Raw genomic sequence first — 72,089 nt, forward strand, 5'->3', positions numbered from 1 at the left:
ACAAGCATGGTCATCATGATGAAATGAAGACAAGCACAGAGTACAGAAAGCGTAAACACAGGATAAGACAGGATGAAGACAAACAGACTTAAGAAATTGAACTGAGGAAATTGAGAAAGTCTTCAGCCAAAGTCTTCAAACAGATATGAACAAGCACACAACAACTGAAATGAGGAAATGAAAGAGTTGAGGAAATAGAACCAGTAGGCTTGGTGAAGACAATGATTTGGTAGACCAGTTCCAACTGCTGTGACAGTTGTACGTCTGGTTGGAGCGGCTAGGTATTTAAACCTGAGGACACACAGTCCCGGATACACAGTCCTCACCGTATTCTCCTTGAGCTAAGGTCACACAGACCTCGCCCAATCACTCGTGGTAAGTCTTCAGGTGACTTCCAAACCTTCACAAACTCGGTCACTCGGCGATCCACAATTTCCTCTTGGATGCTCTAGACCATGACACCTAACCGTCTGGAAGATGCACAGTCTTCAAAGGTAACAAGCGTCGGATCCACACAGGATCAATCTCTTCAGTGATGCTCAATCACTTTGGGTTTGTAGGTGTTTGGGTTTGGGTTTTCCTCACTTGATGATTTTTGCTCAAAGTCCTTGGAGGATGGGATGCTCTCAAATGACAATTGTCAGTTTCTCTCGGAGCAGCCAACCAGCTAGTGGTTGTAGGGGGCGGCTATTTATAGCCTAGGGAGCAGCCTGACATGATAAGACATAAATGCCCTTCAATGATATGACCGTTAGGTGGGTAGATATTTTGGGACAGCTAGCGCGTAGCACAGCAACGGTCGGATATTTTGAGTATCAAATACCTCAGGGCTATCATGTTCCTCACTGTGTAGGCAATCCGCACTGGCGAATTCCTAACTCCTCAGTCAGAACAAATTCCTCAGCGAGCAGAAGAACTTCGTCTCTGTCACTGAAGAAATTGACTGAGCTGTATGAGATTTCCAATGGCTTCACTCGAAGGGATTGGTAGGTGTAGGATTTTGAGTTGAGCATCACATGGAAATTTTTCCTTAGTATTTCCTCGACCCCTTTAACAGTACGGTGTTTCCTATGACTCAAGAAAGAGAAAATGAAACTACGAAAACAAAAGTCTTCACGCTTCTTGTTCCTCGAATGAATGCCAAGTCTTCAAGGTCACACCAATTTCTTCACTTTCAAAGTCTTCAGAAATCCAAAGTCTTCAGTCGAAGAACTTCATTTTTAGGGGTCGACTTTCTCTGTAAATATCAAACTCCTCATAGACTTATAGACCTGTGTACACTCACAAACGCATAAGTCCCTTAACCTATAAGTCTTCAATACACCAAAATCACTAAGGGGCACTAGATGCACTTACATTTGGACTCCGTTTGATATTGATTTCCTACGATGTAAAAAACAAGCAAAAAACAGCAACTGGCACTGGGCACTGGGTCAATAGGTAGTCCCAAAAAATGATATAAAGTTGCTATAAAATGATTGTAAAACATCCAAGAATGATAATATAACAACATGAATACTTCATAAATTATAGATACGTTGGAGACGTATCAGAACCCAGTGTTGCTATGGTTAAAGATCTCCTGGTAGAAAATATAGATGGGCATGTTATTTACTTCTGTGATGAAGCTACTAGAATTGCCAAACCCGATGAAAAAGATAAACATAGACCCGTTGTTGGCATGCCTGTTGTCTCGGTCAAAATAGGAGATCACCGTTATCATGGTTTATGTGACTTAGGTGCTAGCGTGAGTGCTATTCCTTTTACCTTATATCAAGAAATTGTGAATGATATAGCACCCGCTGAAATAGAAGACATAGATGTTACTATTAAACTTGCTAATAGAGACACCATCACACCACTTCGGATTGTTAGAGATGTTGAAGTCTTGTGTGGGAAAAATAAAATATCCTACTGATTTTCTTGTTCTTGATTCCCCACAAGATGACTTTTGTCCCATTATCTTTGGTAGACCTTTCTTGAACACAATTAATGCTAAAATAGATTGCGAGAAACAAACCGTCGGTGTAAGTTTTGGTGATGAGTCTCATCAGTTTAATTTTTCCAAGTTTAGTAGAAAGCATCATAAGAAAGATTTGCCTAGTAAGGATGAAATAATTGGTCTTGCTTCTATTTCCGTGCCTCCTACTGATCCGCTAGAATAATATTTGCTAGACCATGAAAATGATATACATCTACATGAAAGAAATGAAATAGATAAAACTTTCTTCGAACAATGACCTCTGCTTAAACACAATTTGCCTACTAAAACTCTAGGAGGTCCTCCTCCACCTAAAGGTGATCTTGTGTTTGAATTAAAACAATTGCCAGACACTTTGAAATATGCTTATCTTGATGAGAAAAAGATATATCATGTTATTATTAGTGCTAACCTTTCAGAACATGAAGAAGAAAGATTATTGAAGGTTCTGAAGAAGCACTGAGCTGCCATTGGATATACTCTTGATGATTTAAAGGGCATTAGTCCCACTCTCTTTCAACACAAAATTAATATGGAACCTGATGCTAAACCCGTTGCTGATCACCAACGACGTTTAAATCCCAAAGTGAAAGAAGTGGTAAGAACAGAAATACTAAAGCTTCTGGAAGCAGGTATAATCTATCCCATAGCTGATAGCAGATGGGTAAGTCCCGTTCATTTGTCCCTAAAAAAGGAGGTATTACCATTGTTCCTATTGACAAGAATGAACTTATTCCACAAAGAATTGTCACTGATTATAGAATGGTAATCAATTTTAGAAAATTAAATAAAGCTACTAGAAAAGATCATTACCCTCTGCCTTTTATTGATCAAATGCTAGAAAGACTATCAAAGCACACACATTTTTGTTTCCTTGATGGATATTCTGGTTTTTCTCAAATACCTGTCTCACAACCTGATCAAGAGAAACCCACCTTTACTTGTCCTTTTGGAACTTATGCTTATAGATGTATGCCTTTTGGTTTATGCAATGCACCTGCTACTTTTCAAAGATATATGACTGCTATATTCTCTGATTTTTGTGAAAAGATTGTTGAGGTTTTCATGGATGACTTTTCCGTTTATGGAACTTCTTTTGGTGATTTCTTGAGCAACCTTGCTCGAGTTTTGCAGAGATGTGAGCAAACTAATCTTGTCTTGAATAGGGAGAAGTGCCACTTTATGGTTAATGAAGGTATTGTCATGAGGCATAAAATTTTTGAACAAGGTATTGAGGTGGATAAAGCTAAAGTTGATGCAATTGAGAAAATGCCATGTCCTAAAGATATCAAAGATGTTCGTAGTTTCCTCGGTCATGCTGGTTTCTATAGGAGGTTTATTAAAGACTTCTCTAAAATTTCTAGGCCTCTTACAAATCTTTTACAAAAGGATGTTCCATTTGTTTTTGATGATGATTGTGTAGAAGCCTTTGAAACACTTAAGAAAGCCTTAATTTTTGCACCTGTTGTTCAACCACCTGATTGGAACTTGCCTTTTGAAAAATGTGTGATGCTAGTGATTATTCTATTGGTGTTGTTATAGGACAAAGAGTTGATAAGAAATTAAATGTTATCCATTATGCTAGTAAAACTCTAGACAGTGCCCAACGCAATTATGCTACTACTGAAAAAGAATTCTTAGCAGTGGTGTTTGCTTGTGATAAATTTAGATCTTACATTGTTGATTCTAAAGTTACTGTTCACACCGATCATGCCGCTATAAAATATCTTATGGAAAAGAAAGATGCTAAACATAGACTCATTAGGTGGGTTCTCTTGCTACAAGAATTTGATTTACACATCGCTGATAGAAAGGGAGCTGAGAATCCCGTAGCTGATAACTTTTCTAGGCTAGAAAATATTCTTGATGACCCACAACCTATTAATGATAGTTTTCCTGATGAACAATTAGCCGCAATAAATGTTTCTCATAACACTCCTTGGTATGTTGATTATGCTAGTTATATTGTTGCTAAATATATACCACCTAGCTTCACATACCAACAAAAGAAAAAATTCTTCTATGATTTAAGACATTACTTTTGGGATGATCCACATCTTTATAAAGAAGGAGTAGATGGTATTATTAGATGTTGTGTACCTGAGCATGAACATGGACAAATCCTACAGAAATGTCACTCTGAAGCATATGGAGGGCATCATGCGGGAGATAGAACTGCTCACAAGGTATTACAATCTGGGTTTTATTGGCCTACTCTCTTCAAGGATGCCCGTAAGTTTGTTTTATCTTCTGATGAATGTCAAAGAATTGGTAATATTGGTAAGCATCAGGAAATGCCTATGAATTATTCTCTTGCTGTTGAGCCATTTGATGTTTGGGGATTTGACTACATGGGACCTTTTCCTTCCTCTAATGGGTATACACATATTTTGGTTGCTGTTGATTATGTTACTAAGTGGGTAGAAACTATTCCAACCAGTAGTGCTGATCACAAAACCTCTATTAAAATGCTTAAGAAAGTCATTTTCCCAAGGTTTGGAGTCCCGAGATATTTAATGACTGATGGTGGTTCACATTTTATTCATGGTGCTTTTCGTAAAATGCTTGCTAAATATGATGTCAACCATAGAATTGCATCACCCTATCACCCTCAGTCTAGTGGTCAAGTTGACTTAGCAATAGAGAAATAAAGTTAATATTACAAAAAAACTGTCAATAGGTCTCGAAAGAATTGGTCTAAGAAATTAGATGATGCACTTTGGGCTTATAGAACAACATATAAAAATCCTATGGGTATGTCTCCTTATAAAATGGTTGATGTAAAAGCTTGTCATTTGCCGCTTGAGTTAGAACATAAAGCATACCGGGCAATTAAAGAACTCCTATGATTTCAAACTTGCCGGTGAAAAGAGGTTATTTGATATCAGCTCACTAGACGAATGGAGAACCCAAGCCTATGAAAATGTCAAGTTATTTAAAGAAAAAGTTAAAAGATGGCATGATAAGAGAATCCACAAGCGCGAGTTTAAAGTTGGAGAATATGTTCTTTTGTACAACTCTCATTTCAGATTCTTCGCATGCACACTTCTCTCCAAATGGGAAGGACCATATGTTATCGGGGAGGTTTATCGATCTGGAGCCATCAAAATAAACAATGCCGAAGGTACTAACCCGAAGGTCGTCAACGGGCAAAGAATAAAACATTATATCTCAAGTATGCCCATTAATGTTGAAACCAATATTATCCAAACTATGACACTGGAAGAACACATAAAGGAAACCTTCCGGAATACCCCAGAATCGTGAAAAAAGAGGAGGTACGTGATACGGTAAGTAAACGGACTCCGAAAAATCCGCAAAAATATTTTCTGTTAGTTTTGGAATATTTTAAAAATTAGGAAAATAAGAAACAACCAGGAAGGTAACCCTGGTGGGCACAAGACACCAGGGCGCGCCTGGCAGCCAGGCGCGCCCAGGTGGGTTGTGCCCAGCTCGGGTACCTTCCGGACTCCGTTTTTCTTTCGTTTGCTTGTTTCCCAAGATAAAAAAATCTTTATATACCCCCCGAACCTATTGACCACTGTATCACGGAGAAATCTCATGTTTTCTTTTCCTTGCTGTTTTCTGACAGATCTAAGTCACCATGGCCGCTTCGAGCTCCTCCAAAGACAAGTTCTTCGAGAACGTCATCAACCCATAACTACGGGAGGTGATGCAACACCCTCAAGCTATCGAGATGCGCGAGGGGGTGCTCCACATTCGCGATGTGCAAGGCCCCCAAGGGGACGGGATCCGTGGAGGCTAGGCTCGAAGCTATGGAGCAGGAAGTCTTCCGGTGCAAGGGGATGGTGGAACATGGACTCAATGCCAATCACCTCATGATCGCGGATTACACCCGTGATCTCAAGGTGGATGGCAAGTCCATAAAGGACATCATCTTCACCTTCAATGAGCGAATCCACTTCCTCCAAAGCCGGATCTACGATCTCCAAAACCAAGTCTTTGAATATGAGGCAAGGTTTAAAGGTATGAGTTTGGCTGCCAGTTGCAGGACCCGCGAGACTCACTCCTCCTCTTATGATGGTGAGCCCCTGCCATGGAAACTTGAGGTAAAGATCGCTACTACTTCATCACCACCACCTCCTTCTTCATCACCAAAGGAGACCAGAGTATCGGGTATGGGCACTCCCCTTGGCTTGTGCCAAGCTTGGGGGAGGTGCCCCGATATCGTATCACCCCCATTATCTTTTGCCTTTACTTATCTTAGTTTGATCCATAGTTATCTTTTGCTTTAGATGAATAAAAGTTTAGTTCGATCCTTTCTTTTCGAGTGTTTGCTTAGTGTTCCATCCTTGTAATCGTGTGCGGGATATATAATAAAGTTTAGTTTGAGTTTTTTTTCTTTACTTCCATGCTAAATAAAAAGAAAGGGAATAAATGAAAAAGATCATATGCTAATCTTATGGTAAGTAATGACACCACATAAGGAAGATTATACATAGAAAAATTTATTGGACATTGACAAACATAGCATTGGTCAATGATGCAATTCATAAAAAATAATAGGGGAAGAGAAGATTCACATGCAAATATACTATCTTGGACATCTTTTGTGATTGTGAGCCCCCATCAAAATATTATATGCCAAAATTGTTGATGTTGGACAAGGAAGACAACGTAATGATTCATGTTTGTTCATATTCACATAGAAGTTATATTGTCATAGATCCTTTAACATGTGGTGCTTGCCCCCCATCTTTGCTAGCCAAAAATTCCGCACTAAGTAGAGATACTACTTGTGCATCCAAAAACTCTTAAACCGACATCTTGTTTTGAGAGTCCACCATACCTACATATGGATTGAGTAAGATCCTTCAAGTAAGTTGTCAATGGTGCAATAAGGCAATAAAAATTGCTTCTAAAAGTGTTGGATCATTTAGTGTAAGAGAAAATTGAGCGTTGCACGAACTTGTGATGGCAAAGAATAAAAGCCACAGACTGCATAATAAAGGTTGCTATCATAAGGGGCAATATAATGTGACGTTCTTTTACACTAAGAGATTGAGCATACAAACAAAAAGCGCATGGCAACCTCTGCTTCCCTCTGCGAAGGGCTTATCTTTTACTTTTATGTATTTACTTTTATGCAAGAGTCAAAGTATTTCCCTCTATTCCTTTTTATTTTCTGTTTTGGCAAGCATCATGTGGTGAGGAAAGATCTAGGCACATATATCCAGTTGGATATGGGTGGCATGAGTTATTATTGTTGACATCACCCTTGAGGTGAATATGTTGGGAGGCGAAACTATAAGCCCCTATCTTTCTATGTGTTCGGTTGAAACTTTTTGCTCATGTGTACACGGTGAGTGTTAGCAATCATAGAAGACTATATGATGGTTGAGTATGTGGACTTGCCAAAAGGCTCCGATACATGACCCTTCCCTGAAAAGATGATGAATTGTAGTTGCAAAGTTGACTGAGAACATAGTTTGTTGGTTTTCAATAGAGTTTATGCTTTATACTTCGATGTTGTGATTAATTGTTACTTATTCATGAGAAGTTATATGATAGAAGTTTTATGATAAAAGTTCTTTGATAAAGTTTTATGTTAAAGCTTGTTGCTGTTATAATAATAAACATGATGCTTCTATGTCCGTATTTTGTTTTTATTGACACCTCTCTCTCTAAGCATGTGGACATGTTTTTCGATTTCGGTTTTCGCTTGAGGACAAGCGAGGTCTAAGCTTGGGGGAGTTGATACGTCCATTTTGCATCATGTTTTCCTAATGTTATTTATAATGTTTTATGCATAATAATGATTTTTGAGTAATTCTAATGCCTTTTCTCATAATATGCAAGGTTCACACAAAGAGGGAAAATATCGACAGCTGGAATTCTGGACCTGAAAAAGCTATGTCAGGCCACCTATTCTGCACAACTCCAAATGAGCTGAAACTTCACAGGGATTTTTTATGCAATAAATAAGCATTATTGGAGCAAATAACTACCAGAGGGGGCCCACCAGGTGGGCACAACCCACCTGGGCGCGCCAGCCCAGGCGCGCCTTGGTGGGTTGTGCCCTCCTCGGCCCACCTCTGGTGCCCATCTTCTGGTATGTAAGTCATTTTGACCTAGAAAAAATCAGGAGAGGACTTCTGGGACGAAGCACCGCCGTCTCGAGGCGGAACTTGGGCAGGATCGCTTTTGCCCTTTGGCGGAGCGATTCTGCCGGGGGTACTTCCCTCCCGGAGGGGGAAATCATCGTCATCATCATCACCAACAACTCTCCCATCTTGGGGAGGGTAATCTCCGTCAACATCTTCAACAGCACCATCTCCTCTCAAACCCTAGTTCATCTCTTGTTTTCATTCTTTGTACCGGAACTATAGATTGGTGCTTGTGGGTGACTAGTAGTGTTGATTACATCTTGTAGTTGATTACTATATGGTTTATTTGGTGGAAGATTATATGTTCAGATCCATTATGCTATTTAATATTCCTCTGATATTGAACATGATTATCATTTGTGAGTAGTTACTTTTGTTCTTGAGGTTACGGGAGAAATCTTGTTGCAAGTAATCATGTGAACTTGATATGTGTTCGATATTTTGATGGTATGTATGTTGTGATTCCCTTACTAGTGTCATGTGAACGTCGACTACATGACACTTCACCATACTTGGGCCTAAGGGAATGCATTGTGGAGTAGTTATTAGATGATGGGTTGCGAGAGTGACAGAAGCTTAAACCCTAGTTTATGCGCTATTCCGTAAGGGGCTGATTTGGATCCAAAAGTTTAATGCTATGGTTAGATTTATTCTTAATACTTTTCTTGTAGTTGCGGATGCTTGCGAGGGGGTTAATCATAAGTAGGAGGTTTGTTCAAGTAAGAACAACACCTAAGCACCGGTCCACCCACATATCAAATTACAAAGTAGCGAACACAAATCAAACCAACATGATGAAAGTGACTGGATGAAATTCCCGTGTACCCTCAAGAACACTTTGCTTATCATAGGAGACTGTTTTGGCCTGTCCTTTGCCTCAAAAGGATTGGGCTACCTTGCTGCACTTTTGTTACCGTCACTGTTACTTGCTCGTTACAAATTACCTTGCTATCAAACTACTCGTTACTTATAATTTCAATGCTTGCAGACATTACCTTGCTGAAAACCGCTTGTCATTTCCTTCTGCTCCTCGTTGGGTTCGACACTCTTACTTATCGAAAGGACTACGATTGATCCCCTATACTTGTGAGTCATCAGAGATCATGATGGATGAAGGAATAAGGAGTGAAAATAGCCTATGCTTAGGGATGCCCATGGCACACCATGGTAATATTCAAGGAGAACCAAGCAACTAATCTTGAGGATGCCCCGGAAGGCATCCCCTCTTTCTTCTAACGACCATCGGTAATTTTACTTGGAGCTATATTTTTATTCGTCACATATCATGAGTTTTGCTTGGAGCGTCTTGTATTATATGAGTCTTTACTTGCTTTGCTTTTTAGTTTGTCACAATCATCCTTGCTGGACACACCTATTTGAGAGATCCATAATGATGCTATGATTTGTTAGAATTGCTCTATGTGCTTCACTTAATTTTTTGAGCTATGGAATTGCTCTAGTGCTTCACTTATATCTTTTTGAGCACGGTGCTGCTTTAATTTTGAAGAAATACTCTCATGCTTCACTTAGACCAATTTGAGAGTTCGCAAAATTTTAAAGAAATATCCTCTCATGCTCCACTTATATTATTTTGAGTGATGAAAATTTTGAATAATTATTTATGCTCTTGTTCTACACTTAAACTTGTTTGAGAGCTTGTTATAAGCATTGGTAATATATGAAACTAGTCCCAAAGTGATAGATATTCAAGAGGGGATAATAAAAACTATCATGAAGATCATTGGATATTAAAACTTGATTCCTTGCAATAGTTTTGCGATATGGAGATAGTAATATATGAGTCATGTTGGTGAGTAATTATGCTTTAGTAAGAATATTGGTGTTAAGGTTTGTGATTCCCTATGCAAGCATGAAAGTCAATTGTTATGCAATGAAGTTACATCCTACTTGTGGTGCATTATTCGGTGTTAGTTATGTTCAATGCTCGTTTATGGTCATTTTCATTTTTTGGTTGGTTGCTTCTCAATCTATTTTTCCTTGCACTAAGTGGGAATACTACTTGTGCATCCAAACTCTCTAAACCAAGTTGTGCCAATGAGTCGACCATACCTACCTATATGCGGTATTTCCATGCCGTTTCAAGTAAATTTGTATGTGCCAACTCTATTTTTCAAAATAAATTTACTTTTTGTGTGCCCGTACCGCTCATGAAGCGGCAGGGGGTGGCCAATATTTTTCCATGCTAGATGTGTTATTTCCAGGATGAGTGTTTATTCACTTGTCATTCCACGAGAGTGTGGCCGGTAATAGGAATGCCATGTCTCGAAATGAAAAAGAATTTACTTTATATTACCAGTAATAAATTTCTTGGAAAGTGTTGGTATGGAAGGCACCCGTGGATACGACTAGACATGGATTGTGAAAGAATGGTGAAAAAGGGAATAAACTTTATTTTATGTTTGGGAACTGCCTATGATGTCTCTAGCATGGAAAGTATTGGGAATTCTCGGTCATTTTCTTTGAAGGGAAAAGCATGCCTCCCAAAATATTTTATCTCTCAATTTAAGCTTTGAGCTCTGGCACCTCTACAAATCTCTACTTCCCTCTGCGAAGGTCCTATCTATTTACTTTATGCAATTTTATTTTTATTTTGAGTCTCCATCTTCTCTTACAAAGCACCAACTAGGGAACACTATGATCATACTTGTGCATTGAATCTAGCTAATATTTGAGTGTGTTTCATGAATGGATCAATGATTGAGCATAATGGGCTAGGGATAGCTTTCTTTAGTGTTGATATTTTGAAAGACATGGTTGCTTGTTGATATGCTTGAGTATTGATGTCTTCATGTCAATTCTAGACTATTGTGTTGAATCATCTAAAAGTTCAAATGTCCATGCTACAAAAGAAAACAATATGTGATAAATATGATGGGTAGCATTCCACATCAAAAATTCCGTTTTTATCATTTAACTACTCGAGGACGAGCAGGAATTAAGCCTGGGGATGCTGAGACGTCTCTGAACTCTTCTCTGAACTCTTTTATGCATGATTAAGATAGCTTTGTATTTCTCTCCGATAATTTATCTTTATCATTTATGATCAGATTATCTATGAATATTATTTGAGTCTTCTATGAACTCTTTTATGCATGATTAAAATAGCTTTGTATTTCTCTCCGATCTATTGATTTGGTTTGGCCAACTAGATTGATCTATCTTGCAATGGGAGAGGTGCTTTGTGATGGGTTCAATCTTGAGGTGTCCTCACTCAGTGGCAGAAGGGGTGGCGAGACACGTATTTGTATTATTGCCATTAAGGATAAAAAGACAGGGTTTATACCATATTGATTGGATATATCCCTTTACATCATGTCATCTTGCTTAAGGCGTTACTCCATTCTTGTTAACTTAATACACTTGATGCATGCTGGATACGGTCGATGTGTGGGTAATAGTAGTAGATGCAGACAGGAGTCGGTCTACTAATCTTGGACGTGATGGCTATATACATGATCATTCCCTTGGATATTGTCATAATTATTTGTTTTTCTGTCAATTGCCAACAGTAATTTGTTTACCCACCGTATGCTATTTTCTCAGAGAAGCCTCTAGTGAAATCTATGGCCCCCGGGTCTATTTCCTATCATATTATTTCCAGATCTATTATTCAAAAAATCCAAAAATACCTTGTTGCGCTTTTTCTCTACTTATTTTTTGTGTGTTTTTGATAGATCTATTTATCCAATCTCATACAATTTAATCTATCTCAATACCGAGGAGAGATTGACAACCCCTCTTACGCGTTGGGTTGCAAGTTTTTGTTATTTGTGTGCAGGTACCGTTTACATAGTGTTGCTTGGTTCTCCTACTTGATTGATAACCTTGGTTTCATAACTAAGGAAAATACTTACCGCTGTTGTGCTGCATGATCCTCTCCTCTTCAGAAAATTATCAACGCAGATACAAGAAATCATCCTATAACACCGCCTTTTTCACTGTGTACCCAATGGGGATCATTGGGGAGTAGTTCGCTGGGTGTCTGAGTGCTACCGCACGCATAACTGTTTGCGTACCCGCCATGCCCAACCACGAGCACGAGCAGATGGAGCAGACATACACACGCGCCCCAAACACGCAAGGACCTAGATCACGTCGATGTAACACTAGCCCAAACTCGTGTCTCACAAGAACGTATGTCGCCTTCCTCTTCCACTTCGACGTCGCTTACCCTTCTACGGCATCCGGCCACATCGTCTTCATCAACGTTCACGTGACGAACATTGCATGTCCAACGTGCGAAGCTTTTGCGAATCACATCGGTGCGCGTAGAGGATGGCATGCATCAAAGCCAAATAGAATTGACCCGCTCGAAGTTCATGTTTTATCTTTTCATCCGTAAACAATTAAACGAAATTGAACATGGCATTTAAAATATCATTTCAACTCACAAAAATTCTTAAACTTTTTTATAAAATCGAAATAATTATATCAGGCTAAGGAAAAATAATTTTCATCCAAAATAAAATTTATAAATTCATTTTATTTTAGAAAGTCTATTTTGGGCCGTATAATAATTCCCTAAAAATAATTTGAGGGTTCAAATAATGCGCAAAATATTATTTGAAGTCCAAATAATATTCACATAATTTCTAGCTATTGTATTTTGAAGAAGTCACTCTATCTCCTCTCATGTTTGAACTAAAAACTGTTTGTTTGAACATTCTAAAATCCAAATAAATTTTCAAATGCATCCAATATCCAAATGAAGCATTTTGGGAAAGTCATTTTATCCCCTCCCTTTTCAAATACAAAGTTGAAATTCTACTCAAACGGTCAAACTCTACCAAAGGTGAAAGCAAAACAATTACGAAAAGTGTAACGCCCACACGTGTGGACGTTAGCTAACTCACCCACACGCCTCCGTCGCCGTCCAGTAACTTCTGCATGAATCTTGGCACAAATTAGCTGATTTTGTATGCCACGTAGGACAACTCGCGTGTGTGTTGTGTGAGAGAGGTCGCCCACACATCCGTTTTACCACACGGAGGGGCCGGTGTGTGGGCGTTTAGCAGTTCGCCCACACACCAGTTTTCAGTCACGCACAAGGGCTGGTATGTGGGCGTTTGCCATCTCGCCCACACACCCGCCTCCTCTCCCACACCCAAACTGCCAGTTGCCATGCGTTTTGCAGTGTACATGGCAACTGCCCTAGTGTGATTGCAAGCAGATGGCAACTCTTTTTTTTACCCGAGCATGTCAGTTGCCATATGTTTTGCATGGTACATGGCAAACTGCCCTAGCGTGCACGTAAGCAGATGGCAACTCTTTCTTTTTAAATGGCAACTGCCCTAGCATGCTTGTGGGCACATGGCAACTCTCTCTTTTACCCGAACATGTTTTTTGCCATGCCTTTTTTTGTAGCGCTATATGGCAACAGCCTAGTGTTAGTAGGTGGCAACTCCTAAAGTTTTAAAATCATGGCAACTGCAATAGACCATACCACACATGGCAACAACTGTAGTTGTCCAAAAAATGGCAATCTGGAACTTTGACCTGAGATGGCAACTGCAGTTGAGCAAACATAGCAACTGTAGTTGTCCGACATGGCAACCGTAGTTCAGCGACATGGCAACTGCACTTAAACGAACATGGACGAGGGTCCGGCCCATGGCAACTGCGGGGCGCGCGATAAAGTGTCACGTGGGGCGTGCGGGACCACGAGGTACGAGGCCTGACGTACCGGGCGTGTGGGCGTTATCTATTTCGCCCACACGCACGCGTGTAAGAGGGACCGGGAGGGAAAAAAAGAGGGTGTGGGCGCTAGTTGTTTTGCCCACACACAGACGTGTGAGCTGGTTCTCTTAGGCACCACACAGAACGTGTGGGCAGATTCCTTAACGCCCACACGTGTGGCAGTTATCGGCGTCCAACAATTAATACAAATTTATATATTTTTTGGGATGTTACATGCAAAACTGCAAATCAGTACTACCGGCCCAATCCAATCAACCGGGAAATCTCGGAAAGAATCAGGTCCTGTTGAGCATCACCCTCCTTTCTCAGACCCATCGCACTCCGCCGCTGTCCGCTCGCCCAAACCCCGCGCCGCACAGCCGCCACGGCCAGCAGCAGCAGCAACACACCCGCCGCAAAACCCGCACCTGCCCGCCCATGTCTCCCTCCGCGCCGCCGGCCGCCCTCCGCCTCGCGAGCCCGCCCAAAGCTCTCCCCCCCGCCCTCTCACCGTCCTCCACTCGCTCCCCCCGCCTCTCCATGTCGACCTCCTCCCGTCCCCGCGCCACACCCCTCGCCGCGGCCGGCGGAAGCGGAGCGGCCCCTTCTCTCCTCGCCGCCGACCCGGGCCACCGCGACTCCGTCATCCTCGCCGCGCGCGGCGCCATGACGAACTGCCTCGGCGAGACCCACCTCGACCTCGTCGTCCCCGGGCTCCGCCTCGCCGCCAAGGGCAAGGTGAGCAAAGCGTCGACCTACCTGTTACGCGAGGTTCTCGACAGTTCCCGTGAGTGACCGTGGGTGTTTGATGGGCAGGTGAGGGACGTCTACGAGAGCGGGGAGCACCTGGTGCTGGTGACCACCGACCGTCAGAGCGCGTTCGACCGTGTCCTTGCCTCCATCCCATTCAAAGGGCAGGTATGCTCCTCAGCCCTTACCATCATATGTTGATGTTGATAAGCATAGGATTCTTCAGGTATGCTTCAAGCTTGCTATGCTATAGCAAGGTTGCTCTGTATGCTGCAGGTTTTCTACTCATAATTCAAGTTTCAGATTAGTCCCTCTTAAAGTTATGACGTTCCATTTTTGAAGTAATATAACAAGCTAAAAGCATTTGTTCATAGTCATGTCTATAGTTGATGCGCACAACGTTGTTAAGCTGCATGATGCATCATCTTATCTGTCCCTATGTACTGAAGTGCAGAACCTTAATATATTAGAATCAGGACAAAGTCGCCACCGCTATAAGTTACTCTGTTGTGCTTGAACACAAATGTTGATTTCAGGTTCTTAACGAGACAAGCCTTTGGTGGTTCAACAGGACCAGTCACATCACTCCAAATGCAGTGGTCTCTAGTCCTGACAGGAATGTGACAATTGCCAAAAGGTGCTCAGTTTTTCCAGTTGAATTTGTCGGTGAGACCTAACTCATGCTGCATATCTTGCTTATTTCTCCTACTAGTTTGCAATCTTACCAGACATAATCTTGATGGAAGTGCTAATCAATTAGTTTGTTTTCAGTGAGGGGATTCGTTACTGGAAGCACTGATACATCACTATGGACAGTTTATAACAAGGGCGTGAGGAATTACTGTGGAAATGCCATTCCTGATGGTATGCTAACCAATATTGATACAATACGGATGTCTCCTCCTTCTCTCTTATGAGCGGATTCCTTGTTACAGGCATGGTAAAGAATCAAAAGCTGCCAGCAAATATCCTCACGCCAACAACTAAAGCTGCTGATCATGATGTCCCTATCACTCCTGATGAGGTTTCTCCTTTTTTTTTCCTTCCTGAAATTCTGTCTCTTCCCATAGTCTAGAACATAGAGAAATACATGTTGTAAGGATCAGATCTCCTCCAAACTACTACTAGTTTATAGAGGGAAAGTATTGCTAAATGATCTTGGATTATTTTCTAAGATTGGCAAAGAATGATTAAAAGCTTAAAGTCTCATCATTCTGTAAGAAGGTTTCTGCGAGTTATTGAAGTTTATCGTTCACTTGCTAATAGTAAATATATCTACTTTAGGCCGTGTTCGGAATCCATCCCATCCGCTCCGACTCCGCGGAGTTGGGAAGCTCAGTTTAGGCCACTCCGTAAAAATGAACTAGAGGCTCGTCCGCTCCAGAGCGGAGTGGAGGGAGCGGAGAGGAGCCGAACGCGGCCTTAGTGTTGTGTAGTGCATCACACCTTTTATTCTTTATTGAAATGTTCCTGCTGAGACCGCCTTCTGTCGTTACATTATTTTCTGTTGAAAGAGCCCCTTATTTATGATGGTATTCTTCAGATAGTCAAGTCAGGGCTGATGTCCAAGGATGATTTTGATGAGGCAAGAAGCAAAGCCTTAAGCTTATTTGAGTATGGACAGGTAACCTTTTATGTCATCTCCTTTCTAGAAGCTCCCAGGTCCATGTTTAGGTTCCTCCCCAGTTGACTTCACTGACCAAGCTTGAAGCTTAAGAATTGTCTTCCACAAGTGACACTGACCATGTTTGACATATTGAGCTTGGAATACTTTTCTTTCATTGCCAATGCATCAAGTTTTGATTCTTGTTGCTTGTCCTCTTAATTTAATATATGCCCATGGTTATTATTTTGTAAATTTATCTACATGGAGGTCTAATTGTTTTGAGACAATATAGTCCAGCAGGTTGAGACCCTGTGCATGCTATTTTTATCCACTGCCCACCCATAACCGTAGCTGATTGTTCTCTTCTTGCAGAAAGTGGCATTAGAGAATGGAGTAATTCTAGTTGATACAAAGTATGAGTTTGGAAAAACAGCTGATGGGACAGTTGTGTTGATTGATGAGGTTGTGTTTTCTGACTTGCGCTTTCTTCTATGTGTTCAGTTACTTTTTGCTATCCTTCCTATGCATGGAGCAAAATCCCATGAGGTTTCTCTCTTGTGTATAAGCATATACATGTTACAGCTCTTTCAGTGTAGACACTTAAGCTTTTATATTTTTAATGTGTGATATATTCAACCTGTATGGCTAGACTTGAGATCTTTGCACTAAGTAACTAACTATACACATGGAAAAGATCCTAGAGACTTTACAGTGGCTGTATTCATTTTGTTGAGATGTTTCCTGGGAACTTGAGTTATTACTTCTACAAAATCATGATGATATCCTCCTTTCCAATAAGCAGGTACATACACCTGACTCCAGCAGATATTGGATTGCTAATTCATATGAAGAGAGATTCAAATCTGGCCTTGAACCTGAAAATGTTGACAAGGTAACCTACAGTTATTCGTACACACAAACGCTAAAGGGTGCACTTTACCCTCGTGCGACTTTCCGCGTCAGTAATACTATGTATAATGGAAATGCTGAAAAGTTGATTTAATTTTTATCAGGAGTTCTTAAGGCTGTGGTTTAAGAATAATTGCAATCCATATGAAGATAAGGTATCTAACTTTTTCTTCCCAGTCTGGCTGTCAACACTTCTTAAGCATGTTTTCCATACTGAGCCAGTTATCAATCCTAAATTAATCATGGAACTGAGTCAAAAATTTCCATTGCGTCAGTTCGATAGTTTGTTTATGCTTATTGATTATTCTGAAACACAGGTTCTACCGGAAGCTCCAGAAGAACTAGTTTCTGAGCTTGCTTGGCGGTATGATAGTTTCTGTAGCTTCCCCTTGTTTTCCATTTAAGAGCAATTTTTGAACCATCAGATTGTTTGTTCATCTCTACGTATGAAACTGAAGAAAGCATCATACCTTGTAGTAGTTCGCTAAACTGTTTCCATGAATATCCACTGCAGGTACATATTCCTGTTTGAAACAATTACAAATACAAAGTTTGAGATCCCAGAAACACAGGTATGTAGGGGACTGCTTTTATGCTTCTTGCTCAGTAGTGACCAAATACTTGAGCCTTGTTTTGTTAACTGCAGGAACCGATCCATGAAAGGATATCAAGGAACGTGGCACAAGCCTTACGGAATTTATAATTGCTAACACTGAAAAAAGCACTTGCTCGTGACAATAAGCGGTGCACTTCTGCTACTAAGATTCCCTGTAGTTGCTATGTGCACATGAGAGCTATGAGCTGATGAGCCGATTGAAGATTGGTTTTATTTTCGACGAGCAGGAATGCATATGCCTGGTTATGTAATGTGCGATAGAGTAGAGATAAATAATTGAAAGTGGTCACTGTTTCTGCTTGGGTGAGCATCTGGTATGCTCCATTGTTTGACTAAATCATGTTTGGAGCGCTGGAGAAGATCAATGCAATATGCAACTTTCTTCTACCTGTCTTGTGTAAAGTTGCAGAGCTCGCCCCAATCTTTGTTTGCCGAATTAACCATTTGACTCTGACTCGTGCAAAACCGTTTTGGTACACACATTTCCCAAACTATTTGTGAAGATGACGTATGGTAGATCTATGACTTCCCTGTAACAACTTGGAGATAATAATGTATCTGTACTTTCAGATAACACTCTGATCCACCATTTCAGTCCACATCTCGCTGATTATTTGAATTAAATTTTAAATTAAATTACTTTCGGAGGGAGTTTTGACTCCTTGGAAAGCCATGCACGACCCGGCAACCCAGATCTGGACTTCTTTTATAGCTCACGAGCAGAAGAGGGATCAACATCAAAGCAGCAAGCAGCACGGAGGTCCAACAATGGCGGAGAAGGGAGTGAAGGTGTTTGGCATGTGGGCGAGCCCGATGGCCATCCGGGTGGAGTGGGCGCTCCGGCTGAAGGGCGTCGGGTACGAGTACGTCGACGAGGACCTCGCCAGCAAGAGCGACGCGCTGCTCCGCCACAACCCGGTGACCAAGAAGGTGCCGGTGCTGGTCCACGACGGCAAGCCGATCGCCGAGTCCACCATCATCGTCGAGTACATCGACGAGGCGTGGAAGGACGGCTACCCCATCATGCCGGCCGACCCCTACGACCGGGCTCAGGCGAGGTTCTGGGCCAGGTTCGCCGACGACAAGGTAAACGCATATGCTCTGTCTGTCCAGTAAAGCGCTCCTAGAGCTCTAATCAGTGGCAGGACTGGGCCTGGTTTGTCTAGTGCAACGCCGCCATCTTCCCGGTCTTCACGGCGACCGGCGAGGCGCAGCGCGAGGTGGTGCGCGAGGCCCAGCGGTGCCTGAAGACGCTGGAGAAGGCCCTGGAGGGGAAGAAGTTCTTCGGGGGCGACGCCGTCGGCTACCTCGACGTCGTGGTTGGGTGGTACGCGTATTGGCTGCCCATCATCGAGGAGGTCTCCGGCGCCGACGTGGTCACCGACGAGGAGCTGCCTCTGATGAAGGCCTGGTTCGGCCGGTTCCTGGCCGTCGACGTGGTGAAGGAGACCCTGCCCCCGAGGGACAAGCTCCTGGCGCTCAACAAGGCTCGCCGTGAGCAGCTCTCGGCGTAGAGCAGCACTTGTTCCGAGCCTTCCAGCTAGTACTTAAGCTTCTGCCATGGATTATCCATGATGGATAAATAAGCGGCGAGCATTTGCACATTGTGCAACAAATGTTTGGAGCTTCTTTCAGCCGCCTGCTTCACACTCCCAGTTTCCGTTATATAAACTTCACCCATGATGTTATATATACGGTGCAATATACACTGCCTACTTACTTCCTCGAATGTGAAAACAAAAAGGACGCTGATAACGCCCACACGGCCTATAACACACAGACTACGTCAGGCCATCGCATGAATGAATGTGGATTTTTTTTTTGAATTTCCAGTTTTTAAACTGTTTTATCTCTTTAATGAAAAATCCGATTGAAGATCCGTTTTCATCATTAAATCCATCGCGACGGGATCTTCAAAACTAGAACTCATATCAATATGTTTCGATGACTTCTAAAAGTTGTCATGTCTATTGCACATGAATTGCCATGGTGTTTACATTGAAGTTGCCATGATATGTTTCAACTATTTTTTTCTACATTTAAAAGTAAATTTTGACATATTATAAAACGAGGAACTACGAAACTAGACTTGCCATGAACCATAAACTAAAATTTCCATGATACATGCACTTAAAATTGCCATGGTTCATACAAAAAGTAATTTTAATGGTCAAAGTACTGGAATTGCAATGGTCAAAATACTAAAATTGCCATGCTCTATAAACTAAAATTGCCACATGACAACTTTAGTATAACACTATGGCTACTACAGTGTAAACATCATGGCAACTTTTGGTCAAAAAAAAAATTTCGTCGAAACATATCAACATGGGATCTAGTTTTGAAGATCTCGTCGAGATGGGTTTAATGATGAAAACGGATTTTTAATTGGACTTCTTAATTAGGAGATAAAACATTTTTAAGCCGAAAACCAAAAAGATTTCCGCTGATGTTATCGGTTTTGATGTGGCAAAATGAATGGTACCGAAAGTGTTTGGGCCATGTTGTTTTGTGTCACACATGTGGACGTTAACATTTGCGAATAAAAATGACAAGGCAAATGTACATCAGTTACTTATTATTTTTCGAATTGAGGAGCATGTCTCACAATTTCACTTCATGAAATTGATAAAACACAGCAAATTGTGCCCAAAATGATCCTGCTGAGCCAAAGCTACGACGCTTATACAAGGCCGGAAGGCCCTGGCCTATAAAAAGTGACGCATCACCAATATCATAACCCCGAGGTCATCTTGCAGCTAAGGGCATGGCAACTCGCAAAAAACCTTCCGCATCCGTCTGCGGACATGGATGCGGGAGACAACGCTACATCATCAACGACAACATGCAAAAACCTTCCGCATTCGTTCGCGGACATGGATGCGAGAGGCAGCCATCCAATGCTAGCGCATACATTTCAAACCGTATTTTAAGAGCATCTATAGCTGGACTTGGCAAATCCTACCCCTCAAACGCTCGTGGACTCCGCTGGCACTGACCGGGCACCCCTCAAATAATGTAATCCACATCCGGACACCTCTATTATCATATTTCAAATCATACAAACTCATGCAACTAAGCCGATGCACACACATCGTCCGGCTACTTCATCACTACTAACTAAACATGCCATCGGACTATCAAAATTTGGTATGTTTGGCTATGGTGGAGTTCATCCACGGCTGCCCTTGCCCTTCCCGACGCCCTTGCCATCCTTCTTGCGGAAGTACCGGTCGAAGACGCAGTACGGGTCGAGCCGGATCTGCTCGTCGCCATCACTGTCCTCCTTCTCCTCCGTCGGTGGCAGTCCAGCCATGGCACGGACCGCCCGATTCTGCTCTCGGGCGAGAGCACGTGTTCCTCCGCTACTGTTTCTTCACAATGCGGGCGCGGATGGCTTCCTCCTCCGGGTCCGCCCGCGCCGCCGCATCAGCCGCCTCCGCCGTCGCCATTTCCGCCGTGATACAGGCCTTGGCGGCCCTTATCCTCTCCTTCCCACAACGGGCCACCCGGTCCTGGTGGGACTCATAGCATGTCCGACCGGTGATGGGGAAGGAGAGGGATTGCGGCTGCCGGGATCGCGAGGATCCAGCCCCGGAGGACCCGAGCGCCCGGTGAGTCGACGCTATGGAGCCGCGGTGGACAGATCCGTTCGTTGCGGCTCTATCCTCTCGGGAGCTGCGGAGTGTAATGCAGACTGCCATTGCCTCATCCAACCCGCACAGGATGACACCCCAGCCGACGGATCCGAACTGGTCGGAGTCTGATCCGCTGCCTGCCATGCCGGAGAAGGCCGGAAACCGCCAGAGGTGAGCTCGGGTGGCGGAGGGGAGTGAAGTGAAGTGGCTAGGGTTGGTCCGGAGAGCGGGTGGGGATGAATATATGTGGGTCGGGTCCGACATGGCGGGCGTGCCCCCATATCTGCACCATATTTGGGCTGGATATGAGGGGTCCCGGTCAGCCCGAGTGTTTGAGGCCTGTTGAAACGTCCGTCTGGATCAAAAAATCATGATCGGTTAGTGACCAGGCAGCCCGCCCAGGCCCACAAGCCTGGAGGTGCGCCCCCAGGGTGCGCCTGGCAGGCTTGTCACTCCCTCCTGACTCTCCAGGTCTTCTCCCGAAGCTTCTAGGGTCTTTCTGGTCCAGAAAAAATAATCAAAAAGTTTCGTATTGTTTGGACTCCGTTTGATACTGATTTCCTGAAAAGCCAAAAAATAAGCAAAAAAACAACAACTGACACTGGGCACTAGGTTAATAAGTTAGTCCCAAAAAAGATATATAATTACATATAATTGCATAATAAACATTCAAGATTGATACTATAATAGCATGAAACAATAAAAAATTATAGATACGTTGGAGATGTATCAATCGTTAGGGAAAAGCAAGCAAGTGGAGGCTTGACAGAAGATTTTTCTTGTGGTTCATCTATCCAACTCAATATTGATGGAGGCTTCGAATCACAGATATTTTAGGATCACAGAGATCCTGGTTGCGAGGTCAACATGGAATCCATGATGGAGCAACCAACCTATTCCACCATTGCTTACGACCACGAAGATCTAGCCTCACTTGGGGGTAGATTTTCCTGAAGTAGGCGATCTATGGTGGAAAGTACGGACTTCTTGGCTCCTTCACACACCTAGCCGATCTAGTATGCGCACACCGTTCAAAATTAACAAGATGAGCTTGCTTGGTGTGGAATTCCTTGCCTTGTGCTTCAAAAGACAACTCGTCTGCGTCACTCTCAAGATGGATATTTGGACCGAAGAGGTTGGGGTGATGAGCAAGGAGAGAGATTAAATATCAAATGAGTGGCTTGAAAGTTGAAGTAGAAAGAGCTTTGAACTTAGCACTAGACAGTTCTCTCACAGAAAAATTGATTTGAATGGAAGCTTACGAGTAAACTGGTGGGAAAGGGCTGGGTATATATAGGCTGGACCATGTGACATTTAAACACCACTAGCAAAAAGACCCGTGCGTTACAACGGGAGAAAAAAAATCCTCTCGTCTCTAGCTGGGTCAGTTGGACAAACTATGTGTGGCCGGTTGGCAGGTTATAAGATCCAACCCTCCCATCGGCAATTTTATTTTTTGCCAGCTCCCCAGACCTGGGCCACAGTGCGCCGCCAGATGGGCTTCCTTCGTTGGGCCAAAACGGGTGGCAAGTAACGAAACCAAATAGCGTATGTGCAATTAATTGAAGCGGGACCAAACAAAGTGGGACGAAACCAAGAATATCACCTCCCTTTAATAATTGACTAGCAAAAAGGCCCGTGCGTTGCGACGGGAGAAAACAAATCCACTCATATCTCTAGCTGGGTCAGTTGGACAAACTGTGCGTGGCCGGTTGGCAGGTTATGAGATCGAACCCATCGGCAAATTTATTTTTCTCCGGACCTGGGCCATAGTGCGCCGCCAGATGAGCTTCCTCCGTTGGGCCAAAACGGGTGGTAAGTAACGAAACCAAATAGCGTACGTGAAATTAATTGAAGCGGGACCAAACGAGGCGGGACGAAACCAAAAATATCACCTCCCTTTAATAGTAGGTATAAATACATATTTTGCACGGTTCGGCTCTACGAATGATCGGCTCGGAAGCTCCGAGCAAAACTAAAGGAGGCTACTCGAAGTAGCTCGGAGGGCCATTTGCAGGCTCCGACTGACCTACAACACACTGTGCAGGCTTAAGCTATTATTCAGAATTTTCGATGAAGGATGGTTTGGCGAATCCAGTCAAGCCAAGAAGAGCAAACACCAGACAATCCAAGTACCAATGACATGGAGGCTTCGAGTGATTTAGGTTGAGCAATGACTATCCCTAGATTCCACATAGAAGTGGATCAGAGGCTCCGAGTAGTGTGAAGTCAGAGAGATATAGCAGAAAAAATGGAAGTCTTTTTTATTATTTTCAAGTTTGATCTTTAAGCACGTATGAGAAAGAAACTCAACTTAGCAACCTCGATCACCTTTTGATAGTATTGGGACTTCTACGAACTCAATGTGATCTTGGATCACTAAAATGTAAAAGCTAAGCCTTGAGTCTTGTCAACACTTGTCTATTTTAAAATGAGCTCCGCTTCGATAGACCCCCTCACAAAACGTATAGAAGGCAATATGGACCTTTGACGTATCATACAACGCCGGATATATACGGCCGTACCTTAGCCTAAACATGAATACAATATTATTGGCTCCTTAGACGGGCCTAGCCCATTTACGTTTATTTCTTTCTTTTGCGCAGTTCGGCTCTACGAATGATCGGCTCGGAAGCTCCGAGCAAAACTAAAGGAGGCTACTCGAAGTAGCTCGAAGGGTCATTTGCAGGCTCCGACTGACCTACAACACAGCTGTGCACGCTTAAGCTATTATTCAGAATTTTCGATGAAGGATGGTTTGGCGAATCCAGTCAAGCCAAGAAGAGCAAACACCAGACAATCCAAGTACCAAGGACATGGAGGCTCCGAGTGATTTAGCTTGAGCAATGACTATCCCTAGATTCCACATAGAAGGGGATCAGAGGCTCCGAGTAGTGTGAAGTCATAGAGATATAGCAGAAAAATGGAAGTCTTTTTTATTCTTTTCAAGTTTGATCTTTAAGCACGTATGAAAGAAACTCAACTTAGCAACCTCGATCACCTTTTGATAGTATTGGGACTTCTATGAACTCAATGTGATCTTGGATCACTAAAATGTAAAAGCTAAGCCTTGAGTCTTGTCAACACTTGTCTATTTTAAAATGAGCTCCGCTTCGACGGACTCCCCTCACAAAACATATAAAAGGCAATATGGACCTTTGACGTATGGTACAACGCCGGATATACATGGCCGTACCTTAGCCTGGACGTGAATACAATGTTATTGGCTCCTTAGGCGGGCCTGGCCCATTTACGTTTATTTCTTTCTTTTTAGAATTAAACTACAAAAAGTATAAATAGTGCATTGCACTCCCGTAGGGAGGCCGCTAACCACAGGGACACTTGAACTGTTGTGCCTTAGAACTTCTTTCCTTCTTCTTACCGAAATATAACGTTTTAAAAAGTTTTTTTCAGTTTAGCCCGTGTTCTTTGTTATTTATTTATTTTTTATATTTCCCTATTTCTTTCTATTTTTGTTTTCTTTTCTTAATTCACAGACCTTTTTAAAATTCTTTAACTTTTTAAAATTTATCATTTGTTTTTTTAATGAACTTTTTCATGATTTTTTCGAGTGTGTGATTTTATTTCAAATTCATAAAATTTTCTGAGTCTGCGATTTTATTTCATTTTTTATTTCATTTTTTAGGAAAAAATCATGAGCACATGGAACTTTTTCAGTGGTTTCATGCTTGTAACCAAACACACCTTGTACAATCTGGTACGTACGTTCGGGTAGGCCGGAAGGGCAAGTTTCGAACCACTTTTTTTCACCTCCAAACGCCCCAACTTTTTTCCACACCTTGGCGTCATCATGCCCAACATGCATGCTAAATTTCGTTGGTCTCCGACATTTCATGCATTTTCTAGGCTTTCCCATCGGAAAACCCCTAAACACTAGCCAGACGTGACGCAACGTGCGTTCGGTGTCCGAGTTCATTCAAATTTTGCGTGGGGGGAAACCTAGGGCATGCCCAACCACTGGCAATATTTGATGTCATTTCATGCTTGCAACCGAAGACAGTGTGTACAATCTGGTATGTTCGGGTAGACCGGAAGGGCAAGTCTCGAACCAATTTTCATTTCACCTCCTCCGAACACGTCCAAATTGTTTCCACACCTTGGCATCACCATGGGCAGCATGCATGCCAAGTTTTGTTGGTTTCTGACATTCTATGCTTTTTCTAGGTGTTTCCGGTGAAAAGACTCTAAAACACAGGTCGGACGAGACGCAACGTGTGCTTGGTGTCTAAATTTGTTCAAATTTTGCATGGGGGACAACCTTGGGCATGCCCAACCGCTGGCAAAATTTGGTGTCATGTCATGCTTGCAACCAAACACACAGTGTACAACCTTGTACATTCGGGTAGACCAGAAGGGCAAGTCTCGAACCATTTTTTTTCACCTCCTCCGAACGCACCCAATTTTTTTCCTCAGATTGGCATTATCATGGACAGCATGAATGCCAAGTTTCGTTGGTTTCAGACATTTTTTCTAGGGTTTTCCTGGTGAAAAAACACAAACATAGGTCAGACGTGACGCAACGTGCGTTAGGTCCGAATTCGTTCATATTTTGCGTGGGGGACAACGTTGGGCATGCCCAACTGCTGGGACATTTTGGTGGTTGACCCTTGTACATTTCCTGCTTCTAAATATCACATGCGGTTGTAGTCGGATAGCAAGCAGTGTAATCAGGACATACTTTCAAATGATTCTTCGTAATTTTTAAAAATGTTTGAGTTTTCAGTTTAGTTCCTGTGTTTCAACGAATGTTCTCCTTTTCAATTTTTTTTCCTTTGTAAAACAAATGTTTGTGAGTCTCGTGTTTTCACAAAATATTTTAGTTTTTTTAAATCACAAATTTGAAAATGTTCGCATTTCCCAAAAAAATGTTCGCTATTCCAAAAAATGTTATCGTTTTCAGTTTTGTTCCTTTTATGATTCTCAAAAAATGTTCACGTTTTCACAAAATGTTGTAGTTCTTTTAAAAATATCACAAATTTTTCAATGACCGCATTTCTAAAAATATTGACTTTTTCCATTAAGAAAATGAGGTCTGAGGTTTTTTTAAAATAATTTCACGGCCTATGGTTCATATAGACTGGCTGCCTTTTCGGACACCAAATCCCAGTTAGTATAGTGACTACTGACGTGGTTGACTGTTGTGATGTCGCTGATTTGATCCCTATTGCACACTTTGGTTTATCTTTATTTTGTGAACTTTTGTTTTAAATTTTGTCGCGACCTTTAGTTTCTTAATCATTTGCGCTAGGAATCTAACACAGCAAATTGGCAGTTGCAGTGGTTAGCGGAGCGTGCTTTTAACTCGAACGTGCAGGTTCGATTCCCATTGCCCTCATTTTCTCTTGCGATTTTTCTCCCATTGAAAGGGGCGCACCCGCGAATGGGCCGGCCCAGGTGCAAAACGTTAACTTCATGCCGCTGCGAGCCCTCGTATCGTACGCAGGCCATGTGCCGGAGTTCTTAGTACGGACGACGTACTATGAACAAAGACCATCATGTCCTTTATTATTATTAAGGGGTATGGAGTAATCTTAGTCATTAATGTGTTTAGAGAGGGTTTACCGAAACAGAAGTGTTTTAAAATAGGGATCATCAACCATTTCCCTTGTTGCATCTTTTGGGACCTAATATCAAATGGACTTGATATCATCAATCCCTTGAGATATATGTTACATTAATGACCAAATCCACCTGGGGGTTGAAGATGCACTTTTAGACCCCCTGGCGCAACCCCTTCCGTGATTTAAAATATGGACATAAGTGTCCATTGACCATGACAACTACAATTCCTCCCTATACTATTTGTCTAATCCAATTGTGGTAAAAAAAAAATTGTCTAATCCAATTCACATGCTGCACCGGGGAACCATTCATTAACAGAAAAAAACACAAAAATCGATTTCATCTTATCATAAGATTTTTCAAGATCTACCATAAAGAGTAAATCACTATCCTTTCTCGTACTGATCTCATGCAAAGACTCATGAAGATCCCACCATCTAGATATATCTGCCTTTAATAAAGGTCGTTTGAACTGGAGCAACCACTTTATGTGCCGGACTAATAGTTCTATTATTTACTACCTTAGTGATCCATTTAGAAATCACATCAAGCAAACATATAGGCCTATACAATAATATTTTACCAGATATCAGTTTTTTGGCAACAAAGTAATGGCGCAGTTCAATATAGAAGTATCATATTGAATACATGCTTGTATGATCATCTAAGGGTCCAAATGCTCCGTATTCAATGGTTTGTCAGAGTCTTGTGCCTTGGCTCGGATCTCTCCATATAAGTAGGAGACGAAGCCCCAGAGGGATAGCGCGAGGGCGACACCTTTGGTACCGTTGAATGGCTCATGGAAGAATAGGACAGCAAGCACCTCAGTCACTGGGATGAGCACGGTCATGATGACACCGGCGAGCAGCGCCGAGCCATAGAAGATGGCACCGATGGTGCCGAGGAAGAAGAACTGGTACACAATGGCCGAGGCGGCCAGCAGTAGGTAGTAGCCAATCTGGCCGAGCCCGAACTCCCGGGCTTCTCTTGGGATAGCCTGCATATGATTCACGCGTTAAAATTATGTATCTTCATTGCAAAACAACAATCTTTTGTAATGAAGTACATGATATACTTGAACCTCTAGAACAAAATCTAAGTCACAATCGGCTAAGATTTCAAGTCTTTAGTCTATCTTACGAATTTGTTGGTCTAAAAAATGTCCAGTGTGTAATACTTTGTACATCCAGAACAAAATGTATGTAATGTTTATTCCTAGAGCCTGAAGGATGCACAACCTTGTACATGCCACAAAATCAAATCAATGGTGCTCGGAGCCGACTGAAACGTAAGAAGAAAAAAACAGTCGGCGAGACTTAGTAAAACCAAAAAGTTAATTGAAAAGAATAACTTGCACCACATGTTGATGAACTATGTGAGTTGTGAAGTACTATGAAGTGAGGTTAGGTCCATGAAAAAATCGACACGCATAGGTCCATAAACTTGCAAAATCCAAGTTCTTTGCAAGAAAGCAAATACACCATCTTTCCCCCCTTGGCTGTACGCGTAGCTTTCCCATATACATGTATATGTCCCATCCTTTTCGACGCCAAAACTCATCACTCTATGCTATGCAAAGCTACCACACGCAAAGGCGCTCTCGTATTTCCCAATCACGACATCATCTACACGGCTAGCGTTTTCCTATCCGAGAAAGACGTAATAAGTATGGACTAGTTGTCCAATGATTGGATTTTGCCGGATGAGCATAGCTATACGTACGTACAGTCTAGTACACGTCGCACAACTTGCCAAGGGAAGGTTGAAATCTACATCACTGGCATTTACGGTTTCTGCGGTCGTTTCTAGACACTTTCTTGCAGTGACCGATTTTATTGGCGCTATGCGAATATTGGTACGTAGAGTAGTGTCCTATCTTTCAGAAACGTGCTCCTTTGGGAAAGCGCTAAACTTTCGATCAACGAAGATCTACATTTCTTAGTGGGCCAAAATAGTTTACCATATCTGTGCAGTTTTTCGTCTCTGCTTTTTACCTAGTAGTCTTACAGTTGCATCACTTGGATGATGACACAAAGGAACTCCGTTCGTTCTGTTCATGCTATGCTGTACCTATCAGAAATGGTAACTTTGTTGTGAACAAGTTTGGAAATGGGCGATACACTTATTTTAGATCGGAGGAGCCTGCTATTTACTAAAGTTAGTAGAGTTATAGTTGCTGTTACATGATTTTTTTTTTTGCCGCTAGTTTTAGAAGCTGGGGGGCAGTCGGTGAAACTGGAAGCCAAGATGGGCTGGGATCGGAAAGGGTGGTGGCCACAGGGAGCCAACGTATGCTAGTGCCAGCAATGGTGCCTTCCCATGAAAGATGGTGCGAGTGATGCATGCAAGTCACGCGGTTCTGCTGCGAGCCGGCAGTTCAAGTTGTACTGCAGCAGCACTACAAGAAAGTGTATGTGGGGCTGTATAACAAGTTAACAACAGCAGCAGAAGAAGAGCTGCGGGCTGAAAAACTTACGTGGAAATCGTTGTTCACAAGCATCCCGATGGCGCTGAAGGCCGTGGCGGTGAACCCGATGACGATCTGCATCTCCATGACGAGGATGTACGTGACGGCCGCGCCGGTCCTCGCCGCGTGCCTCGCTTGGCTGAGCTCCATGACGGGCAGCATGAGGCCGTAGAGCGCCGCGGCGCCGAGCGTCATGCCGAACCCGGCGTAGTACTGCGCCCGCGTCACCCCCGCGGGGCGGTCACCTCCGGCGTTCATGCCCAGCATGGCGGCGCCGACGCTGAGCAGCACCACGGCGTTCACGGAGAAGGCCGTGAACCGCTGGCGCACGAGCAGCAGCGCGAAGGCGGCCGTGAAGGCCAGCTGCGTGGAGATGAGGATGGAGGAGGTGGACACCGGGAGGTAGGCCAGCCCGTAGGCGTAGAGGAGGTCGTCGAGGCCGGTCATGAGGCCGACGGCGACGGTCGCGGCCAGGAGGCGGGGCGACATGAGGAAGAGCGGCGTGGCCGAGCTGCCGTCTTTGTTGCTCCGGCGGCGGGAGAGAAAGGAGGCGCTGAGCGGCGCGAGCAGGAGCGGCCACCCGGCGGTCTGGAGCAAGCTGGAGAGCCACTTTCGGGTCCCGCCGTGCAGGAAGTAGGCGCGGAGGAGGAGCGGGCCGAACGCCGAGCCGACGACCATGAGGAGGAAGTTGATGACGAGGAGGGGGTTGTGGCGGAGCGGTTTAGCGGCGCCGCTAGGGAGCTGCTTGGCGCCGCCGTCCTTGCATGGTTGCGGCTGCGCGCGGCGCTGGGCTGTTGCTTCCACCTCCATGAGGTGGCCGGCCGGCCGATCTCGATCGAGGTTTGGGAGGGAGGGAAGTTGCCCGGCTCCAAGCTAGGACGAGGGCGCGTGCACAGTGTGAGTACCCGTACGTGCGCTATATACTGCCGCGAGATGCAAAAGCGTTGGCGTTCTCGGCGTGCCGTACGATACGATGTGTTTTTCTTCAAGAGGGATGGTGCGCGTTGTTCTAGAACAATCAACATGATAAGGTCCCTCAAGTAAAAAAACAAACAAACAAACATGATAAGGTCCCTGCGAGAGCTAGCGCATCCGGTGCTCCTGTGTCCTTGCGTGCACCCGGTGCTCTGGATACCACAACGCTTTGATAAATCATGGAAAACTAAGGGGGAGACTTTTTTTTTTGCGGGTGAAACTTTGTATTACTCAAGTGGTAAGTCCACAGTCTCCATTACAAAGTTCAAGGACCTCTGATAACCAGAGTTAAGCCACACTATTGTTCTATTCTTGGATCTAGCAAAATTTGCCAAAAAATCACTAACATTATTTTGACTACGATGAACAAAACTAAATGTAGTTTCCCGAAGACTCCTCAGGTACTTGATTTCATTTACCAATGATGAAAAAATTGATCTATCAGTCGAATCATTTGTGATTATGTTCAAGGCCTCCTGTGAGTCCATCTCTACCTGAATAGGTAGCTCCGTTCTCTGAATTGCTATTGAGAGACCCTCCATACATGCACCTAGTTCCGCCTCCAGAGCATTCCTGCAGGAAAAAAGCTCCCTGCATGATGTATATATGATCTTTCCCTGGCTATCTCGGAGGACCATACCAGCTCCTGCCTTCCCATCTATAGACCAAGAGCCATGCGATGTTGCTAGCAACAGATGGTCTCACTCGCGGTTCAGGCAAACAATATGCAACAACCTGTTTACCTTTTAGGAGTTCATCATCTGAATACTTTAGCGAATTAAGGAGTCCAAGTATCCCATCAAAAACCGTTTCGATGCCTCCATCGGAGGTGGTTCTTTGTTGTGTGTTATCTCATTTCGATTGTGCCACACCCGCCACAAACACATCAGCAGCATGCCCCTCTCTATCTCTGAAAGTGGATGAAGCACTTCCAGCAGCCATTCAATGCCTGTGTTCTTAAGTTCCTCCCGTTTTGGTAGCCTCCAAACGGTTGCCATGCATTCCCACAACTGAACTGCCAGCGGACACTTACAAAGAGCATGAAAGGTGTCTTCCTCTTCCCTCTCGCAAATTGGGCAAATTCCAGACGTTTCTAAGTTGCGCTTGTTTTTGTTTTGCCACGTTGGGAGGGAGTTCACCGCAACACGCCATGCAAAGTTTTTGACCGTAGGTGGCACAATGCTTTTCCAGATAAGCTTCCAACAAGCCCGACGGCCATCCGGAGCAGCGCTTGACGATTCCGCAGAGCTTCTGTACGTTTCCTCAAAGTCTAATTCATATGCCGATTTCACTGAAAATACTCCAGTTTTCGTCGGGCCCCAAGCCAGCACGTCCTCCTCGAGCCGAGGTGACGCTCTTATTTTCAAGATTTCCTGTACATCACATGGCAAAAATGCTTCTTGAAGTAAACTATAATTCCAAGCACCATCGCGATGTAGCAGTTGTGACACATGTCTATATCTGCAAGTCCCTTGGATTGATATAGGTCTATAGGAGAAAGGTCTAGGGATCCAAGGGTCCCTCCAAATTCTGATATTGTTCCCATTCCCTACTCTCCATATTAGTCCTTTCTTAAGTAGATCTAGGCCATGGCTGATTGCAGTCCAAGTTGAAGAAGCATTTCCTGAGAAAACTGTATCCTCAAGTTTACCATTGGGGTAGTATTGGCGCATAAACTCGAATGAGATCTCACATTTAGGTGAGATAGTGAGATCAACCTAAAAAAAATCATATTTAGACATTTCGAAAACATATGAAATTATTTGACAACATTCATGGATGCTATGTCTACAACTCTGAATTTAGAAACTTTGAGTGAATAGTACTTTGACACAACCAGTTTTGTCTTTTTTTATTTCTATTAATGTAAGTCAAATTAGGAGCTGAAGCTTTTTGAGGTTGTGCATCAAACATTGATGTGTGTTTACAAAAAATAAAGAATGTTTGAACATGTATTTCTTTTTCAAAATTATCAATTTCATTGACCTCACCTAAAGTGAGATCTCATACAAGTCTCCCCCTAGAAAACTAGCTTAACATAGAGCATGCATGCATATTTTTTTTGTGGGGGAAACACACATGTATTTGTCAAGGACTAACAAATTATAGCCTAACCACGTCAAACTACTATTGTTATGCTCACATGTATTGTCGGAAAAGTTCTAGCTAAACCTAGGTGCATAATGCATTGCACCCATAATGAACAGTAAAATGTAAAACAACTACTGAAATCTAGTGCCGATAATGACAATGGGCATTTCTTATAGCCACTTTGTATATCTAAGTTCTTGGGGGGGGGGGGGGGGGGCTAGGTGATCTGGTGTCTAGCTCTGACGATGTCCCTTGATGCTGCATTGTCTTGTCCCTATCCCCAAGCTCTAGTGCCTTTCTAACATTTTTTTCCTTTTCCCTTTTTGGGGTTTCATTCAGTTTTCCCTGATTAACCGAGAATGTTAGGTTTTTAATCCGGTTTTTCTTAGAAACTGGACTAACTCTCTTCTCCTTAATGAAATGCAGGAACCCCTGCCCTCGCATGAGGTTTCTAAAAAAAAAGAGATAGTGACAATGGTCGTTTCTTATAGCCATTTTGAATTAGCCACTCTACAAAGTTAGGTTTGCCAATCTTATCTCTAAACCTATGTCTCAGAAGTAATAAAATGAAATTCATGAACATTGTATACACCATTTATTTTAGTTTCTGTAGATATAGCTCTTGTGGGGTCTAGAACACTGACTGCACGGAGAGCATGTCATGCTCACCACATGAAAATAATGATGGCTTTCCAAAGCATATGGCCCGGGAGGAATAATAAATACGTAAATAATCCTCCACACTATCAAAAAAGATCGGAGAAAATTAATACACATAAATATCCATGTATTGCATGTTTTTACAAATTTTCTGCTTTAGCACTACAAAAAACCAGTTCCCTAAGGACACAAAATTCCAATCATTATTATTTGTAGACATGGTACAACTCATTTTGTTTCATGTAATTCTACAAGCACACCAAGGACTCAACATTTACATGTATATTTTGTTAGGAAGTCTTGTCGTATTACCGGTTATTGTAGTTACTCCCACATATGATTATACAATAATAGAGTATATATGAAGCGCAACAGAGAGTATGTAGAAAAATATATGAGTATGTGCGTATGTATGTGCAAATTTGCTAACATACTTCTTCAAATGTACAAGTATGAAGGTACATTAAAATATGAGAACTATGCACTTTGCAATTTTTGAATGTTGCTGGCTCTGTGTATCTTAGAACCATTATATGGTTATATATTAGTGATAAAGTGGTGCTCTGCATTTTTTAGCTAAAGTAGTATATATTCTATCACTGTGCGGTATATAATAAATTGTTGTAACTATACCCAAGCAGTACAATATATATTTCTATTTTTAGAAATAACATAGAAAAATAACAACTTTTGCTCTTCGAGCACGTGCCTCCGTTGTGTGCCTTTAAATTTTTGCACCATATGCTTGTTGGCTAGAGTACTTAATTATGCATTTGGAGACATTCAAAACTCATACAAGAAACTGAGGTTTCTTTAGGGAACATGTGGTTTTATCACTCATAATACCTAGTGTTTACAATGGATGCGTCAGGTGGTTCCATAAACCAGACACAAGACATGCGATCGAGGATAACACGCCCCTACACAATATGATGAACTTCAAAGTTAGAGTTGCGGCTTTTATGAAGGAGAACAAAATATGAGAACTCTAATCTTCTAACACCAATTTCGTTGAGGACATAACTCTAAATGCATTTGTTGCCTTTCCTGATGTCGTAGTTGATTCCTAGACAATCAGATGAAACATGTTTATGAGATTCATGTAGATCGGCAGCTAAGGCCGGAGCTTCTCGGCAAGCAACAACTTCCAGGTTCACCGGGTCTGTAATTCCTTGGGTAACAATGGTTGGTGCTCCCAACTAATGGGCCAATATGTCATGACATATAGTAGCTGCAGATCCCTTGTTTTCGGTCTTGGACACGATACCGTCCACATTTACCTTCACCGACTCCGGTCTTGGAGGAACCCACTTGCGTTCTTCTCTTTTATGTGCAGTTGGAGGTGTCAAAACTCTCTTCTCTTGTGGGTCATCTTCCTTCAAATTGTCATCTCCTCACAACCCGCATGAGGAGGATATCCCAACACTTGGATGTTGAATTTCTGGGTCATGCTTCCAAGATATAGATTTGGGAAGTAAACCACCTTCGAAATTCCGAAACTACTAGACTCAGTATTTTGCACAATTCTCCATGATTTCCTAGCTAGTAGTGTTAGAAGGTAAAGCTCCATGTCATACAAACTCAAGTTCCCGTGTATTTTAGTGTTGTCAAGACGTACACCCAACTGGGTTTCCTTCAACCATTGCGCGAGCCCCACCAAAAGTTGCAGACATGGATGTGATACGTCCGCAAAGGCTTCTCAGAAGGCGGAAACAAGCCAGAGAATGCCGGGGCCACTTGGACACCCATTTATAAACACTTCATTTCCTTCTGCCGACAGGATGAGTTCTATCCAGCTTTGGATCTACTTTCAAATTCTATACTTGTACCACAATGGTAGATCCTCTTGAGGCTACCAGCCAGGGCTCAGACCCTCGTTCTCACCAATAAAAGGTCCCTCATTGTGTTCTTCCCCACGCGATGCCTGGTGCCTATGTGTGCCTCTGTTGTGGGTGGATCCGGCTTTTGGGACCTTCTCGGCCTTGAAAGGAAAGTCATAGGGCTTCCTGCCCCTATAAGGCCAAGTTTTCTTTATCCTTGAGGTATTTGATTGTGCCATTTAGTGATCTCCTGACATCAAAGGCATACCGAAGTACTTCTCATTAAGTGATTTCTTATGAACTTGCAACATTCCCATGCTAGGATTACGCACTTGGTTCTCTCAGTTTTTACTAAAGTGGATTAGAGATTTTTTTCTCTGTTTATTCAGTGTCTTGAAACATTACAGTAGGATACAATACTTTGGAAATATATAAAACTAAGATTCTCGGCACTAAAAAAGACAAGCAATCAGAAACTTCAACCTGGTGGTTCAGGACCATTTGGGTCGATCTGCCAATAAAGCATTACATCAGCAACCTTAAGAACCTAATAATGAGACACAAATACATAACAACAACACAAAAGTTATATATCGTTCATAGCGAGCACTACCACAACTCTCTCCTACACTCGCTCCCACCCAGATCCCTCGATAATGGGTTCTTCCTCCCATTTCACCGTGCGTGATCGCTCACACTATCATTTTTTTCCTTTTTCTTTCACGCGCGCTCGCTCCAACTTAAACTGGTCTAAAAGCCGGAATTTTTTCCTTTTCTTTCTTTCTAACTTTTCCATCTATATTTATTTTTTTATTTTTTCCATTTCCCCATTTTTTCTTTTTCTATTTTTATCTATATATTAAATTTTCCTTTCTATCTATTTTACTTTTTTTCTTCTTATTTTCCTTTTCACTTTAATTTTTCTGTTCCATTTTTTGTTACTTTCATAAAATAAATTTGTAAACTTTCTAAGAAAGAAAGAAATAAATATTATTTACATATTTTGAAATACACCTAGCACACTTTTAAAATAAATGTTCAACCATTTTGGAAAACACATTAACATTTTTGTCTATGATGTTGTACATTTTTTAATACACGATGAACATTTTCTTTGTAGACACTGAACATTTTTAGAATGCATGACAAACATTTTTCAAATACATGTGAAACACTTCTCTAATACACATTGAATATTTTCAAAACACAGGATGAACATTCTGAATACACGAAAAGTATTTGTTAAGTAATTTCTAAAATTTCAGTACAATTTTAAACATTTCTAGTACAGTATGATCAATTTTTAAATACATGTTTAAAATGGATGATGAACATTTTTTAGCTAGTGTTGAGCATTTTTAATACATGATGAATATTTTTAAAACATACTATGAACATGTTTCTAAATAGTACTATAAGAAAGATACATGAACATTTTTTTGAAAAGTGATGAACCCTCTAACAAAATAAATGAAGATTTAGTTTTTACACGCGTGTTTTTTTCTAAGACATGTGTACTTTTATTATTTTATTTTTAAAATTATTATAAATAATTTATTAAGACAAACTGATTATATAAAAATGTGGCCATGCATCCCTAAAAATATCCGTATATTTCACCTTAGGAAATAGAGAAAAAGAGTAAAAAAAAAGATGAAATAAGCAAGAAAAGGAAAACAAAAACAAAAATACAAGAGAAACTGCACTACTAGGGCCGACCAATGAGAGCCGCATGTGAGCGATATGATGGGGCGATCGGTATAACCTATAAGACTACCCATAATGAGAGTAAAATTGTCCGGCAACATCACACATATGTTGACAAAATAAATAATGTGACAAGTAATTAATGAGAAAAGAGATGCATGTTGTGACATAATATGTTACTCACACTATGAGTAACATTACACATACCAAAACAAGACGAGTCTATAAACTAATAAATGGAGTGTTGCATGACACCTCACATATGTTACTCCCCATTATAGAGGTAGTAAAGGGGCGTTTTGGCTCCTGGGAGACGAGTCTACAACCTAATAAATGAAGTGTTGTATGACACCACACATATGTTACAACCAAATAAAGAGGCGTTTTGGCTCCCAGGACCACATGCTCCCGGGTGAACAGTAATGCGGAAAAAATACTAAGTGTTTTAAAAAAAAGATGAATTTTTTATGTGGATGTTAGTGTTACTGTCGCAAGTATATTTGAGAATTCAAACAGAGCAGCAGTGTTTCTTCGGTGAAAAAAAGCAAATTTGGGGTGACATTTGGGGGTAACATTTGGTGTTCATTTTGTTTATTTCTTTTGCACGGCCAAAATGCTTAACCTTTTTGCCTCAAAACTTGCAGGTAGCATTTGGATGTGAGTAACAACACATAAAATTTTTGTCTTGAATTTTTTGACATTTCAAAAATTATTTTGGGCCCGGAAACACGTGCTCCGGAAGTCAAATTTAATTTCCGAGTAACTTATGCATGTTACTGAAGGAAATATGCCCTAGAGGCAATAATAAAGTTGTTATTTTATATTTCCTTATTCATGATAAATGTTTATTATTCATGCTAGAATTGTATTGATCGGAAACCTAAATACATGTGTGAATACATAGACAAACACTGTGTCCCTAGTGAGCCTCTAATTGACTAGCTTGTTGATCAAAAAGGGTTAAGGTTTCCTAACCATGGACATGAGTTTTCATTTGATAATGGGATCACATCATTAGGAGAATGATGTGATGGACAAGACCCATCCGTTAGCTTAGCATAATGATCGTTTAAGTTTTATTGCTATTGCTTTCTTCATGTCAAATGCATATTCCTTCGACTATGAGATTATGCAACTCCCGGATACCGGAGGAATGCCTTGTGTGCTGTCAAACATCACAACATAACTGGGTGATTATAAAGATGCTCTACAGGTATCTCCGAAGGTGTTTGTTGAGTTGGCATAGATCGAGATTAGGATTTGTCACTCCGAGTATCGGAGAGGTATCTCTGGGCCCTCTCGGTAATACACATCATAAGAAGCCTTGCAAGCAAAATGACTAAATGAGTTAGTTACAGGATGATGTATTACGGAACGAGTAAAGATACTTGCCAGTAACGAGATTGAACTAGGTATGAAGATACCAACGATCGAATCTCGGGCAAGTAATATACCGACAGACAAAGGGAATTACTTACGTTGTCATAAAGGTTCAACCGATAAAAGATCTTCATGGAATATGTAGGAATCAATATGGGCATCCAGGTTCCGCTGTTGGTTATTGACCGGAGAGGTGTCTCGGTCATGACTACATAATTCCCGAACCCGCAGGGTCGCACGCTTAACGTTCGTTGACACTAGAGTAGTATTGGGATATTTGATGAGTGGTATCCAAATGTTGTTCGGAGTCCCGGATGAGATCTCAGACATCATGAGGAGTCTTGGAATGGTCGAGAGGTAAAGATTTATATATGGTAAGGCATATTTTGGGTTCCGGAAAAAGATGTAGTTTTTTTAGTATTGTATCGAGAAGCTTCTAGAAGGTTCTGGAGGATTCCGGAGGGGTCCGGAAGTCCACAAGTGGTTCCACCACGACCCAAGGGCTAGTATGGGCTGCGGGGAGGCGCCTTGGCCTTATTGGGCTAGGTGCACCAAGTCCTGAAAAGCCCATGTGGCTAGGAAAGGCAAAAAGGGAAGGAGTCCTAGTCTCTACTCCTAATGGACGAGTTGGTAAATCGTCTCCGCGGTTTATTTTCGCTATTTTTTTTCTCTCCTCCCACCCTGGTCCGCGGTTTATTTTTGCTGGGTTTTTTTCGTCTCTCCTCCCACCACCCCCTCCCACCCTAGTCCATCGGTTTATTTTTCTCTCCACTCTTTATTACAACAAGAACTTTCCTAACGTATAACAAATCACTGATCTAACTTTCTTAAATTATGCAAATCAATCGATTCCTTTTATTGGTTCAATTTGTCTTAGGAAACAAATAACAGATTTTCAGGAAACAAATAATACATTTTAATCTAACTTCCTTAAATTATGCAAAATCGATTCCTTTTATTAGTTCAATTTGTCTTAGGAAACAAATAACATATTTTCAGGAAACAAATAATACATTTTAATCTAACTTTCCTAACTTATCTAAATCAATCAATTTCTCTTATTAGTGAAATTTGTTTTAGGAAACAAATAACAGACACGTCACAACTTTCCTCCCAATAAATAGTTTCTTAACATTTGCAAACTTTCCTAATCAGACACGTCACAAACGGGCATGTACTGATATCACGTTACCAAACAATAAAACCCCATTTGCATAGAAATCAGTTCAAAAATCCTAACTTTCCTAAATTTTTTCCTTTCCTTGATAACAACCAATATTGAAGGAAATCACCCCTCCATCGATATTAGCATTTTTTTGAACTGAGATCTCCGGGTTATGATTTTTTTGTGATTCTTTCCAATTGTGACCTCTCCTTCCACTCCGGCTCCTTCTCGCATAAACACCTCCACCACAGCCAGGTGACACCGCCCCAGACCTCCTGCCTCTCCACACCTTCTCCGCCACCTCCTTTTTCATACTCCAGTAGAGGTCCCTCCGCCACATTTGTCCACGGCGGTGTCGAGGGCATGGCGCAGCAGCGTACCAGCGGTAGAGCAGTGCATAGCAGCAGGAAGCAACACGACTAGAGGCCAGGGTGTAGATGGCCACGACTAGAGGTGGCGCAAGGCAGGGGCGCGACAGCGGGGCGAGCGAAGGGATAGGCGGCAGGAGACGGGGTGAGCGCAGCCAGCGAGAGTGTGGCGCGCGGCCAGGGTGTGTGTCGCGCGGGGCACAGTGGTGCGGTGGCTGCGGCGAGCGCGACGGCAGCGGAGGGCGCGACCGACGCGGTGTAGCACGGGTGTGGGCATGGAGAGGGAGTGGCCCGCGGGCGCGGAAGAAGAGCGGCAGGCTCGGGCATGGGCGTGCATAGGAGCGGGCATGTGCCACGGGGTCAATCCGAGGAGCTCGGTGGCTACCCCTGCAATGGCCATGGCGGACAGCGGTTCTCGGCCGCGGCGAAATACCTAACAAGAGCAAACGAGAGGGGAAACAGGGGAAAGGCAAGAGGAGATCATGACGGTGTCAATGGCGCCCTAGGGGAAGACATGGGAGCTCGGGGCGGCACAGATCGAACGGCAATGTCGCGGTGGCCCAAGGTTGAGGAAGACGGCAGCGACGTCGAAGCGGGGGTGCTGGACTTGATCTCGTTGGCGCAGACGAAGTAGCGAAGGCGTTCGGAGCTCCTCGACAAGCTCCTAGCCCGCAGAGAGGACAGTGGCCATGTGGACGGGGTCGGTCATGGTGGCCTTGGCGTCTGACTTCATCCAGATCAACGGGATCGAGCGAGCGAGGAGGAGAAGTGGATTTGGGAGGGGGCGTCGAGGAGGAGTGAGGCCATGGGGGCAGGGAAGGAAGGGCGTCACCCTTATCCATTCCCTTCGATGCTTGGGGAACAGGAGAAGACGACCGCGCAGGGATTGGACCGCTGAGCCGGTTCGGTGGCAAGGCCCGGGGGCAGGTGAATCCCCTTTTACATCGTCCTTTTGGTTTTTCAATGTATTCTAATCTATTTCTCCTTTTTAACACCGTTTCCTATTTATTCTTATCAACTAAATGATCTCTACTCTTAATGTCTCAGTTGGTAGTCTCTGTTCCGGATTTATTTTTGTCCCACCTCCCGAGTGAGGGAGAGGGGGAGAGAGAGTGAGGAAGAGGGAGGGAGAGGGTGTGTGTGTGAGAATTTGATGGTAAAAAGGTCGTCAATGTCACTTAATATGTATGAGAATATTAAATGTAATATTAACATAATTGATATTGAACTTTTAAAGTTAATGTGGCCCGTTGCAACGCACGGGCGTTCTTCTAGTAGGAATAGGATTGGACTTGGAGTCCAAGTCCTCTCCCCCTTAGGTGCGCCATAGGGCTTGGAGGGGCTGTTTACCATGCCCCTCCACCTATATATAGAGGGGAGGGGTGCCCCAAGAGAACACACCAAGCCCTTGGCGCCCCTCTCTCTCTCCCATTACTCCGTAGTTCCACCGCCTCGTCCCGCCGATGCTTAGCGAAGTGCTGTCGGTGTTCCACCACCACCATCACCACCATGCCGTCGTGTTGGTTGTGATCCCATCTACTTCTCCTCTCCCGCTTGCTGGATCAAGAAGGAGGAGACGTCGTCGAGCCGCACATGTGCTAAACTCGGAGGTGCCGTCCGTTCGGCACTAGATCGGTTGGATCGTGATCGGATCACGAAGAGTACGACTACATCAACCGCGTGATAAACACTTCCGCTTAGCGGTCTACGGGGGTAACTAGACACACTCTCCCCTCTCGTTGCTATGCATCTCCTAGATAGATCTTGCGTGAGCGTAGGAATTTTTTGAAATTGCATGCTACGTTTCCCAACAGTGGTATCAGAGCCAGGTCTATGCGTAGATGATATGCATGAGTAGAACACAAAGAGTTGTGGGCGGTGATAGTCATACTGCTTACCACCAACGTCTTATTTTGATTCGGCGGTATTGTTGGATGAAGCGGCCCGGACCAACCTTACATGACCACGTTCATGAGACCGGTTCCACCGACAGACACGCAACTAGTTTTGCATAAAAGTGGCTGGCGGGTGTCTGTTTTCCAACTTTAGTTGAATCGAATTTGACTACGGCCGGTCCTTGTTGAAGGTTAAAACAACAAACTTGACGAAACACCGTTGTGGTTTTGATGCGTAGGTAAGAATGGTTCTTGCTAGAAGTGTGTAGCAGCCACGTAAAACTTGCAACAACAAAGTAGAGGACGTCTAACTTGTTTTTGCAGGGCATGTTGTGATGTGATATGGTCAAGACATGATGTGATATACGTTGTTGTATGAGATGATCATGTTTTTGTAAAAGTTATCGGCAACTGATAGGAGCCTTATGGTTGTCGCTTTATTGTATGAAATGCAAACGCCATGTAATTGCTTTACTTTATCACTATGCGTTAGTGATAGTTGTAGAAGCAATAGTTGGCGAGACGACCACGACACTACGATGGAGATCAAGGTGCCGAGCCGGTGACGATGGAGATCATGACGGTGCTTTGGAGATGGAGATCAAAGGCACAAGATGATGATGGCCATATCATGCCACATATATTGATTACTCCCTCCTTCCATCTATATAGGGCCTAATGCGTTTTTAAGACCGCCTTTGACTATTGACAAGATTAATAGTACATGACATGCACAATGTGAAAATTATATCATTGAAAGCTCCTTTCACACACGAATTTAACGGTGTGCTTTGTGTAAGTTGCATGTCATATATTATTGCTCTAATATTTGGTCAAAGCTAGCCTCAAAAAACGCATTAGGACCTGTATAGATGGAAGGAGGGAGTACATGTGATGTTTATCTTTTATGCATCTTATTTTGCTTAGTACGGCGGTAGCATTATAAGATGATCCCTTACAAAAATTTCAAGGTATAAGTGTTCTCCCTGAGTATGCACCGTTGCGAAAGTTCTTCGTGCTGAGACACCACGTGTTGATCGGGTGTGATAGGCTCTAAGTTCACATACAACGGGTGCAAGACAGTTTTGCACATGTGGAATACTCGGGTTAAACTTGACGAGCCTAGCATGTACAGACATGGCCTCGGAACACTAGAGACCGAAAGGTCGAACGTGAATCATATAATAGATATGATCAACATAGAGATGTTCACCATTGACGACTACTCCATCTCACGTGATGATCGGACATGGTTTAGTTGATTTGGATCACGTGATCATTTAGATGACTCGAGGGATGTCTATCTAAGTGGGAGTTCTTAAGTAATGTGATTAACTGAACTTAATTTATCATGAACTTAGTCCCGATAGTTTTTGCATATCTATGTTGTAGATCAATAGCTCGCGTATAGCTCCCCTATTTTATTTTTAATATGTTCCTTGAGAAAACTAAGTTGAAAGATGATAGTAGCAATGATGCGGACTGGGTCCGTGATCTGAGGATTACCCTCGTGGCTCCACAGAAGAATTATGTCCTTGATGCACCGCTAGGTGTTAGACCTATTGCAGGAGCTGATGCAGACGTTATGAACGTTTGACAAGCTCAGTATGATGACTACTTTATAGTTTAGTGCACCATACTTTACGGCTTAGAACTGGGACTTCAAAAACGTTTTGAACGCCACAGAGCATATGAGATGTTCCAAGAGTTGAAATTGGTATTTCAGACTCATGCCCATGTCAAGAGGTATGAGACCTCTGACAAGTACTTTGCCTACAAGATGGAAGAGAATGGCTCAGCCAGTGAGCATTGTCGGTGTCAAAACCGGCCGATCTCGGGTAGGGGGTCCCGAACTGTGCGTCTGAGGATCGAAGGTAACAGGAGGCAGGGGACACGATGTTTACCCAGGTTCGGGCCCTCTTAATGGAGGTAATACCCTACTTCCTGCTTGGTTGACTTTGATGAGTATAGGGGTTACAAGAGTTGATCTACCTCAAGATTGTAACGGCTAAACCCTAGATGTCTAGCCTGTATGATTTGTCTTAGCCTCTACGGACTAAACCCTCCGGTTTATATACACACCGGAGGGGCCTAGGGTTGTACAGAGTTGGTTTACAGAGAAAGGAAACTATACATCTGAACGCCAAACTTGCCATCCACGCAAAGGAGAGTCTCATCCGGACACGGGGGAAGGCCTTCTATCTTGTATCTTCACGGCCCACCAGTCCGGCCCATGTCACATAGCCCGGACGCCCGGGGACCCCCTAATCCAGGACTCCCTCAGTAGCCCCTGAACCAGGCTTCAATGACGATGTGTCCGGCGCGCAGATTGTCTTCGGCATTGCAAGGCAGGTTCCTCCTCCGAATACTCCAAAGCAGTTGAACAAGAGAACTATATCCTGCTTTGTATAACAATTACAACCCTGAACCACAAGGGCAAAATACTTAAACAAGATAAGTCATGTCTACTGACAGCTTTTTCGGCGAGACGTTATGCCTGGCCTTATTATTATTTTGAACCATTTTTAGCCTCCCGCTTCGCGTTTCGAGGCGCGGTCTTCATTGACACGTCTTGTCAAAGCAGAGATCGTGTCCCCTTATTGCGAAATTCTCATCAATACGGGTTTGGGTAATCCAACCGTGCCATTTGCAGGACCCCTTGGGAATTGGCGAGTTTTAAGGCTCGTGAGCGGGTCGCCTGATATTCACTGCCTTTATAAGAGGATAAGGATCCATCTTTTTACCTCACGCCTTCTTCTTCCTCAGCCCATCCACCCTCGAGCTCCAGCGCGCAAGTTTCTATCTTTTCCGTCCCCACCAAACACTCCAGCCATGTCCGGATCTGGCGCAGGGCAAGTGGATGGCTTCCTCCATCACGGAGGGGAATGTCAAGGAACTCTAGGAAGCGGGGTACTTGGCCGCGGACATCGCCCACCGTCTCCCTACCAAAAACAGACCATCCCCACTCCGGAGCCTAATGAGAGGGTAGTGTTCATCCCCCACTTTCTCCGCGGGCTAGCGTTCCCCCTCCACCCTTTCGTCCGTGGCCTCATGTTCTATTATGGGCTAGATTTCCACGATCTAGCCCCGAATTCCTTCCTCAACATTTCGGCGTTCATCGTTGTGTGTGGGACATTCCTCCGCATTTCCCCCCACTTCGGCCTATGGCTCAAGGTCTTCAACGTGAAGCCGAAAGTGGTCGATGGTCAACATGCGGAGTGTGGCGGCGCCATGGTGAGCAAGCTCCCCAACGTCACCTGGCCCAAGGGGGCCTTCGCGGAGACCGTGAAGGGATGGCAGCAGGAGTGGTTCTACATCACGGAACCTCGCGACGCCAAATGGGCCGCCACTCCTGAGTTCAAATCCGGGCCTCCAATGCGGCTTACTTCATGGATTAACAAGGGCATAGATTGGGCGTCGTTCAACGAGGTGATGACGCTGCAGAAGCGTGTCAAGAGTATGATGGAGAAGAACACATGTCTTGCCGATGTGATCCAGGTGATGCTTTTTCACCAGATTCTCCCTTGCCAGCGCTGGACTCTCCATATGTGGGAGTTCAATCCGGCCGGCCCTCGGACCCTGCAGTGATTCTTGATGCAAGAAGAGATCTAGAAGCTGCTTTTCAAGGCCCAGAAGTCGTGCCGGAAACGACCGAAGACCTCAGCCTCGACTGCGCTCATCCGGCCACTCCAGTAAGTTTTTTGATTTCCAAACATAATCTCAACATGTAAATCCAAGGAGTATGTTGAGCCTTCCATTCTTTGCTCAGGGCTGGACGAAGAAGGCGGAGCGGATCCAATGTCCGACTCCACTACCTGAAGACCCAGCCATTCCTCTGCTAACGAGGATGCTGGTCCCGGTGCCATACCAGGCACCGGAGAAGAAGGCCAAGAAGAAGGGCAAGGAGGCCAGAAGTGGCCTCCGCCGTAAAGGTACTTCGGACGCGGTGTCCGGAGATACCGAAGCTTTTTCCTCCCATGAGGGAGACGGAGACGAAGAAGAGGAGGAGAAAGAGAGAAATTCTCCCCTCAAGGAGAACAAGAAGAAGAGGGCGGCCTCCGCTGATCCAGAAGCGGAGGCGTCCAAAAGGGGGAAGATATCCCTCTCGGATGGCTCGGACTCGGATGCCAAAGCCATCCCCTAGTGGCGCCCCAGGGCGAAGCCCCTGGCCGAATCGTAAGTATTCAAAGATACTATACATATGTCCGGCTTTAACAAATTGTAGGATAACATATCATTTATGTATTTCAGTCCGGCCCGTGATCTCCCCCGACAATCATCGTCTTCGGGGAACTCTTTGGCGCCGGAGATGATGGAGAGCGAGACGCCTCCGCGAGCCTCTCCGCCACATGCCGCGGATGACACTGAGGTGTTGTCCCAAAGGACCTCTCCGGGCCAGGGAGAGGTGTAGAAGGCCGCTGAAACGACACTAGAGGGTAATGCCTCGGCTGCCAAAAACAGGGGGGGGGCACAACCCTCATGGAAACTGTTGACGGGGGCCCGGACCAGTCCAGCCCCCAGCCGAATACGACCCCGGAGACCCACATGGCTCCGGAATCAAACGAGCACCCCCCTGTAAGGGAGGGGAGCACTGACTCCACTGGCTTCCTCCATCAATCCGGAGGCGCCGAACACATTGAGGGAAGCACTTCAACGTGCTTCCGTCGTGGAAGAACACCGTACCCTGATGAGTGCGGTGGTTGAGAAAGTCCAGTCCGCAAAAAGCGGGCTGAACCAAGCTTTCACCAGCCTGCTAACAGGCTTTGAGGTATGCGATATAATATTCTTAGCCGCCTTTGCATGAGTAAAAAATATGCCTGTGTATAGATAGTAGCCCCTGAGACTCTGTTCGGCTTTTTGAAAGAGGCCGGACAGAGGATCAAATATTCCGTAGATAACATACTCGTCTATTTTGATAAACAGGCTTCACTGCTAGCAGCTTCAGCCAAGGACGTAGAAGTTTCCGAACTCCAGCGGAAACTGAAGCTGGTGATGATGAGATCGACTGTATTAACAAGCGGTTCGATGAGGCCCTACGTATGATTTTTACAAAGACCCCTTACAAGCCTGAATTGTAATGCAAACTCCGAGTTTAAGCTCATGTGCTGCTATGTGTATGATTGTAGGCACCGCGACCGAGGTCGAGACCCTCAAGAGTGCTCTTGCCTAAGCCAAGGAGGAGGCAAGGGAGAGCAAAGCGGCAGCAGACAAAGCGGCTGCGGATGGCCTTTGCCCGTGTCAAGATGCACTGGGTGAAGATGAAGGCCACCGTCGTGGCGGGTGAGGGTCCGACCGGAGGCAAGGACCACCGCAAGCTGGAGCGCTATTTTGAAGATGTCCTTGAGGGTGCCCGTTTGATAGAGGGTCAATGCTTGAAGGATATCATGTTCGAGTAAATGTATCCGGGCTACCCAGACAATGTATTATAAACCAAGGTTGTGTAATATATTTTATGCATTTATTTGAACTACTTTCCTCCTGTGCGGCCGCATATTATTATTCTGAAAGTTTGCCAGTCGTCGGCTTCATCCCCCACGTAGATACTACGGGGGTGTTCAGAATAACGTGTAATCACTCTTGACCCAACGTCTTGGTCTGTAAAGGAGGTGATTTACGTAGTGAACCAGGCAATCAGACTATGCGGCTTTAGCACTTTCACTTAGCCATAGGAGTTTGACAATGGGACTGTAAGGTAGCCCCTGGTGCGTATGCGGCTATCCGGACTTGGATGCCTTAAGCGCGTGACTGGAAAGAGCCAGTTCTTCGTGTAATACGAAAGAAATCACTAGAGATTTAGCAAGTCCCCGAATTGCTGACAGTCAGCTTTCGGCTTTCTCTACTGAGGTGCTTGAACCAGAAACACAATCGTAGTAGTTCTCCCTTTACTACCTTAGCCGAACAAGCGGAACGTAAGGTGGTAATCACAGGAGCCGGGCAACCCAACTATTGACCAAAGACATGATTCGGAGTTGATGCATATAATGCTATATTTGGGACGCCGAAGTGTACTATAAAAGTGTCTGGACTTCTTTTTGTTTGAAAAATATACGTGGACAGATAGAACCCCTGGCGATTTGAGTCGTGCCGAGGTATATATGATAATCTAACGAAAAAGGGGGGTACAGATTAGGAAATAAGACAATACCGGACGGGGTTGGGCGGAACTGTTTCCATTATAATCTGATTGATACGTCAAAACGTATTTTTACGGAGGATGCGATAAGCATCGAGGCTATTTTACATGCCGAGCACAAGGGAAAGCTGTATACAGGTCCTAAAAAGATGATCTTGAAGATCCTTTGGATATTCTACCACACGTCTGTGCCGCTTTTCGCCTTTGTGTATGATCCTTCCAAAGGATCAATGATTGAGTATACATAAGGGACCTGGAAAAAGGGCCCTTGGTACCATCGAAAAGTGATGTGGGTTGTAAAGAACCTGAAAAAATGAAAAGAAGAAGAAAAAGAAGAATATGAGGGTCCGGATAGGGTCGAACCGTATTGTGGACCTTATGTTTAGTAAGCCTCCGTCCTTGCCCATGGTATCTTTAGTATGTAGTTATGTACGCGCGGTATGTATGCCGCTATCAGGTTTGGGCTTTTGATAACCAACAAGTATAGGGGATCGCAACAGTTTTTGAGGGTAGAGTATTCAACCCAAATTTATAGATTCGACACAAGGGGAGCCAAAGAATATTTGAAGGTATTAGCAGCTGAGTTGTCAATTCAACCACACCTGGAGATTAATTATCTGCAGCAAAGTGATCAGTAGCAAAGTAGTTTGATAGTTTTGATAATAGTGACAGCAGCAACGGTAACAGTAATAATGATAGCAGTAATTTGTAGCAAGTGTAATAGTGATGATAGCAATATTAACACAGCAAGATCAATATAAATAAATTCGTAGGCATTGGATCGGTGACTTGTTGGGTGATATTCATCATCTGACTGTTATAACCTAGGGCGATACGGCACTAGCTCCAGTTCATCGATATAATGTAGGCATGTATTCCGTAAATAGTCATACATGCTTTATTAAAAAAACTTGCATGACATCTTTTGTCCTACCCTCCCGTGGCAGCGGGGTCCATATTGGAAACTAAGGGATATTAAGGCCTCCTTTTAATAGAGAACCGGAACAAAGCATTAACACATAGTGAATACATGAACTCCTCAAACTACGGTCATCACCGAGAGTGGGCCCGATTGTTGTCACTCCGGGGTTGTCGGATCATAACACGTAGTAGGTGACTATAACTTGCAAGATCGGATCTAAAACATGGATATAATGATGAATTCATAAACGGTTCAGATCTGAGTTCATGGCACCCGGGCCCAAAGTGGCAAGCATTAAGCATGGCAAAGTCATAGCCACATCAATCTAAGAACATAGTGGATAGTAGGGATCAGACCCTAACAAAACTAACTCGATTACATGATGAATCTCATCCAACTCCTCACCGACCAGCGAGCCTACGAAGGAATTACTCCTCACCAGTTACTAGAATTGGCGATGGAGATGGGTTGGTGATGACGAAGAACGAAGATCCCCCTCTTTGGAGCCCCAAACGGACTCCAGATCTGCCCTCTCGAGGAAGAACAGGGCTTGGCGGCGGCTCTGTCTCGTGGAATGTGAATTCTTTCTCCCTGATTTTTTTCTGGAATAATATGATTTTATAGTATCAGGGGGATCATCTGCGGGGCCACCAGGTGGGTACAACCAACCTGGGCGCGCCAGGAGAGGGGCGCGCGCCCTGGTGGGTTGTGCCCACCCAGGTGCCCCTCTCCGGCAGGTCTTGGCTCTAGAAATTCTTATTATTGATATAAAAATCCTCGCAAAGTTTCGTTCCGTTCCAAGAACTTTTATTTCTGCACAAAAACAACACCATGGTAGTTCTGCTGAAAACAACGTTAGTCCGGGGTTAGTTTCATTCAAATCATGCAAATTAGAGTCCAAAACAAGAGGAAAAGCGTGAGAAAAAAGTAGATATGTTGGAGACGTATCAACTCCCCCAAGCTTAAACCTTTGCTTGTCCTCAAGCAATTCAGTTGATAAACTGAAAGTGAGAAAGAAAAACATTTACGAACTCTTTTGCTCTTTTTTGCATAAATAAGCTTAAACAACACCCAGGTTTTCAGCCAGCATTATAACTAACCATGTCAACAATAACTCTTAAAGATTATAATGACTCATATCAATGACATAATCAGCTAGCGAGCAATAATAAGATATCTCAAACAGCAACACGTTGTCAAAACAACCATGATATAATATGACAATAGTGGTATCTCGCTAGCCCTTTCTGAGGCCGCAAAACATAAATGCAGAGCACCTCCAAAGTTCAAGAAGTGACTAAACATTGTAATTCATGGTAGAAAAGATCCAGTCATGATGCACCCAACATTAGCTATGCACAATGCATAAATCATGGCAGCTGTGCTCTCTCAGTTTCTAGCGCTTGTTTTAGAAGGTGATGACACAACATAAAAGTAAATAGATAGTCCCTTCGCAGAGGGAAGTAGTGATTTGCAGAGGTGCCAGAGCTCAATTTTTAAAACAAAGATAAATGATTATTTTGAGACATGCACCCTTCTTATTCACTTCACGACCATCAGTTATCAACATCTTCCATGCTAAGCACGCTAGTGGCGGTTCTCAAGCAATAAAAGTAAAGGTTTACTCCCCCTCCACCATCAATCACACTCCACGGCTTGTCCGAAACAACGGGTGCCGTCCATACCAACATCAGTCCCGGGGTAGTTTTGTTTAATTATTTGCATTTTTGAGTTTAGGATTGGGAATCCCTATTACCGCCCTTTTCTCGTGCGATGGCGAGTGAATAAATACTCGACCTGATAATAACCCACTTAGCATGGAAGATACCAACCACCTCCTATCGTTCCATGAACGATCCAGGCATACAAAAAGGATAATTTTTTAGAAGTTTTTAGAGGTGGCACATGCAAATTTACTTAGGACGGCAGGGTAATACCGTATATAGGCAGGTATGGTGGACTCATCTGGAATAACCTTGGGTTCAAGGTTTTTGATGTACAAGCAGAGTTCCCACTTAGTACAGGCGAAGGCTAGCAATTAGATTGAGAAGCGGCTGATACGTCCATTTTGCATCATATTTTCTTACTGTTATTTATAATGTTTTTATCCATAATAATGCTTTTTGGAGTAATTCTAATGCATTTTCTCTCATAATTTGCAAGGTACACACCAAGAGGGAGAATTCCGGCAGCTGGAAATCTGGACCTGAAAAAGCTACGTCAGGCCACCTATTCTGCACAACTCCAAATGAGCTGAAACTCCACAAGGATTTTTTATGGAATAATTAAGAAATACTGGAGCCAATAAACACCAGAGGGGGCCACCAGGTGGGCACAACCCCCCAGGTGCGCCCTAGTGGGTTGTGGCCTCCTCGGCCCACCTCTGGTGCCCATCTTCAGGTATATAAGTGGGTTTGACCTAGAAAAAATAAGAATTATACTTTCGGAACGGAGCGCCGCCGTCTCGAGGCGGAACTTGGGCAGGAGCACTTTTGCCCTCCGGCGGAGCGATTTTGCCGGGGGAACTTCCCTCCTGAAGGGGGAAATCATCGTCATCATCATCACCAACAACTCTCCCATCTTGGGGAGGGCAATCTCCGTCAACATCTTCACCAGCCCCATCTCATCTCAAACCCTATTTCATCTCTTGTATTCAATCTTGTTACCGGAACTATAGATTGTTGCTAGGGGGTGACTAGTAGTGTTGATTACATCTTGTAGTTGATTACTATATGGTTTATTTGGTGGAAGATTATATGTTCAGATCCATAATGCATATTAATACCCCTCTGATCATGAGCATGTTGATTATTTGTGAGTAGTTACTTTTGTTCTTGAGGTCACGGGAGAAATCATGTTGCAAGTAATCATGTGAACTTGATATGTGCTCGATATTTTGATGGTATGTATGTTGTGATTCCCTTAGTGGTGTCATGTGAATGTCGACTACATGACACTTCACCATATTTGGGCCTAAGGGAATGCATTGTGGAGTAGTAAATAGATGGTGGGTTGCGAGAGTGACAGAAACTTAAACCCCAGTTTATGCATTATTCCGTAAGGGACCGATTGGATCCTAGAGTTTAATGCTATGGTTAGGATTTATCCTTAATAATTTTCTCGTAGTTGTGGATGCTTGCGGGAGGGTTAAACATAAGTAGGAGGTTTGTTCAAGTAAGAACAACACCTAAGCACTGGTCCACCCACATATCAAATTATCAAAGTAGCGAACACAAATCAAACCAACATGATGAAAGTGACTAGATGAAATTCCCGTGTACCCTCAAGAACGCTTTGCTTATTATAAGAGACCGTTTTGGACTGTCCTTTGCCTCAAAAGGATTGGGCTATCTTGCTGCATACTTGTTACAATTATCATTACTTGATCGTTACAAATTATCTTGCTATCAAACTACTCGTTACTTACGGTTTCAACACTTGCAGACATTACCTTACTGAAAACTACTTCAGTATGTTTGCATGTCATGTTTTTGGCCAAATAGCATATGTGAATGGGCAGTCATTTCCTTCTGCTCCTCGTTGGGTTCAACACTCTTACTTATCGAAAAGAGCTACAATTGATCCCCTATACTTGTGGGTCATCAAGGCTATTTTCTGGCGCCGTTGCCGGGGAGTGAAGCGCCTTTGGTAAGTGGAATTCGGTAAGGAAATATTTATATAGTGTGCTGAAATTTATTGTCTTGTTACTATAGAAAACAATCCTTTGAGGGGTTTGTTCGGGGTATCTTCACCTCGTCCAGAACCACAATTAGCTACCCCTCAACCTACTGCATCTACTGAAAATGTTGAATATGAAATTCCTTCGGGTATGATACAACAACTGCTAGCTAATCCTTATGTAGGAGATGGAACCGAACATCCTGATATGCACTTGATACATGTAGAAAAAATTTGTGGATTGTTTAAGCTTGCAGGTTTACCCAGGGATGAAGTTATGAAAAAGGTTTTCCCTTTATCTTTGAAGGGAAAAGTATTGGCATGGTATAGGCTATGCGATGATATTGGATCATGGAATTGGAATCGTTTAAAATTGGAGTTTCACCAAAAAAATATCCTATGCATCTAGTTCATCGTGATCGGAATTATATATATAATTTTTGGCCTCGTGAAGGAGAAAGTATCGCTCTAGCTTGGGGGAGGCTTAAGTCAATGTTATATTCATGCCCCAATCATGAGCTCTTGAGAGAAATTATCATTCAGAAATTTTATGCTCGACTTTCTCGTAATGATCAAACCATGCTGGATACTTCTTGTAACATCCCAAAATTCTAAATTTTGGAATGTTATAATAAACAGATAGACTGGATTGATTGTTTGATTGATTGACTGAAAGTGAGTGGAATTCGAAATCTTTTGAAAGTTAAATGAGAGGGAATAAAAGGACTTTCCCAAACTTTCATTTTGCTTTTATGATCTCCATGAATTCAAATTCTTTTCATCACAAAACCCTCGAGAGAAGATGACATGACTTCTTCCATTTATTTAAATGAAAAGGGGGTGTTGAAAATATTGGAATTTCATTTGAAAATATTTCCCATTTCTGAAACTTTATGCAACTCAATGATTTTCACGAGAGAAGATAAAATGACTTCTTCAAAACAAATGAAATATGAGTTGGGAGTTTCAAAGGATTTATTCAAAGTTCCATTGAAATTATTTTTCAATATTGGAGTTATTTGAGTTTTATTCAAATTATTTTTCTCCAAAAACAAAATATACAGAAAATAGGGTAACATGATTCCCTACATCAGAAAATTGGAGAGAAATAAATTTGAAATCATTTTGGTATTTTTAAAATGATTTTTATTGGATTTTATTAAGGCAGAAGCACCGTTTGATTTATTTGAATTTTTGAGGACTTTATTTGACTTTAGAAAAATGTTCACGCTGTAGGAAATCTTTTTCTGAAAATTTTGATATATTATATGCCTATATAATATTTTTACTTTTATTTGTTTTTATTTTGTTTGTCGGAGTTTAAAAAAAAAACCCTCCCCTCCGACTGGGCCGGCCCAGCTCCCAGGCCAGGCCGCGGCCAGCCCAGCTCGCCCGTCGCCCCGTTCATCACCGAGCCCCCGCTGTCGTCTTCTCCGGCGACGTCGACGCCCACCGCCGCGGTAAGCCACCGGCCGCCCTCGTCCGTTCGATCTAGGATGGACGGCTAGGATTAGATCTAGTCGGTTTTATTTTTTTAATTTGCGAACCGGTATAACCGCCGCCCCGGTTTTCTCGGTTTTGTTTAAAAAAAAGGTTTAGTTTTTTTTAGTTAGAGCTATTCAATGAACGTTCTCTGTTTAGAACTAGTTAGCGAGCGTTCGCTATTTAGACTTTTCCTTTTATTTTAGTTTTCTGCCAGGGACCCGTTTGTGATGATTTTATTTACAGATTAGTCCCTGATTTTCAAACGATCACTACTTTTTACTCGTTTGTCCAAATCCAACGAAACCAACGCCCACTTCTTCGTTATGATCCCCTCTATCCAGTAATCCAACTCAAACATGTTTTTGAAAGTTTTAAAATTTGATTTATAACAGATTTGTATTCAAACTTCTTTTGTTCATAACTTAAGTTCCGTAACTCCGTTTGAGTTGATTCTTTTTGCAAATCGAAGCTCTTGACCTAAACTTTCTGATAAGGCCAAATTCACATAATTTTGGTACTGTTAGAAATTGTTTTATGTTGCAAGAGTTATTTGCTTGGTTTTGAAGTTTTCCGATTTGTTTTCCTCGTTCTTTCTGATCTATTGAGTGATTGCTTATGTGTGGTTACCATTGCTTGCTTACGATAGATTGACCGGAGTGTGACGAGTAGATCTATCAAGAGTTTTGAGTGCGAATCATCTTCATCAACATTGCAGGCAAGTTCACACTTTGATCATATCCCTTTCATACCCAGTTTTTATGCATTAGATTCAACCCTCAAACATTGCATGGTTAGGACCTAATTAAACTGTGGGTATTGGGAGGTAGTTGAGGTAGTACCTATTACCTGTTTATTTATCAAACCCTTGGGAGTTACTTCTACGTTGCTATTATATTGCCATGCTATGCTCGTAGACGTGGATTGGGTTTGAGAGATTTACATGACAGATGTGAGATTGTTAATTAATGGTTTACTTAAGGTGGCAACTAAAACTCACATCTGGGTGGATTGAGGTACCTGGGTATTCCAGGATTGCCTGTTTTTCTTTTGGACCGCCACCCAGGCTCAAAGGGATCATAAGATTATTCATGCTAGAAACTTCCGTGTGCAGCCGCAAGCTATTATGGGCTCTAGCATAGTTGATTAAGTTGTGTGAACTCTTACAGTGGTAGACTAGCAGATGTAGGGGATGTAGGTGTACCGGTCTACCCATCGTAAGGTGCTAACGCTTCTGAAAGACTGTGTCTCGGTCATCCGTTTCTCAAACATCATGTAGTGCGAGAATCAAGCGGAGGCGATCGAGTCTTGTGGGGAAAAGTGCACAAACCTCTGCAGAGTGTACAAACTAATCATGATTAGCCGTGTCCCCGGTTATGGACATCTTGAGTATCTAGTTCTTGGATTATCCCGTTGATCTCATCATGTTACTTTAATTAATATTGTTGGGTTAATGATGATACTTAATTGGGATTGAGATGCTGTCAACCATCTCAATGTTTCACAACCACCATGATAGTTAAATAAAATTTATTCCTTTGAAGTAGGGAAAAATTGGCTTTTTCGCAAAAACATTATAACCATAGAGCTTTTCCACCAGCCATATATGCATGTAGTGATAGCCTTTGTTCATCATTTCTCTATGGTGTGAATTTGCCAGTACATTCAATGTACTGACCCGTTTTCGGGCTGCAACGTTTCATGTTGCAGGATTCTTACGACGAGTAAGTGATACGTTAGGGTTACGATTTCTACACTCAACTTTGCCGTTGGTGTTGATGGGAATCCACAACCTTGTTACTTCCGCTTTTTGGATTGAGGTAATAGTATTTACGTTACTTTATACATGTGATTTACCTCTGTTATAAATCCTCGAGTACTGTGTGTGTCAGCATACCGATCCAGGGATGACACTTAAGCACAGAGACTTGATCCATTCGGGTCGGGTCGCTACACTTCTTGTGCTGGGTCTTTTATGAAGAAAACTATTGAATTCCGGTGGGATCTTTTGGAAAGAATTAAACACAACTCTGAAGATTGGAAACTCGACGAAGGTAAAGAGTCAGGTATAAAGCTTAAGTATGATTGTGTTAAATCTTTTATGGATACAGATGCTTTTCAAAGGTTTAGCACTAAATATGGACTTGACTCTGAGATAGTAGCCTCCTTTTTTGAATCATTTGCTACTCATGTTGAACTCCCTCAAGAGAAGTGGTTCAAGTATCACCCACCCATTAATGATGAAGTTAAAGAACCAGTACCAGTTAAAGAAGAAACTATACTTTATAATGTTGATCTAGTTGTTCCTACTGCTTATATTGAGAAACCTCCTTTTCCTGTTAGTATAAAGGAACATGCTAAAGTCTCAACTGTGGTCAACAAAAGCTCTGTTAGAACACCCAAACTAGATGAACAAATTAGAGTTGAACCTAATATTGCTATAGTTAAAGATCTCTTAGAAGAAGATGTGGATGGGCATGTTATATTTCTGTGAAGAAGCTGCTATAATTGCCAAACCTGAAAAAGGGGGTAAAAATAGACCAGTAGTTGGCCTGCCTGTCATCTCAGTTAAAATAGGAGATCACTGTTATTATGGTTTATGTGACATGGGTGCTAGTGTGAGTGCCATTCCTCACAAGTTATATCAAGAAATTAGGGAAGACATAGCACCTGTTGAGATAGAAGACATAGACGTTACTATTAAATGTGCAAATAGAGACACTATATCACCAGTTGGAATTGTTAGAGATGTTGAAGTCTTGTGTGGGAAGGTAAAATACCCTACTGATTTTCTTGTTCTTGGTTCCCCACCAGATGACTTCTGTCCCATTATCTTTGGCAGACCTTCCTTGAACACAGTTAATGCTAGGATAGATTGTCAGAAACAAACTGTGGGTGTTAGCTTTGGTAATAAGTCTCATGAGTTTAATTTTTCCAAGTTTAGTAGAAACCATCATGAAAAAGAATTGCCTAGCAAGGATGAATTCATTGGTCTTGCTTCTATTGTTGTGCCACCTACTGATCCTTTAGAACAATACTTGCTAGACCATGAAAATGATTTACATATGCATGAAAGAAATGAAATAGATAATATTTTCCTTGAACAACGTCCTCTGCTTAAGCACAATTTGCCTATTGAAACTCTAGGAGGTCCTCCTCCACCTAAGGGTGATCCTGTGTTTGAATTAAAACAATTGCCAGACACTTTGAAATATGCTTATCTTGATGAAAAGAAAATATATCCTGTCATTATCAGTGCTAACCTTTCAGAGCATGAAGAAGAAAGATTATTGAAAGTTCTAAGGAAGCACTGAGCTGCTATTGGATATACTTTTGATGATTTAAAGGGCATTAGTCCCACTCTATGTCAGCACAAAATTAATATGGAACCTGATGCTAAACCAGTTGTTGATCACCAACGTCGGTTAAATCCGAAGATGAAATAAGTGGTAAGAATAGAAATATTAAAACTTCTGGAAGCAGGTATAATCTATCCTATAGCTGATAGTAGATGGGTAAGTCATGTTCATTGTTTCCCTAAGAAAGGAGGTATTACTGTTGTTCCTAATGATAAGAATGAACTTATTCCACAAAGAATTGTTACATGGTATAGAATGGTAATTGATTTCAGAAAATTAAATAAAGCTACTAGAAAACATCATTGCCCTTTGTCTTTTATTGATCAAATGCTTGAAAGATTATCTAAGCACACATACTTTTGCTTCCTTGATGGATATTCTAGCTTTTCACAAATACTTGTATCTCAACCTGATCAAGAAAAGACTACTTTTACTTGTCCTTTTGGAACTTATGCTTATAGACGTATGCCTTTTGGTTTATGTAATGCACCTGCTACCTTTCAAAGATGCATGATGGCTATATTCTCTGACTTTTGTGAAAATATTGTTGAGGTTTTCATGGATGACTTCTCTGTTTACGGGAAGTCTTTTGATGATTGTTTAAGCAATCTTGATCGAGTTTTGCAGATATGTGAGCAAACAAATCTTGTCTTGAATTGGGAGAAGTGCCACTTTATGGTTAATGAAGGGATTGTCTTGGGTCATAAAATTTCTGAAAATGGTATTGAAGTGGACCAAGCTAAGGTTGATGCAATTGAGAAAATGCCATGTCCTAAGGGCATTAAAGGTATTTGTAGTTTCCTAGGTCATGCTGGTTTCTATAGGAGATTTATCAAGGACTTCTCTAAAATCTCTAGGCCTCTTACTAATCTTTTGCAAAAGGATATTCCTTTTGTTTTTGATGATGATTGCCTGGAAGCCTTTGAAACACTCAAGAAAGCTTCAATTACTGCACCTATAGTTCAACCACCTGATTGGAACTTGCCTGTTGAAATTATGTGTGATGCTAGTGATTATGTTGTTGGTGTTGTTCTAGGACAAAGAGTTGATAAGAAATTGAATGTTATTCATTATGCTAGTAAAACTCTAGACAATGCTTAAAGAAATTATGCTACAACTGAAAAAGACTTCTTGGGAGTGGTGTTTGCTTGTGATAAGTTTAGACCTTATATTGTTGATTCCAAAGTAACTGTTCACACAGACCATGCTGCTATTAAATATCTTATGGAAAAGAAAGATGCTAAACCTAGACTTATTCGTTGGGTTCTCTTGTTACAAGAATTTGATTTGCATATTATTGATAGAAAAGGAGCTGATAACTTGTCTAGGCCTGAAAATGTGCTTGATGACCCACTGCCTATTGATGATAGCTTTCGTGATGAGCAGTTAGCTGCAATAAATGTTGCTAATAGTACTCCTTGGTATGCTGACTATGCTAATTACATTGTTGCTAAGTATTTACCACCTAACTTCACTTACCAACAAAAGAAAAATTCTTCTATTATTTGAGACATTACTTTTGGGATGACCCACATCTTTATAAACAAGGAGTAGATGGTATTATTAGACGTTGTGTACCCGAGCATGAACATGGGCAAATCCTACGAAAATGTCATCCCGAACCATATGGAGGGCATCATGCTGGAGATAGAACTGCTCACAAGGTATTGCAATCCGGATTTTATTGGCCTACTCTCTTCAAGGATGCTCGTAAGTATCTCTCATCATGTGATGGATGCCAAAGAATAGGTAATATCGGTAAGCGTCCAGAAATGCCTATGAATTATTCACTTGATGTTGAACCATTTGATATTTGGGGATTTGATTACATGGGACCTTTTCCTTCCTCTAATGGGTATACACATATTTTGGTTGCTGTTGATTATGTTACTAAATGGGTAGAAGCTATCCCAACTAGTAGTGCTGATCACAACACCTCTATTAAAATGCTTAATGAAGTTATTTTCCCAAGGTTTGGAGTTCCTAGATATTTAATGACTGATGGTGGTTCACACTTTATTCATGGTGCTTTTCGTAAAATGCTTGCTAAATATGATGTTAACCATATAATTGCATCACCTTATCATCCTCAGTCTAGTGGTCAAGTTGAGCTTAGCAATAGAGAAATAAAATTAATTTTGCAAAAGACAGTTAATAGGTCCAGGAAGAATTGGTCTAAGAAATTAGATGATGCACTTTTGGCTTATAGAACAGCTTATAAAAATCCTATGGGTATGTCTCCTTATAAAATGGTTTATGGAAAAGCTTGTCATTTACCTCTTGAGTTAGAACATACAACATACTGGGCAGTTAAAGAACTCAACTATGATTTCAAACTTGCTGGTGAAAAGAGGTTATTTGATATAAGCTCATTAGATGAATGGAGAACCCAAGCATATGAGAATGCAAAGTTATTCAAAGAAAAAGTTAAAAGATGGCATGACAAAAGAATTAAAAAACATGAGTTTAAAGTCGGAGAATATATTCTTTTGTACAATTCTCGTTTTAGGTTCTTTGCAGGCAAACTCCTCTCCAAATGGGAAGGTCCCTATGTCATCGAGGAGGTTTACCGGTCTGGAGCCATCAAAATAAATAACTTCGAAGGTACTAACCGGTCTGAAGCATTATATCTCAGGTACGCCTATTAATGTGGAATGCAATATTATTCAAACTTTGACACCGGAAGAACACATAAAAGAGTCCTTCCAGAACACTCCAGAATCGTCAAAATAAGGAGGTACGTGATACGGTAAGTAAACGGACTCCGAAAAATCTGCAAAAATATTTTTTGTCAGTTCTGGAATATTTTAGAAATTGAAAATAAAGAAACTTCCAGGAAGCGTCCCCTGGTGGGCATAATACACCAGGGCGTGCCCAGGTGGGTTGTGACCACCTGGGACACCTCCCGTATCCCGCTTTTCTTCCATTTGCTTGTCTTCCAAGATAAAAAAAAATCTATATATACTTCCCGAACCTGTTAACCACCGTATCGAGGAGAAAATCCTCTGTACTCTTTTCTTGCTGTTTCTGGTCAGGTTTGTCAAGATAGGCATCATGTCTTCCTGCTCCTCCAACCACAAGGAAGAAGATGCTTGGCCGATGAGGATCGAGACAAAGAGGGAGGAGCCTACGGACACCACCAAAGGGGAACTAAGTATCGAGCATGGGCACTCCCCTTGGCTTCCGCCAAGCTTGGGGGAGGTGCCCCGGTATCGTATCATCTCACTATCTTTTTGCTTCTACTTATCCTAGTTCAATCTTTTGCTTAGATGAGTAAAGTTTAGTTCGATCTTTTCATCTTTGAGAGTTTTCTTAGTGATCTATCATTGTTATCGTGTGCAAGTTATATAATAAAGCTAGTTCGAGTTTTTACTTTCTTTACTTTCATGTTGCAAATAAAGAAAAGAAAAAGAGAAAGAAAGCAAACAAAAGAAAGGAAATAAATCAATAAAATCATATACTAATCCTATGGTAGGTAATAGCACCACATAAGGAAAAGTATAAGTAAGAAATTTTTGTTAGAGATTGACAAACATAACATTGGTCAGTGATGCAACTCATGAAAGAATTAATAAGGGAAGGGAAGATTCACATATAAATATACTATCCTAGAAATCTTTTGTGATTGTGAGCCCTCATAAAAATATTATATGCCAAAATTGTTGACGTTGGACAAGGAAGACAACGTAATGGTTTATGTATGTTTATATTCACATAGAAGTCATATTGTCATGGATCCTTTAACATGTGATACTTGCCCCTATCGTTGCTAGCCAAAAATTCCGCACTAAGTAGAGATACTACTTGTGCATCCAAAAACCCTTATACCCAAATCTTTTTCGAGTGTCCACCATACCTACCTAGGGATTGAACAAGATCCCTCAAGTAAGTTGTCATCGGTGCAAAAAGGCAATAAAAATTGCTTCTAAATATGTGAGATCTTTTAGTGTAAGAGAAAATTGAGCGTTGCACAAACTTTGATGATAAAGAATAAAAGTGACAGACTGCAAAATAAAGGTTGTCATCTTAAGGGGCAATGTAACGTGACATTCTTTTGCACTAAGGGGTTGAGCATGCAAACAAATAAGCGCATGGCAACCTCTGCTTCCCTCTGCGAAGGGCCTATCTTTTACTTTTATGCAAAGAGTCAAATTTTTCCTTCTATTCCTTTTATTTTTCTCTTTTGGCAAGCATCATGTGGTGAGGAAAGATCTAGGCACACATGTCCAGTTGAATATAGATAGCATGAGTTATTATTGTTGACATCACCCTTGAGGTGAGTATGTTGGGAGGCGAAACTATAAGCCCCTATCTTTCTATGTGTCCGGTTGAAACTTTTTGCTCATGTGTACTCGGGGAGTGTTAGCAATCATAGAAGAGTATATGATGGCTGAGTATGTGGACTTGCCTAAAGGCTCTGACACGTGACCCTTCCTGAAAAGGTGATGAATTGTAGTTGCAAAGTTGACTGAGAACATAGTTTGTTGGTTTGTGATAGAGTTTTTGCTTTATACTTTGATTGTGTGATGAACTATTACTTATTCATGAGAAGTGTATGATAAAGGTTCTATGATAAAAGTCCTATGTTTAATTTTTTTGCTATTATAATAATCAACATGATGCTTCTATGTCGTATTTTGTTTTTATCGACACCTCTCTCTCAAAGCATGTGGATATATTTTTCGATTTCAGTTTTCGCTTGTGGACAAGCAAGGTCTAAGATTGGGGGAGTTGATACGTCCATTTTGCATCATGTTTTCTTACTGTTATTTATAATGTTTTTATTCATAATAATGCTTTTTGGAGTAACTTTAATGCCTTTTCTCTCATAATTTGCAAGGTACACACCAAGAGGGAGAATTCCGGCACCTGGAAATCTGGACCTGAAAAAGCTACGTCAGGCCACCTATTCTGCACAACTCCAAATGAGCTGAAACTCCACGAGGATTTTTTATGGAATATTTAAGAAATACTGGAGCCAATAAACACCAAGGGGGGCCACCAGGTGGGAACAACCCTCCTGAGCGCGCCAGCCCCCCTGGCGCGCCCTGGTGGGTTGTGGCCTCCGCGGCCCACCTCCGGTGCCCATCTTATGGTATATAAGTGGTTTTGACCTAGAACAAATAAGAATAATACTGTCGGGATGGAGCGCCGCCATCTTGAGGCGGAACTTGGGCAGGAGCACTTTTTCCCTCCGGCCGAGTGATTCTGCCGGGGGAACTTCCCTCCCGGAGGGGGAAATCATCGTCATCATCATCACCAACAACTCTCCCATCTCGGGGAGGGCAATCTCCGTCAACATCTTCACCAACACCATCTCATCTCAAACCCTAGTTCATCTCTTGTATTTAATCTTGTTACCGGAACTATAGATTGTTGCTAGGGGGTGACTAGTAGTGTTGATTACATCTTGTAGTTGATTACTATATGGTTTATTTGGTGGAATATTATATGTTCAGATCCATTAGCATATTAATACCCCTCTGATCATGAGCATGTTGATTATTTGTGAGTAGTTACTTTTGTTCTTGAGGTCACGGGAGAAATCATGTTGGAAGTAATCATGTGAACTTGATATGTGTTCGATATTTTGATGGTATGTATGTTGTGATTCCCTTAGTGGTGTCATGTGAACGTCGACTACATGACACTTCACCATATTTGGGCCTAAGGGAATGCACTGTGGAGTGCTACCTCTTGAGCACCGCGTTGGTTTTCCCTTGAAGAGGAAAGGGTGATGCAGTAAAGTAGCGTAAGTATTTCCCTCAGTTTTTGAGAACCAAGGTAACAATCCAGTAGGAGACCACGCTCGAGTCCCACGCACCTACACAAACAAATAAGAACCTCGCAACCAACGCAATAAAGGGGTTGTCAATCCCTTCACGGTCACTTACGAGAGTGAGATCTGATAGATATGATAAGATAATATTTTTGGTATTTTTATGATAAAGACTAAAAGTAAAGAAAGCAAAATAAACGGCGCCAGAAATAGCTTGTTGACGGGAAATTAATATGATGGAAAATAGACCCGGGGGCCATAGGTTTCACTAGTGGCTTCTCTCAAGATAGCATAAGTATTACGGTGGGTAAACGAATTACTGTCGAGCAATTGATAGAATTGAGCATAGTTATGAGAATATTTAGGTATGATCGTGTATATAGGCATCACGTCCGTGACAAGTAGACCGAAATGATTCTGCATCTACTACTATTACTCCACACATCGACCGCTATCCAGCATGCATCTAGAGTATTAAGTTCATAAGAACAGAGTAATACTTTAAGTAAGATGACATGATGTAGAGGGATAAACTCATGCAATATGATATAAACCCCATATTTTTATCCTCGATGGCAACAATACAATACATGTCGTTTCCCTTTCTGTCACTGGGATCGAGCACCGCAAGATTGAACCCAAAGCTAAGCACTTCTCCCATTGCAAGAAAGATCAATCTAGTAGGCCAAACCAAACTGATAATTCAAAGAGACTTGCAAAGATAACCAATCATACATAAAAGAATTCAGAGGAGATTCAAATCTTGTTCATAGATAAACTTGATCATAAACCCACAATTCATCGGATCTCGACAAACACACCGCAAAAGAAGATTACATCGAATAGATCTCCAAGAAGATCGAGGATAACTTTGTATTGAGATCCAAAGAGAGAGAAGAAGCCATCTAGATAATAACTATGGACCCGAAGGTCTGAGGTAAACTACTCACACATCATCGGAGAGGCTATGGTGTTGATGTAGAAGCCCTCCGTGATCAATGCCCCCTCCGGCGGAGCGCCGGAAAAGGCCCCAAGATGGGATCTCACGGGTACAGAAGGTTGCGGCAGTGGAAATAGGGTTTTGGCTCCGTATATGATGGTTTGGGGGTACGTAGGTATATATAGGAGGAAGAAGTACGCCGGTGGAGCAACGAGGGGCCCACGAGGGTGGAGGGCGCGCCTGGGGGAGGTGGGCCCGCCCCCTGCCTCGTGCCTTCCTCATTGATTGCTTTACGTAGACTCCAAGTCCTCTGGATCATGTTTGTTCCGAAAATCACGTTCCCAAAGGTTTCATTCCGTTTGGACTCCGTTTGATATCCTTTTCCTTCGAAACACTGAAATAGGCAAAAAAACAGCAATTTGGGCTGGGCCTCCGGTTAATAGGTTAGTCCCAAAAATAATATAAAAGTGTATAATAAAGCCCATTAAACATCCAAAATAGAATATAATATAGCATGGAACAATAAAAAATTATAGATACGTTGGAGACGTATCAAGCATCCCCAAGCTTAATTCCTGCTCTTCCTCGAGTAGGTAAATGATAAAAACAGATTTTTTGATGTGGAATGCTACTTAGCATAATTTTCAATGTAATTCTCTTATTTGTGGTATGAATATTCGGATCCGAAAGATTCAAGATAAAAGTTTAATATTGACATAAAAATAATAATACTTCAAGCATACTAACTAAGCAATTATGTCTTCTCAAAATAACATGGCCAAAGAAAGTTATCCCTACAAAATCATATAGTCTGGCTATGCTCTATCTTCACCACACAAAATATTTAAATCATGCACAACCCCGATGACAAGCCAAGCAATTGTTTCATACTTTTGGTGTTCTCAAACTTTTTCAATCTTCACGCAATACATGAGCGTGAGCCATGGATATAGCACTATATGTGGAATAGAATGGTGGTTGTGGAGAAAAAAAGGAGAAGATAGTCTCACATCAACTAGGCGTATCAATGGGCTATGGAGATGCCCATTAATAGATATCAATGCGAATGAGTAGGGATTGCCATGCAACGGATGCACTAGAGCTATAAGTATATGAAAGCTCAACAAAAGAAACTAAGTGGGTGTGCATCCAACTCGCTTGCTCATGAAGACCTAGGGCATTTTGAGGAAGCCCATCATTGGAATATACAAGCCAAGTTATATAATGAAAAATTCCCACTAGTATATGAAAGTGATATCATAGGAGAATCTCTATCATGAAGATCATGGTGCTACTTTGAAGCACAAGTGTGGAAAAAGGATAGTAGCATCATCCCTTCTCTCTTTTTCTCTCATTTTTCTCTCATTTTTTTGGGCCTTCTCTTTTTTATGGCCTTTCTCTCTTTATATATATATATATATATATATATATATATATATATATATTTCGTCCGGAGTCTCATCCCGACTTGTGGGGGAATCATAGTCTCCACAATCCTTTCCTCACTTGGGACAATGCTCTAATAATGATGATCATCACACTTTTATTTACTTACAACTCAATACTTAGAACAAAATATGACTCTATGTGAATGCCTCCGGTGGTGTACCGGGATATGCAATGAATCAAGAGTGACATGTATGAAAGAATCATGAACAGTGGCTTTGCCACAAATACGATGTCAACTACATGATCACGCAAAGCAATTATGACAATGATGAAGCGTGTCATAGTAAACGAAACGGTGGTAAGTTGCATGGCTATATATCTCGGAATGGTTATGAAAATGCCATGATAGGTAGGTATGGTGGTTGTTTTGAGGAAGGTATATGGTGGGCGTATGATACCGGCGAAAAGTGCGCGGTATTAGAGAGGCTAGCAATGGTGGAAGGATGAGAGTGCATATAATCCATGGACTCAACATTAGTCATAAAGAACTCATATACTTGTTGCAAAAATCTAAAAGTTATCAAAGCAAAGTATTACGCGCATGCTCCTAGGGGGATAGATTGGTAGGAAAAGACCATCGCTCGTCCCCGACCGCCACTCATAAGGAAGACAATCAATAAATAAATCATGCTCCGACTTCATCACATAACGGTTCACCATACGTGCATGCTACGGGAATCACAAACCTTAACGCAAGTATTTCTCAAATTCATAACCACTCAACTAGCATGACTCTAATATCACCATCTTCATATCTCAAAACAATTATCAAGCATCAAACTTCTCATAGTATTCAACACACTCATAAGATTTTTTTTACTAATCTTGGATGCCTATCATATTAGGACCAATTTTTATGATTAAAGAAAATTACCATTCCTTTTGTAGGACTCTCAAAATAATACAAGTGAAGCATGAGAGAACAAAAGTTTCTATAAAACAAATCCACCACCGTGCTCTAAAAGATATAAGTGAAGCACTAGAGCAAAAACTATATAGCTCAAAAGATATAAGTGAAGCACATAGAGTATTCTAATAAATTCTGAATCATGTGTGTCTCTCTCAAAAGGTATGTACAGAAAGGATGATTGTGGTAAACTAAGAAGCAAAAACTCAAATCATACAAGACGCTCCAAGCAAAACACATATCATGTGGTGAATAAAAATATAGCTCCAAGTAAAGTTACCGATGGACGAAGACGAAAGAGGGGATGCCTTCCGGGGCATCCCCAAGCTTTGGCTTTTTGGTGTCCTTATATTATCTTGGGGTGCCGTGGGCATCCCCAAGCTTAGGCTCTTGCCACTCCTTGTTCCATAATCCATCAAATCTTTACCCAAAACTTGAAAACTTCACAACACAAAACTCAACAGAAAATCTCGTGAGCTCCGTTAGCGAAAGAAAAGAAAACACCACTTTAAGGTACTGTATTGAACTCATTCTTTATTTATATTGGTGTTAAACCTACTTTATTCCAACTTCTCTATGGTTTATAAACTCTTTTACTAGCCATAGATTCAGCAAAATAAGCAAACAACACACGAAAAACAGAATCTGTCAAAAATAGAATAGTCTGTAGTAATCTGTAACTAACGCAAACTTCTGGAACTCAGAAAATTCTACCAAAATAGGAAGACCTAGAAAATTTGTTTATTGATCTACTGCAATTGGAATCAGTATTTTATCACGTTCTGGTGATTTTAAACAATTGTTTTCGTGAACAGAAAGTTTCTGGAATTTTCAGCAAGATCAAATAACTATCATCCAAGAAGATCCTATAGGTTTAACTTGGCACAAACATTAATTAAAACATAAAAACAAATCTAACCAGAGGCTAGATCAAATATTTATTCCTAAACAGAAGCAAAAAGAAAAAAACTAAAATAAAATTGGGTTGCCTCCCAACAAGCGCTATCGTTTAACGCCCCTAGCTAGGCATAAAAACAAGGATAGATCTAAGTATTACCATCTTTGGTGGGCAATTCTTCAATAAGACCCCTATAACCCCTAGGAGTTTCTTTCTTTTTATTAATTATCAAACTCCTAGGCACAAAATCAAGAAAATCATTTGTAGCAAACGGTTCCTTAATGATAGCAAAAAGATTGGGATGAACACTTATTGATTTGAGATCCGCAGTTTCCTTACTAGAGGATTCACCCTTATTTTTAGGAACATACATAAGCTTGGCAATTTTGGTAGGAGGATTTGGAGTATTCTTTACGGAAGAAAAGGCGGTCCCCAAGTTGGTAATGATAGCCTCAAGCTTATCGATTCTAGTGGAATCCTGATTTATTCTTTCATTAACTATGGGTTCCTTTTCTTTAAAAAAATTCAACGTGACTCCTACCTTAGATCCATATTGGGTAATTTGGTTGTGGAGCTTTTTATCCAAATTCTCGATCAACTCTACGGTAGCAACTTTATTTTCAATAATTTCAAGTCTTTGCATCACATGCTCCAAAGTTAACATAGTTCCATTAACCAAAAGAGGTGGGGAGCCAGACAAATCTGTCATAGCATTGTAAGAATCAAAAGTATGGATACCCAAGAAATTCCCTCCGGTAATGGTACCAAGAATATATCTATTCCAAGGCGTGACGCCTACATAAAAGTTGCGAAGAAGAACGGAAGTAGATTGTTTTCTAGCAGATTTATTTTGAGCGTTGCAAATTCTATACCAAGCATCTTATAAATTTTCTCCCTCCCTTTGTTTAAAATTGATAACTTCATTCTCGGGAGACAAAGGAGTAGATAAAGGGCTAGCCATGACGATAAAGCGAGCAGTAAAGAGGCGAACGGAAAAAGAGGGCGAATAAAACGGCAATGGTGAAGTGGGGGAGAGGAAAACAAGAGGCAAATGGCAAATAATGTAATGCGAGGGGTAAGAGTTTGTGATGGGTACTTGGTATGTCTTGACTTGTGCGTAGACTCCCCGGCAACGGCGCCATAAATCCTTCTTGCTACATCTTGAGCACTGCGTTGGTTTTCCCTTGAAGAGGAAATGGTGATGCAGTAAAGTAGCGTAAGTATTTCCCTCAGTTTTTGAGAACCAAGGTATCAATCCAGTAGGAGACCACGCTCGAGTCCCATGCACCTACACAAACAAATAAGAACCTCGCAACCAACACGATAAATGGGTTGTCAATCCCTTCACGGTCACTTACGAGAGTGAGATCTGATAGATATGATAAGATAATATCTTTGGTATTTTTATTATAAAGTCTAAAAGTAAAGAAAGCAAAATAAACGGCGCCAGAAATAGCTTGTTGATGGGAAATTAATATGATGGAAAATAGACCCGGGGGCCATAGGTTTCACTAGTGGCTTCTCTCAAGATAGCATAAGTATTACGGTGGGTAAACGAATTATTGTCGAGCAATTGATATAATTGAGCATAGTTATGAGAATATCTAGGTATGATCATGTATATAGGCATCACGTCCGTGACAAGTAGACCGAAACGATTCTGCATCTACTACTATTACTCCACACATCGACCGCTATCCAACATGCATCTAGAGTATTAAGTTCATAAGAACAGAGTAATGCTTTAAGTAAGATGACATGATGTAGAGGGATAAACTCATGCAATATGATATAAACCCCATCTTTTTATCCTCGATGGCAACAATACAATACGTGTCGTTTCTCTTTCTGTCATTGGGATAGAGCACCGCAAGATTGAACCCAAAGCTAAGCACTTCTCCCATTGCAAGAAAGATCAATCTAGTAGGCCAAACCAAACTGATAATTCAAAGAGACTTGCAAAGATAACCAATCATACATAAAAGAATTCAGAGGAGATTGAAATATTGTTCATAGATAAACTTGATCATAAACCCACAATTCATCGGATCTCGACAAACACACCGCAAAAGAAGATTACATCGAATAGATCTCCAAGAAGATCGAGGAGAATTTTGTATTGAGATCCAAAGAGAGAGAGAAGAAGCCATCTAGCTAATAACTATGGAACCGAAGGTCTGAGGTAAACTACTCACACATCATCGGAGAGGCTATGGTGTTGATGTAGAAGCCCTCCGTGATCAATGCCCCCTCCGGCGGAGCGCCGGAAAAGGCCCCAAGATGGGATCTCACGGGTACAGAAGGTTGCGGCAGTGGAAATAGGGTTTTGGCTCCATATCTGATGGTTTGGGGGTACGTAGGTATATATAGGAGGAAGAAGTACGTCGGTGGAGCAACGAGGGGCCCACGAGGGTGGAGGGCGCGCCTGGGGGAGGTGGGCCCGCCCCCTGCCTCGTGCCTTCCTCGTTGATTGCTTTACGTAGACTCCAAGTCCTCTGGATCACGTTTGTTCCGAAAATCACGTTCCCGATGGTTTCATTCCGTTTGGACTCCGTTTGATATCCTTTTCCGTTGAAACACTGAAATAGGCAAAAACAGCAATTTGGGCTGGGCCTCCGGTTAATAGGTTAGTCCCAAAAATAATATAAAAGTGTATAATAAAGCCCATTAAACATCCAAAACAGAATATAATATAGCATGGAACAATAAAAAATTATAGATACGTTGGAGACATATCATGGAGTAGTAAATAGAGGTGGGTTGCAAGAGTGACAGAAACTTAAACCCCAGTTTATGCACTATTCTGTAAGGGACCGATTGGATCCTAGAGTTTAATGCTATGGTTAGGATTTATCCTTAATATTTTTCTCGTAGTTGCGGATGCTTGCAGGAGGGTTAATCATAAGTAGGAGGTTTGTTCAAGTAAGAACAACACCTAAGCACCGGTCCACCCACATATCAAATTATCGAAGTAGCGAACACAAATCAAACCAACATGATGAAAGTGACTAGATGAAATTCCCGTGTACCCTCAAGAACGCTTTGCTTATTATAAGAGACTATTTTGGCCTGTCCTTTGCCTCAAAAGGATTGGGATACCTTGCTGTATACTTGTTACAATTATCGTTACTTGCTCGTTACAAATTATCTTGCTATCAAACTACTCGTTACTTACGGTTTCAGCACTTGCAGACATTACCTTACTAAAAACTACTTGTCATTTCCTTCCGCTCCTCGTTGGGTTCGACACTCTTACTTATCGAAAAGAGCTACAATTGATCCCCTATACTTGTGGGTCATCAACGGCCAGCTAGAGAGCAACAACGATCATAACCAGGCATTATGCGTAAGTAACATTGGACACTAGCATGAGTAGGATATGAATACCATGAACATAAATATCATAGAGGCTATGTTGGTTTTGATTCAACTACATGCATGAACATGTGCCAAGTCAAGCCACTCGAACATTCAGAGGAGGATACCATATCATCATACTACATCACAATCATTTTAATAATATGTTGATATCCATGATAAATCATTATCCACTCCTAGCTACTATGCATGGCATGATAAACTATAATCTCTAATTGTCATTGCAAACATGTTTAATCATAACGGGCTGAAGCATGGATACTAGGTTAAACATATTTGCACAAATAGAATAAGTCGAGTTCATACCAGTTTCTCTTTGCCACAACCAGTTCATCGAATATCGTCATTATTGCCTTTCACTTGCACGACCGAATGATATGAAAATAATAATAGTGCAAGAGTGCCATGGACTAAGCTGGAATCTGCAAAACATATTATTCAATAGGAGAGGACAAGGTAAAATGTGCTCTTATTAGTTCAACAATTATTCATATGAGAGCCACTCAACATTTTCATCGTGGTCTCCTCCTTGGTAAGACTCGAATAAAAAGAAAAGAAATTCAGAGAAACACAATGAAATATTTTTGGAGTTTTTGGTTTTCTTGAATAAGCAAATATAAGGAAAAAGCAAAAACGAGAAAAACTATTGACACGGGAAAGCTCCCAACAAGCAAAAGAAGAACAAGGAAATCTTTTTGCATTTTCTTTTTAATTCTACTACTAAGCATGCATGGAAAATAAATTACTACAACTAATTTTTTTGGTTTTTCTAAGGTTTTTCAAACACACAAGAAGAAAGCAAGAAAGTAAATCTAAGCATGGATGATACAATGAAAAAGTGTAAGCACCAACAAATAAAATGATATATGAACATGAATATAATGTCGGTGAGAACACGTACTCCCCCAAGCTTAGGATTTTGGCCTAACTTGGTAGTAGATCAGTAGCCTGGAGGGTAGTAGTCGGCGTGGTGGCTCATAGAGGCTCTCGGTGCGGATGCCTCGGCACGCCGTGCCGCCACCACTGCTGCGTTGTGAGCTCGGGCCTCGCTCTCAAGAACAAAATATTTTTCCTTGTTGTTATTGTCAAAAAGAGAAGGAGCAGGCAAAATATGTGTCCACAACAGATGATTGGTTAAACATCAGATTATAAGTGAAGTCATGAATCTTTCCTTTAAGGATTTTATGCTCTTTTAAAACATCAAAATCTAAATACCGAGTGGGTAAGATAGGATCAAAGGGCAAAGGTGAAACACCCAGCCCTCGTGCTAGACGTGTGGCATAAATTCCACCATAGAACCAGCCACTTATGGCGTTATGCTGAAGTCTACGTGCAACAATCACTCCAAGGTTATAATTCCTTTCACCAGTGAGAGCGGTGTGAATGAGGCTCAAGTCTGGCGCACAAAGTATGCCACAGTCTTGCTTGCCTACTATGCATTTCCTGTTAAATAAAGCAAAATACTGAATTGCGGGAAAGTGAATGCTCTTTATTCTTCCTTGTCTCACTCCCCTATTTTCACCATAACAAAGGCTAGTCAAGAAAGACTCATACTCAGCCGTTGGTGGCTCATCAAGCGAACCCCAAAATGGAAGTTTGCAATGGTAAGCAAAGTTCTCTAATCGAATAGTAAATGGCCTATCATAAAGCATAAATGATACCCTAGACTCACGGGGAAAGAATTTAAACTCTTTGACAAATGATTCAGTGAGAAGTTTGCGTTGTTCA

At 42.0% G+C, this 72,089-nt stretch overlaps 3 protein-coding genes across 3 annotated transcripts; 2 read left to right on the forward strand and 1 right to left on the reverse strand.

Annotated features, from left to right (window-relative positions):
* The first annotated feature begins 14,089 nt into the window (after positions 1 to 14,089).
* LOC109778458 (phosphoribosylaminoimidazole-succinocarboxamide synthase, chloroplastic) lies at positions 14,090 to 18,074 on the forward strand. The gene is made up of 12 exons (XM_020337013.4): positions 14,090 to 14,544; positions 14,623 to 14,724; positions 15,093 to 15,222; positions 15,328 to 15,420; positions 15,492 to 15,580; positions 16,100 to 16,180; positions 16,535 to 16,624; positions 16,965 to 17,054; positions 17,176 to 17,226; positions 17,389 to 17,435; positions 17,586 to 17,643; positions 17,718 to 18,074. Exons 1-12 carry the CDS (start codon positions 14,245 to 14,247, stop codon positions 17,772 to 17,774), a joined length of 1,188 nt encoding a protein of 395 aa, XP_020192602.3. The 5' UTR covers positions 14,090 to 14,244; the 3' UTR covers positions 17,775 to 18,074.
* Positions 18,075 to 18,380: 306 nt separating this feature from the next.
* Positions 18,381 to 19,430, forward strand: LOC109778457 (glutathione transferase GST 23). Its single transcript, XM_020337012.4, has 2 exons — positions 18,381 to 18,773; positions 18,854 to 19,430. The coding sequence occupies exons 1-2, from the start codon at positions 18,456 to 18,458 to the stop codon at positions 19,199 to 19,201; spliced, it is 666 nt and encodes a 221-aa protein (XP_020192601.1). The 5' UTR covers positions 18,381 to 18,455; the 3' UTR covers positions 19,202 to 19,430.
* Positions 19,431 to 27,219: 7,789 nt separating this feature from the next.
* Positions 27,220 to 30,256, reverse strand: LOC109778450 (purine permease 3). Its single transcript, XM_020337002.4, has 2 exons — positions 29,385 to 30,256; positions 27,220 to 27,905 (listed from the first exon to the last, which is right to left on the reverse strand). The coding sequence occupies exons 1-2, from the start codon at positions 30,183 to 30,185 to the stop codon at positions 27,573 to 27,575; spliced, it is 1,134 nt and encodes a 377-aa protein (XP_020192591.1). The 5' UTR covers positions 30,186 to 30,256; the 3' UTR covers positions 27,220 to 27,572.
* Positions 30,257 to 72,089: the final 41,833 nt, after the last annotated feature.

Source organism: Aegilops tauschii, chromosome 5 (assembly GCF_002575655.3).
Source record: "Aegilops tauschii subsp. strangulata cultivar AL8/78 chromosome 5, Aet v6.0, whole genome shotgun sequence".
Lineage (NCBI taxonomy): Eukaryota > Viridiplantae > Streptophyta > Magnoliopsida > Poales > Poaceae > Aegilops > Aegilops tauschii.

Bases quoted from the DNA above. Each gene is read 5' to 3' on its own strand.
- LOC109778458 (XM_020337013.4), top strand. From the start codon at position 14,245: ATGTCTCCCTCCGCGCCGCCGGCCGCCCTCCGCCTCGCGAGCCCGCCC. The intron at 16,181-16,534 runs GTAACCTTTTAT...CTCTTCTTGCAG, and splicing joins GCTTATTTGAGTATGGACAG to AAAGTGGCATTAGAGAATGG. The intron at 16,625-16,964 runs GTTGTGTTTTCT...TCCAATAAGCAG, and splicing joins CAGTTGTGTTGATTGATGAG to GTACATACACCTGACTCCAG.
- LOC109778457 (XM_020337012.4), top strand. From the start codon at position 18,456: ATGGCGGAGAAGGGAGTGAAGGTGTTTGGCATGTGGGCGAGCCCGATG. The intron at 18,774-18,853 runs GTAAACGCATAT...TGGTTTGTCTAG, and splicing joins CCAGGTTCGCCGACGACAAG to TGCAACGCCGCCATCTTCCC.
- LOC109778450 (XM_020337002.4), bottom strand. From the start codon at position 30,185: ATGGAGGTGGAAGCAACAGCCCAGCGCCGCGCGCAGCCGCAACCATGC. The intron at 27,906-29,384 runs GTAAGTTTTTCA...AATCATATGCAG, and splicing joins TTGTGAACAACGATTTCCAC to GCTATCCCAAGAGAAGCCCG.